A 72,089-nucleotide genomic window follows, 5' to 3' on the forward strand; every position below is an offset into this window, starting at 1 on the left:
GACCTGTTAGGATCTGTTATAACCTGTTAGGATCTGTTATGACCTGTTAGGATCTGTTATGACCTTGTTAGGATCTGTTATGACCTGTTAGGATCTGTTATGACCTGTTATGATCTGTTATGACCTGTTAGGGCCTGTTATGACCTGTTAGGGCCTGTTATGACCTGTTAGGATCTGTTATGACCTGTTAGGATCTGTTATGACTTGTTAGGATCTGTTATGACCTGTTAGGATCTGTTATGACCTGTTAGGATCTGTTATGACCTGTTAGGATCTGTTATGACCTATTAGGATCTGTTATGACCTGTGAGGATCTGTTATGACTTGTTAGGATCTGTTATGACCTGTTAGGATCTGTTATGACCTGTTAGGATCTGTTATGACCTTGTTGGGATCTGTTATGACCTGTTAGGATCTGTTATGACCTGTTAGGATCTGTTATGACCTGTTAGGGCCTGTTATGACCTGTTAGGATCTGTTATGACCTGTTAGGATCTGTTATGACCTGTTAGGATCTGTTATGACCTGTTAGGATCTGTTATGACCTATTAGGATCTGTTATGACCTGTTATGAGGTCTATTTTCTTGGTGATTTAAATATTCACTGGCTTTCATTATTAAGCTGCCCACTCAAGAAGAAGAAAAAGCTTCAAACTGTAAGTAACTGCAACCTAGTTCAGGTTATCAGTCAACCTACCAGGGTAGTTACAAACAGCACAGGAATGAAATCATCAACATGAATTGATCACATCTTCACTAATGCTGCAGAAATGTGCTTTAAAGCAGTGTCCAGACCCATCGGATGTAGTGATCACAATATAGTAGCCATATCTAGGAAACCAAGTTCCAAAGGCTGGGCCTAATATAGTGCATGAGAGGACAGGCTGGGCCTAATATAGTGCATGAGAGGACAGGCTGGGCCTAATATAGTGCATGAGAGGTCAGGCTGGGCCTAATATAGTGCATGAGAGGACAGGCTGGGCCTAATATAGTGCATGAGAGGACAGGCTGGGACTAATATAGTGCATGAGAGGACAGGCTGGACCTAATATAGTGCATGAGAGGTCAGGCTGGGCCTAATATAGTGCATGAGAGGTCAGGCTGGGCCTAATATAGTGCATGAGAGGTCACACAATAAGTTTTGTAGTGATTCCTATGTTGTTTTTGTAAAGAATATTTGTTGGGCTGTGGTGTTTAACGAGACGCTGCACTTCACACATCTATGAAATTATTCCAGTTACTAATAATTATGCACCCATTAAGAAAATGACTGTAAAAACTGATGAGCAATTGAACAATTTTATGGTCGAGAGGGATGAGGCAAAAGGAATGGCAAATGAGTCTGGCTGCACAACCGATTGGAAAATGTACGGCAAATTGAGAAATCATGTGGTTAAACTAAATAAAAAGTAGAAGAAACTATACTATGAAACAAAGATAAATTATATAAAGAATGATAGTAAATCACTTTGGATCACCTGAAATTACATTTTAGTAAAAAAAAGGCAAACTCAGTTCAATCATTCATTGAATCAGATGGCTCATTCATTACAAAACCCACTGCTATTGACAATTGCTTTAATTATGTTTTCATTGGCAAGATTAGCAAATTTAGGGATGACATGCCAGCAACAAACACTGACACTACACATCCAAGTATATCAGACCAAATTTTGAAAGACAAGAATTGTACTTTTGAATTCCGTAAGGTGAGTGTGGAAGAGTTGAAAAAATGATTGTTGTATTTCAACAATGACAAGCCACCGGGGTCTGACAACTTGGATGGATAATATTACTGAGGATAATAGCGGACGATATTGCCACTCCTATTTGCCATATCTTCAATCTAAGCCTACTAGAGAGTGTGTGCCCTCAGGCCTGGAGAGAAGCTAAAGTCATTACGCTACCCAAGAATAGTAAAGCCTACTTTAATGGCTCAAATAGCCGACCAATCAGCCTGTTACCCACCATTAGTAAACTTTTGGGAAAAATTGTGTTTGACCAGATACAAATCAAATCAAATTCTTTTGTCACATACAGTGAAATGCTTACATACAAGCCCTTAATTAACCAACATAGCAGTTTTAAGAAAATACCTAAAAATAGTAAGAAATAAAAGTAACAAATAATTAAAGAGCAGCAGTAAAATAACAATAGCGAGACTATGTACAGAGGTTACAGGTACAGAGTCAATGTGCGGGGACACCGGTTAGTCGAGGTAATTGAGGTATTATGTGCATAGCAGTAACATAGAAGAGGGAGGGGGTGGGGCTAATGCAAATAGTCTAGGTAGCCATTGCATTAGATGTTCAGGAGTCTTATGGCTTGGGGTAGAAGCTGCTGCAGGTTGAGAGCTTCAAGTTGTGAGCCATGACTAGATGTGAGCCATGGCCAGCCTTTCAAAGCACTTCATGGCTACAGACATTAGTGCTACGGGTTGGTAGTCATTTAGGCAGGTTACCTTAGTGTTCTTGGGCACAAGAACGATGGTGGCCTGCTTGAAACATGTTGGTATTACAGACTCAGACAGGAAGAGGTTGAAAATGTCAGTGAAGACACTTGCTATTTGGCCACTTGGTAATGCGTCTGGCCCTGCAGCCTTGTGAATCTTGACCTGTTTTAAGGTCTTACTCACATCGGCTGCAGAGAGCGTGATCACAGAGTCGTCCAGAACAGCTGATGCTCTCATGAATGTTTCAGTGTTACTTGCCTCGAAGCAAGCATAGAAGTTATTTAGCTCATCTGGTAGGCTCGTGTCACTGGGCAGCTCTCGGCTGTGCTTCCCTTTGTAGTCTGTAATGGTTTGCAAGCCCTGCAACATCTGACGAGTGTCGGAGCCGGTGTAGTACGATTAGATCTTAGTCCTGCATTGACGCTTTGCCTGTTTGATGGTTCGTCGGAAGTTATAGTGGGATTTCTTATAAGCTTCCAGGTTAGAGTCCCACTCCTTGAAAGCGGAAGCTCTACCCTTTAGCTCAGTGCAGATGTTGCCTGTAATCCATGGCTTCTGGTTGGGGTATGTACAGTCACATTGGGGACGACGTCCTTGATGCACTTATTGATGAAGCCAGTGACTGATGTGTTGTACTCCTCATTGCCATCGGCTGAATCCCGGAACATATTACATTCTGTGCTAGCAAAACAGCAAAACAGCCCTGTAGTTAAGCATCTGCTTCATCTGACCACTCTTATTGACCGAGTCACTTGTGCTTCCTGCTTTTATTTTTGCTTGTATCAGGATAGAATTATGGTCAGATTTGCCAAATGGAGGGAGATCGAGAGCTTTGAACATGTCTCTGTGTAAAGGTGTTCTAGAGTTTTTTCCCCCTCTGGTTGCATGCTGATAGAAATGAGGAAAAATCAATTTAAGTTTTCCTGCATTAATGTCCCCGACCACTAGGAGCACCGCCTCTTTCCTGTTTGCTTATGGCCTTATACAGCTCATTGAGTGCGGTCTTAGTGCCAGCCTTGGTCTGTGTTGGTATGTAGACAGCTAAGAAAAATACAGATAAACTCTCTATGTAGATAGTGTGGTCTACAGTTTATCACAAGATAGTCTAACTCAGGTGAGCCAAATCTTGAGACTTCCAAAGATATCGTGCACCAGCTGTTGTTTACAAATATAGATAGACCGTCACCAGAGGCTGCTGTTCTATCCTGCCGATAGAGTGTATAATCTGCCAGCTGTATGTTATTCATGTCGTCGTTCAGTCACGACTCTGTGAAAAATAAGATATTACAGTTTTTAATGTTCTGCTTAGTTCGTCCCATTTATTTTCCAGCGATTGTACGTTGGCTAATAGTATGGATGGCAAAGGCAGATTAGCCACTCGTTGCCTGATCCTCACAAGGCACCCCGATCTCCTTCCGCTAAATCTCCATCTCTTTCTCCTAAGAATGACGGGGATGAGGGCCTGTTTGGGTGTCTGGTGTAACTCCTTATAGTCTGACTCACTAAAGAAAAATTTATTGTCCAATTCAAGGTGAGTAATCACTGTTCTGATGTCCAGAAGCTCTTTTCGGTCATAAGAGACGGTAGCAGCAACATTATGTACAAAATAAGTTACAAACAATGCGAAAAAACAAACAAAATACGTTTGGTTAAGAGTAAATAAAACGGTACAACGTTATTTTATTGTAAACAAATTGACAACAGACTTTCAGCACACGTATAGGAAAGGGCATTCAACAAGCACAGCACTTACCAAAATGACTGATGATTAACTGAGAGAAATTGATTTAAAAAAAAGATTGTCGGAGCTGTATTGTTAGGCTTCAGCGAAACTTTTGACATTATCGATCATAGTCTGCTGATGGAAAAACATATGTGTTATGGCTTTACACCCCCTGCTATATTGTGGATAAATAGTTACCTGTCTAACAGAACACAGAGGGTGTTCTTTAATGGAAAACTCTCCAATATAATCCAGGTAAATTCAGGAATTCCACAGGGCAGCTGTCTAGGGCCCTTTTTCTCAATCTTTACTAATGGCATGCCACTGGCTTTGAGTAAAGCCAGTGTGTCTATGCATGCGGATGACTCAACACTATACTATCTGGATCTCTACATATCAGCTGGGCTAGACAATCTGGACCCTCTCTTTCTAAAATTATCCAGCAAAATTGTTGCAACCCCTATTGCTAGCCTTTTCTACCTCTCTTTCCTATCGTCTGAGATCCCCAAAGACAGGAAAGCTGCCGTGGTCATCCCCCTCTTCAAAGGGGCAGACACACTAGACCCAAACTGTTATAGACCTACATCCATCCTGACCTGCCTTTCTAAAATCTTCGAAAGCCAAGTTAATAAACAGATCACCGACCATTTCGAATCCCACCGTACCTTCTCCACTAGGCAATCTGGTTTGCGAGCTGGTCATGGGTGCACATCATCTAGAGGCGAGGTGATGTCTAGCGGAGTGGGACACTTAAAGAAAAAGGATACGTACACTCTAGGAGCTCAGATGCAAAAATATTTATGTCCAACGTTTCGACAGACAAGCTGTCTTCATCAGGGTATAATGACAAACTCTGCTGGATGACTCTTTTATATAGTATCAAAAGACACAGGTTTCTGTAATCATGGCCGGGTGTGGCCTGATATCATTGGTTAATCCTCATATTAAAATAGCATACAAAAAAAATAAATGGATAGAGTACGGTGATAGATACAACTTTGATCTGAAGCCATTCTTGTGATTATTGTGATTTTGCTATTGTAAATGTTTTGTAGGCTTACGTAGCCAAATTGTATCTATGATCGTTCTCAACTGGCCTACCTGGTTAAATAAAGGTGAAATAAAATAAATAAATACTAATTAATTTTAAAAAACACGTCGTCAGCTACTATTTTGACTGAAATGACTGCAACACTTAAAGAGCTGCAGCTAGTTTCAGAATGGGGGGCAATGAATAAGTTAGTCCTAAATATTTGAATAACTAAAAGCATTGTATTTGGAACAAATCATTCACTAAACCCTAAACCTCAACTAAATCTGGTAATAAATCATTTGGAAATTAAGCAAGTTGAGGTGACTAAACTGCTTGGAGTAACCCTGGGTTGTAAACTGTCATTGATCAAAACATGTTGATATAACAGTAACTAAGATGTGGAGAAATCTGTCCATAATAAAGCACTGCTCTGCCTTCGTAACAACACTATCAATAAGGCAGGTCCTACAGGTCCTAGTTTCTACCTTCTTAACAGCACTATCAACAAGGCAGGTCTTACAGACCCTAGGACTACTGTTCAGTCATGTGGTCAGGTGCCACAAAGAGGGACCTCGAAAAATTACAATTGGCTCAGAACAGGGCAGCCCAGCTGGCCCTTAAATGCACTCGGAAATCTAACATTAATGATATGCATGTAGATCTCTCATGGCTCAAAGTGAAGGTGAGATTGACTTCATCACTACTTGGTTTTGAAAGAGGTGCTGACATGCTGAATGCACATAGGTGTTTAAAAAATATATATTTGCCCTTTATGTATCCACGTAGGCCAGTTGAGAACAAGTTCTCATTTACAACTGTGACCTGGACAAGATAAAGCCAAGCAGTGCGACAGAAACAACAACACAGAATTACACATGGGATAAGCAAACGTACAGTCAATAACACAACAGGTGTCTGTTTAAACTACTAGCACACAACAGACACCCATGCATACCCCACAAGACATGCCCCCAGAGTTCTCTTCACAATCCCCAAGTCCAGAACAGACTATGGGAGGCGCACAGTACTACATAGAGCCATGACTACATGGAACTCTACTCAGGTAAGTGATGAAAGCAGTAGAATCTGATTTAAAAACAGATAAACTAAAACACACCTTCTGGAACAGTGGGGACTGTGAAACAGGTAAAGACACACATACACATGATAAGACACACACTACACACACGTACACATGATAAGACACACACTACACACACATACACATGATAAGACACACACTACACACACATACACATGATAAGACACACTACACACACATACACATGATAAGACACACTACACACACATACACATGATAAGACACACTACACACACATACACATGATAAGACACTCTACACACACATACACATGATAAGACACACTACACACACATACACATGATAAGACACTCTACACACACGTACACATGATAAGACACACTACACACACGTACACATGATAAGACACACACACACACACACATGATAAGACACACACATGATAACACATGATAAGACACACTACACACACGTACACATGATAAGACACACTACACACACGTACACATGATAAGACACACTACACACACATACACATGATAAGACACTCTACACACACATACACATGATAAGACACACTACACACACATACACATGATAAGACACTACACACACACATGATAAGACACATACACATGATAAGACACTCTACACACACGTACACATGATAAGACACTCTACACACACGTACACATGATAAGACACACTACACACACATAGACATGATAAGACACTCTACACACACGTACACATGATAAGACACTCTACACACACGTACACATGATAAGACACACTACACACACATGATAAGACACACTCTACAAACACATGATAAGACACACGTACACAGGATAATACACTCTACACACACGTACACATGGATTTTGTATTGTAGATATGTGGTAGTATAGTAGTGGTTTGAGGGAAGTGTTATGAAGTCATGTAATAGTTTAAAACGGTATATACTGTAACTGCCTTAATGTTGCTGGACCCCAGGAAGAGTAGCTACTGCCTTGGGAGGAACTAATCGGGATCCTTAATAAATGCAAATACAAATTAGGACCTATTAGGACCTGTTATATTATATTTTAGGACCTGGTACATTAGCTATATTTTTTTATTCAAATGGCACATGCAGCATCAGACACAATCTACCACACACTGTATTTACCCCAGATCACATTATTTGTAATATTTCGCTGGACTCATCAGGGCTCTAAAAAATGTATTAAAATCTCAATGTGATATCCCTGGTTAAATAATAAAAACCATCTGAGAATGTCCCTCTTAGCTACTTCTGACCATGATAATGTTCTCTTAGCTACTTCTGACCATGATAATGTCCCTCTTAGCTTCTTCTGACCATGATAACGTCCCTCTTAGCTTCTTCTGACCATGATAATGTCCTCTTAGTGTCTTCTGACCATGATAATGTCCCTCTTAGCTTCTTCTGACCATGATAATGTCCTCTTAGTGTCTTCTGACCATGATAATGTAGTCTTAGCTACTTCTGACCATGATCATGTCCTCTTAGCTACTTCTGACCATAATAATGTAGTCTTAGCTACTTCTGACCATGATAATGTCCCTCTTGGCTACCTCTGACCATGATAATGTCCTCTTAGCGTCTTCTGACCATGATAATGTCCCTCTTAGCTTCTTCTGACCATGATAATGTCCTCTTAGTGTCTTCTGACCATGATAATGTAGTCTTAGCTACGTCTGACCATGATAATGTCCCTCTCAGCTACTTCTGACCATGGGAATGTCCCTCTTAGCTCCTTCTGACCATGATAATGTCATCTTAGCTACTTCTGACCATAATAATGTAGTCTTAGCTACTTCTGACCATGATAATGTCCCTCTTGGCTACTTCTGACCATGATAATGTAGTCTTAGCTACTTCTGGCCATGATAATGTCCCTCTTGGCTACTTCTGACCATGATAATGTAGTCTTAGCTACCTCTGACCATGACAATGTCCTCTTAGCTCCTTCTGACCATGATAATATCCCTCTTAGCTACTTCTGACCATGGGAATGTCCCTCTTAGCTCCTTCTGACCATGACAATGTCCCTCATAGCTATTTCTGATCATGATAATGTTCCTCTTAGTTCCTTCTGATGATGATAATGTTCCTCTTAGCAACTTCTGACCATGATAAAGACCTCTTAGCTACTTCTGACCATGATAATGTCCTCTTAGCTACTTCTGACCATAATGATGTAGTCTTAGCTACTTCTGACCATAATGATGTAGTCTTAGCTACTTCTGACCATAATAATGTAGTCTTAGCTACTTCTGACCATGATAATGTCCCTCTTGGCTACTTCTGTCCATGTGTCTCAATGGTTCTCCATAGAGTTGTATGGTAGAGTTATGGATGGGAGTCTTGTATTGGACCAGCTTACAGACTTCAACAGCTGTTCTGTTTGATGATGTTTGAGATGTTATTTTTGTTTAATTGAGGCGCCTTTTGGCCCACTGTTGGTCTGACTATGTACAACACACTGTTCTTAAGTGGTGGCAGTGGTTTACATCCATTCCGTCACATGGAAAAATCAAGGATTTATTCTGGAAGTTTTTTTCGCTCTTCCTTTAAATAACGCTTGAATGGCTCCCAGTGTTGACAAATAGAAGAAGAAGTCTGCATACCAGTTAGAATACATAAGGATGACATTTTGAATAGCTCGGGGAGTGTAAACAATGCTCTACAAAGGCTGAATCTGCTAGGTTTCCATGTATTAAATGTTGTTGAGTTAAACACACATAGCTCCTCGCTGCTAGACGTCTCTTCTATCCTCCCTGGCTGTCGTTGATTCATTCCAGCCAGGCAGATCTAATGAAGGGCTGTTTGCTAAGTTGTCATCTTTGCTATCCCTTGTCAGGATCTCTCAGCAATCATAAAACAACCCAGCCCTTACAAAGCAATATGTTATACCCGCCTTAGATTAGAAAATATATATATATATTTTTTTTTACCCCTGGCTTTTGTAGTCAATCATGACTATAACAGAATAGGAATCCAAACAGATGGAATGTGAATGCATCAAGCTCACCATCAAAAGATACAGACGTGCTGCTGTAGCAGTTGTCATGATATTCATTTCTGTTTTTGTTTTTTTTTAACAATTTGTCTCCTTTCAATTGTACAACTGATGAGTGAATAAAGCACTTATTCAGTTAGATGAATGTTGTAATTAATTAACCTTTTTGAGTATCTGTCTTTATAATTCGGGAATGTTAAAAATGATATTGACACAAACTCCATGTGGATAGTGTCGGGTGACAGGGGTTTGGTCCTGAATGTCAAATATTTCAGCATAGCTGAATGCTGTGACAGGTATTACAGCTGTTAAACTAACATCCATTTTAAGAGATGGGCTACGGAGTCCCAATCAGGACACCTTTGGATCTTCTAATACGGCATTGAAAATTCTAAAAGTTCCCCCTGACACACAGCTTATTTAAACAGAATGAATCAACCAACCAATGTAATGATGCTTTAAAATGAGCAATGATTTCCCTGATTAAAAAAATGTAAAAAAGTTCTCAAGTCAACTATAAAGACTGCTAAGGACTAGTAACATGCTGCTGAATTCACTTAAAGAATATGTTCGATATATATGTTGATATGCATCATAAATATTGTAATTATAGGGTTATGTCCCAAATGGCAATCTATTCCCTATATAGTGCACTACTTTAGACTAGAGCCCTATGGAACTCTATTCCTTATGCAGTGCACTACTTTAGACTAGAGCCCTATGGAACCCTATTCCTTATGCAGTGCACTACTTTAGACTAGAGCCCTATGGAACCCTATTCCTTATGCAGTGCACTACTTTAGACTAGAGCCCTATGTAACCCTATTCACTATATAGTGCACTACTTTAGACTAGAGCCCTATGGAAACCTATTCCTTATGCAGTGCACTACTTTAGGCTAGAGCCCTATGGAACCCTATTCCTTATGCAGTGCACTACTTTAGACTAGAGCCCTATGGAAACCTATTCCTTACGTAGTGCACTACTTTAGACTAGAGCCCTATGTAACTCTATTTCTTACGTAGTGCACTACTTTAGACTAGAGCCCTATGGAACCCTATTCCTTATGCAGTGCACTACTATAGACTAGAGCCCTATGGACCCCGTCTGTATATAGAGGCCTATGGAACCCGTTCTGTATATAGAGCCCTATAGAACCCTTCTGTATATAGAGGCCTATGGAACCCTTCTGTATATAGAGCCCTACGGAACCCGTTCTGTATATAGAGCCTTGTGGAACCCTTCTGTATATAGAGCCCTATAGAACCCTTCTGTATATAGAGTCCTGTGGAACCCGTTCTGTATATAGAGCCCTATGGAACCCTTCTGTATATAGAGCCTTGTGGAACCCGTTCTGTATATAGAGGCCTATGGAACCCTTATGTATATAGAGCCTTGCGGAACCCGTTCTGTATATAGAGCCCTATGGAACCCTTCTGTATATAGAGCCCTATGGAACCCGTTCTGTATATAGAGCCCTATGGAACCCTTCTGTATATAGAGCCCTATAGAACCCTTCTGTATATAGAGTCCTGTGGAACCCGTTCTGTATATAGAGCCCTATGGAACCCTTCTGTACATAGAGCCTTGTGGAACCCGTTCTGTATATAGAGGCCTATGGAACCCTTATGTATATAGAGCCTTGCGGAACCCGTTCTGTATATAGAGCCCTATGGAACCCTTCTGTATATAGAGCCCTATGGAAACCTTCTGTATATAGAGCCTTGTGGAACCCGTTCTGTATATAGAGCCCTATGGAACCCTTCTGTATATAGAGCCCTATAGAACCCATCTGTATATAGAGCCCTATGGAACCCTTCTGTATATAGAGTCCTGTGGAACCCGTTCTGTATATAGAGCCTTGTGGAACCCGTTCTGTATATAGAGGCCTATGGAACCCTTCTGTATATAGAGCCTTGTGGAACCTGTTCTGTATATAGAGCCCTATGGAACCCTTCTGTATATAGAGCCCTATGGAAACCTTCTGTATATAGAGCCTTGTGGAACCCGTTCTGTATATAGAGCCCTATGGAACCCTTCTGTATATAGAGCCTTGTGGAACCCATTCTGTATATAGAGCCCTATGGAACTCGTTCTGTATATAGAGCCCTATGGAACCCTTCTGTATATAGAGCCTTGTGGAACCCATTCTGTATATAGAGCCCTATGGAACCCTTCTGTATATAGAGTCCTGTGGAACCCGTTCTGTATATAGAGCCCTATGGAAACCTTCTGTATATAGAGCCCTATAGAACCCTTCTGTATATAGAGCCCTTTGGAACCCTTCTGTATATAGAGTCCTGTGGAACCCTTCTGTATATAGAGCCCTATGGAACCCTTCTGTATATAGAGCCCTATGGAAACCTTCTGTATATAGAGCCCTATGGAAACCTTCTGTATATAGAGCCCTATGGAACCCTTCTGTATATAGAGCCAAAGGGGAATAGGGGGCCATTTGGGACGCAGATGGATCTAATTCTCTTCCTCCATTATTAATTGTCCAAGGAGTAAAATGATTAATCGTGGTCCTGGAAAATAATTATACATTTTCTGCTTGATTCTACCTGTGGGCGTTCCCTTGTCAACAACTCTTCTCCAAGCGCTGTCTGGATAGAAGGATGCTTTCGTCTCATAAAAAAGTACTATGAGTACAGTATGTCCCAAATGGCACCCTATTCTCATCATAGTGTACTGCATTTGACCATTGCTTTGGTTAAAAGTTGTGCACTATGTAGGGAATAGGGTGGTGCCGTTTGGGACACACATTCTTTGTCTGCTAAACGGGAAGAAAAGTACTATATGCTTCACATGAAAACACGTCCCTGAGGAGAGAACTCATTTTTACTTTAATCAAGCTTACTAAAAACTGTTGATGAACGGTACCACAGATGTTCTTTAGGGACATTTGAAAGCTGAGCAGTATTTGCTTTGTTATTTAATGTGATCACTTTCCATTCTCTAAAGTATGCGGAAGAAAATCAGCAGTATTTAACAAGAAACACCGTTTTTACCACCCCCACCTCCCCCTATTTTGAAGTAAACTTCCCCAAAGCTGTGTGTTTTCATATGGTTCATGTCCTATCCAGGTGGAATAGTCTTGTATTTCTATAGGGCCTTCTGCTGTTTTAAAACAAGTCAGGGTCTGAACTCAATCAAGCCAGTGGAATGCACAACACCTGCTTAACTCAAGGGCCTTCGGACACATTGAAAAACATGCAGGCTTATAGCTGGTTACCCTCGTGTGCCCTGCAACACTGTGCTGGAGCAGCCTGTGCATCATACGCCCCTCATCCCTTATAAAAACCCTATACCCTGTATAGTGCATTACTTTAGATCAGGGCCCTGTGGGGCCCCATTTGGAACAGACCCACACACAGCATTCTGGGGATGTTGACATCCTCTGGTATGTTTGACCAGGCAAACCCTCTCACTGGCCAAACACACACAGCCTCCACATGTCCTTGTCGTTTCTACAGGGCCATAGCTAATGGTTGTGGAACAACGACACGGTGCCAACATACATTTCTATGTGTAAATTAAGTATATATCAATTAATCAATAATGCATTGTGCCGTGTGCATATTGTGCAATCTAAACATGTCTTAGAACATCCAAGGCCCAGACCTGAATATTTAGATAGCTAGTGAAAGAGGCACTGTCTACTCACCCAATTCCTCGAGTGATTTGTTTTTGTTATCTAGAAATCAAGGATATTTCTACTCAAACACACATTTTATTTATATATATATATAGTCTTGTCAATGAAACCATGCATCTTACAGTAATCAATATAGCATAACAAAAACAAGAAATATGAACATGAGAAAGTAAGAAGCTACCGTTTTAAACAGGGTCCGTTCCTGTACCATATTAACAATGCGCACGGAGACTGGAGTGATAGAGCTAGATATGTTTTGGGGTAAGGTGACAGGATATATGATAAACAAAGTAGCTGCAGCGTAATTTATGATTGAGAGTGTGTGTGAAGTCTGTATAAATGTGTGTGCATGTTGGAGTGTCAGTGTAGGTGACTGTAAAGTCCTGTGAGTGTGCATAGAGACAGTGAAAAAAAAATATAAAAAAATACAAGGGTCATCTATGTCAGTCTATGTCGGTCTAGCCATTCTGTTAGCTGTTTAGCAGTCGTATGGCTTGTGGAGAGAGCTGTTCAGGAGCCTGTTGGTGTGAGACTTGATGCACTGATACCACTTGCCGTGTGGCGGCAGAGAGAACAGTCTATGACTTGGGCTGGCTGGAGTCTAATGAATTTCCAGGCCTTCCTTTCACACCGCCTGATGTAGAGGTCCTGAATGGCAGGGAGCTTGGTCCCAGTGATATACTGGGCTGTCCGCACCACCCTCTGTAGCGCCATGCGATCGAGGGCGGCGCTGTTGCCATACCAAGCAGTGATGCAGATAATCAAGATGCTCTCAATGGTGCAGCTGTAGAACTGAGAATTTGAGGGCCCACGCCAAACCTTTTCAACATCCTGAGGGGAAGATGCTGCCACACCTTTTCCATGACTGTGCCTGTGTGAGTGGACCATTTTAAGTCCTTGGTGATTTAGACACCGAGGAACTTGAAGCTCAAGACCCACTCCAGCCTTGCGGATGCTCCACCCCCCCCCATTTCTTGTAATGCACGATCAGCGCCTTGGTCTTAGTGACGTTGAGGTTGTTGTCCCTGCACCGCACTGCCAGGTCACTGACCTCCCTGTAGGCTGTCGTGTCTTCAGCAAACTTGGTGTTGGAGTCATGCAGGCCAACCAATCGTGGGTGAACAGGAGGGGACTAAGCACACACACCTGGGTTGAGGATCAGCAAGGTGGAGGTGATGTTGCCTTCCCACACCAAGTCCAGGATCCAGTTGCAGAGGGAGGTTCAGATCAACAGTCCTAAGCTTTGAGGGGACTGCTGTTGAACGCTGAGTTGCAGTAAATGAATGAGATGTTTGTCACTAAACTCAACATGATAATACTCACTCAACTTCAAAAGCTGTTCCTTCGTAAACTGCATAAGCAACTGTTCAGAAGGAGCACGAACAAAAACCTAAATAAATGCCAAAATGCTATGAACAAATTAATGTCCCAAACTTTGAACTGCCCTAATGACCACATTGACTACAGTACAAGTACATAGCTGACTTAACAGTGCACTAACAGGAGTGTGTTACTTGAGTTTCCCCAAATCCTACTGTTAAACTTAACCCTAGCCTTCGGTGGCTTTGTGGCAGGTATTGATGCACTAGAGCCCACTGGCACAAAGGAGGAACCAGCTCTCTGGTAACCAACCCCGAACATGCTCCCGAGACAACTTCTCTGACCGCTATCACCACACAAAAACAACAACGCGCCCCAAGTGGGAACACGCTGCTATACCTAACACTGGGAAAGACCATATCTCTGGGCAATGAGTTATGTCTGCCTCAAACCTTCTCACTGTCAAACAATGCAAAGACAACTCACCTCCTTAAGCCAATGACCCAACAGGAAACAGAAGTGTCTCTAGACAGCACAATAAAAGAGACTGATCTTCTCTCCACCGATGCACCAAACCAAAACTTGCAATAAATAAACAAGTCATCGAACTAATAACTTAAAAGGCAATTTCTCTAAACCAATTGAAGTATGATTACACACACAACTACAAAAAGTCAACATGTAACTCCTAATATACAATAGCACATACAAATGGCCATAAGGGTTTCTGGGACAATAACAGAACTAAGCAAACCACAAGACCCACCAAAGAGTCAACAATTAGCGCTAACCAATTACCATATATACTAGGGATAACATCAAAATAGCCAAGGCACGATCCCAAATGAGCCCCCCCCATTTGTCACAACTTAGCTTTTAGATGGTGACAAACAAGGAAGTCCACACATTGGCAGTTATGGAGCAACAACAACAACAAAATTAATAACTTATAAAACTACACATAGCGTACAGTATGTGTAGTGATTGATTTATATCAATCTATATTCTATGTTGAAAAAAAGAATAGTTTTGGTCCTGTTATTGGTATATTAATGGTCATTGGTCAGAATCTCTAAAGTGATTTCTCTGGATGATTCTTGATTGACCATATTAGATAGACTACCACTGCTTGTCCATCTCCAAGACAAAGGTTCCCATTCCTTTCTTAGGCTTTTCATTATCTCAATTGAATAACTTATCCGATTATGGCTGGGGTTTCACTCTATATCAGAGCACTATTTGTCATTCATTTAAAAGCAAGGGACCAGATGAGGTTTTATAATGGGGGCATTATGATTAGGATGATTATGTCTGTTGGTTAGGTCCACAGCCTAAAAGCTTTATCCCAAACTTGACATTTGGTGAGTCTGTGATGCTGATGAGCAGATTGGATTGGAATTGTGCAGTTGACCTTTACTGTTGGAGTCTAGGCCCTGTGCAAGGAAGAACAGGGGACAAGAGAGCTCTGGTTGGCCCTGTGCTGTGTAGGGGACAGGGAGCTCTGGTTGGCCCTGTGCAGGGGAGAGAGAGAGAGCTCTGGTTGGCCCTGTGCTGTGTAGGGGACAGGGAGCTCTGGTTGGCCCTGTGCTGTGCAGGGAGAGAGAGAGAGCTCTGGTTGGCCCTGTGCTGTGTAGGGGACAGGGAGCTCTGGTTGGCCCTGTGCTGTGCAGGGGAGAGAGAGAACTCTGGTTGGCCCTGTGCTGTGCAGGGGGAGAGAGAGAGCTCTGGTTGGCCCTGTGCTGTGTAGGGGACAGGGAGCTCTGGTTGGCCCTGTGCTGTGCATGGGAGAGAGAGAGCTCTGGTTGGCACTGTGCAGAGGAGAGAGAGAGCTCTGGTTGGTCCTGTGCTGTGCAGGGGAGAGAGAGAGCTCTGGTTGGCCCTGTGCTGTGCAGGGGACAGGGAGCTCTGGTTGGTGCTGTGCTGTGCAGGGGACAGGGAGCTCTGGTTGGCCCTGTGCTGTGCAGGGGAGAGAGAGAGAGCTCTGGTTACACCATGCAGAGGAGGCTGATGGGAGGAGCAATAGGAAAGATGGGCTCATTGTAATGTCTGGAATGGAGTCAAACACGTTGTTTGCATGTGTTTGATATGTTTGGTTATAATGAGCCCATCCTCCTATAGCTCCTGCCACCATTCTACTCTGACAACAAGCTTATTCTGGAGAGACCCTGTCCTCCTCTCTTCCCCTGGTCCCGCTCGAAGTCTAGAGAGAGAGAGAGAGAGAGAGAGAGAGAGAGAAGAGAGAGAGAGAGAGAGAGAGAGAGAGAGAGAAAGAGAAAGAGAGAGAAAGAAAGAAAGAGAGAGAGAGAGAGAGAGAGAGAGAGAGAGAGAGAGATTCAGATTAATAACGAGACCTCAGCAGCCAATGAAGACAGGTGGCAAAAGTCGTCATAAGAGACAGATCTGAAGGCTCTCATACAAAACCAATTTCAGACGCACTCCGTTTTTCAAAAGCTCATCAGGGTTGAGGATCGGCAGTGGTAGAGCCGGACGGCCACAGAATTTGTTTTTCACTGATTGCCTTGTCAGGATATCTTATCCCATAGCGGATGACCACAACTGATACACGCACACACGCACAGAGGTATGCTCTCTCACACAACTCCACTTCAGATTTATTGGGCTTAGCTAACATGACAACCCACCATATCAATGCCACCATTCATTGGCGGTTGGCCCCAAAATGTTAAAACGTTCATACTATGTGCATATGTGTTCCTGTGTCATATGTGTATATATATAGTACCAGTCAAAAGTTTGGACACACCTACTCATTCAAGTTTTGTTTGTGTTTTTTTGCCATTTTCTACACTGTAGAACAATAGTGAAGATATCAAAACTATGAAATAACCCCAAAAAGTGTTAAAGAAATTCTTCAAAGTAGCCACTCTTTGTCTTGATGACAGCTTTGCACACTCTTGGCATTCTCTCAACCAGTTTCACCTGGAATGTTTTTCAGGTGAAGGAGTTTCAGTCTTGAATGTGTCTTAAAGGAGTTCCCACATATGCTGAGCACTTGTTGGCTGCTTTTCCTTCACTCTGTGGTCCAACTCATCTCAAACCACCTCAATTGGGTTGAGGTCGGGTGATTGTTAAGGCCAGGTCATCTGATGCAGTACTCCATCACTCTCCTTCTTGGTCAAATAGCCCTTACACAGCCTGGAGGTGTGTTGAGTCATTGTCCTGTTGAAAAACAAATGATAGTCCCAATAAGCGCAAACCAGATGGGACGGTCTATTGCTGCAGAATGCTGTGGTAGCCATGCTGGTTAAGTGTGCCTTGAATTCTAAATAAATCACAGACATTGTCCCCAGCAAAGCACCCCCACAAAATCACACCTCCTCCTCTATGCTTCATGGTTGAACCACATGTGGAGATCATCCGTTCACCTACTCTGCGTCTCACAAAGACACAGCAGTTGGAACCAAACATTTCAAATTTGGACTCATCAGACCAAAGGACAGATTTTCTACCGGTCTAATTTCCATTGCTAGTGTTTCTTGGCCAAAGCAAGTCTCTTCTTATTATTGGTGTCCTATAGTAGTGGTTTCTTTGCAGAAATTAGACCACAAAGGTCTGGTTCACACAGTCTCCTATGAACAGTTGATGTTTAGATGTGTCTGTTACTTGAACTCTGTGAAGCATTTATTTGGAATGCAATCTGAGGTGCAGTTAACTCTAATGAACGTATGCTCTGCAGCAGAGGTAACTCTGGGTCTTCCTTTCCTGTGGCGGTCCTCATGAGAGCCAGTTTCATCACAGCGCTTGATGATTTTTGCGACTGCACAATTTTCCGGATTGTCTGACATTCATGTCTTAAAGTAATGATGGACTGCCATTTCTCTTTGCTTATTTGAGTTGTTCTTGCCATAATATGGACTTGGTGTTTTACCAAATAGGACTATCTTCTTTTTACCACCACTACCTTGTCACAACACAACTAATTGGCTTGAACGCATTCAGACAGGAAAGAAATTCCACAAATTAACTTTTAACATGGCACACCTGATAAATGACATGCATTCCAGGTGACTAGCTGGGGCGGCAGGGTAGCCTAGTGGTTAGAGTGGTGGACTTGTAACCGGAAAGTTGCAAGATCTAACTCCCGAGCTGACAAGGTACAAATCTGTCGTTCTGCCCCTGAACAGGCAGTTAACCTAGGCCGTCATTGAAAATAAGAATTTGTTCTTAACTGACTTGCCTAGGTAAATAATAGTTCATGAAGCTGGTTGAGAGAATGACAAGATTTTGCAAAGCTGTCATCAAAGCAAAGGGTGGCTACGTTGAAGAATATATTTAGATTTATTTAATATTTAACACGTTTTGGTTACTACATGATTTCATATGTGTTATTTCATAGTTTTGATGTCTTCATTATTATTCTACAATGTAGAAAATAATACAAAGAAATAAAAACCCATGAATGAGTAGATATATATATTTATATATCTCGCCATGCTCTCTAGAGTATCTTTCTATATACCAGGCCCTGGTTGAGTCAGTCTCTATACCAGGCCCTGAGTGAGCCTGTCTCTATACCAGGCCCTGCGTGAGCCTGTTTCTATACCAGGCCCCGAGTGAGTCTGTCTCTATACCAGGCCCTGGTTGAGTCTGTCTCTATACCAGGCCCTGGTTGAGTCTGTCTCTATACCAGGCCCTGGTTGAGTCTGTCTCTATACCAGGCCCTGAATGAGTCTGTCTCTATACCAGGCCCTGAGTGAGTCTGTCTCTATACCAGGCCCTGAGTGAGTCTGTCTCTATACCAGGCCCTGAGTGAGTCTGTCTCTATACCAGGCCCTGAGTGAGTCTGTCTCTATACCAGGCCCTGAGTGAGTCTGTCTCTATACCAGGCCCTGAGTGAGTCTCTGTCTCTATATCAGGCCCTGAGTGAGTCTCTGTGGTTTACGATAGGACTCAGTTTCAAAATATGTTCCCCTTGGGACCATTAATCCACACAGTCTCCCGAGTCACTCAGAGAGAGAGGGGCTCACTGAGTATGAAGATTAAAGAGAGGGGGGGGCATAGAGAGAGAGGGGGGGGCATAGAGAGACAGAGAGAAAGAGAGAGAGAGAGTTCTCCATACCTCCATCACACACAGGGGTTGTTTTCTCTCCTCTACCCAATGAATATATAATTGTGTATGAAAATTAATTTAACCAGAGATTCATGTAGGCTACAAGGTAGATATGTTAGCACTTATCTCCTTTGAAATTCTCTCTGTATCCCCCCCCCTTCTCCCTCTTCTCCCTCTCTCTCTTTCCTCTATGGGTGGGGTTGAAGCCGGCAGGATGTCGTGTTAGGTTGTGTACCAAGTGGCACCCCTTTCCCTATATAGTACACTACTTTTGACCCGGGCCTTTAGGGCTCGTAGGACTCTGGTCAAAAGTAGTGCACTATTTAGGGAATAGGGTGCCATTTGGGTCAAAAGTAGTGCACTATTTAGGGAATAGGGTGCCATTTGGGTCAAAAGTAGTGCACTATTTAGGGAATAGGGTGCCATTTGAGACGTAGCCGGAGGGCTTTAATGAAAAAGGAGATTCCAGTCAGCCTGATGCTTCTCATCAATCACCTCTCTGCTTTGGAAGTCTAACACCGAGTAGATGGGTGGAGGAGTGGAGGGGAGTGGAGGGGGTGAATGTGAGTGGAGGCATCAGGCTTTTAATCTCTATGACTTAATGGACTCCACTAGTTTGGCCTCAGTGCAGAGTGGAGTGAGTGCTGCATAGCTGCTGGGAATTAACCCCAGCGGGTTGGCAAACAAGTTGAATGAACGTCGGAGCCACCTTGTTTCAGCAGTAGGCAGTATCAGTGTCTGCCTCTCTGACATACAACTCACACAAAGAGTTCGGGCAGACTAGAAATGACAATGATTGGAATTATGATACTTATTGTACACTATTGTCAAGGCACCCCCATGTTATTTAGCCCGACGTGAATTAATTTATCTAAATTGTTTGGCTTTTCCCCGCTTCATTCCATAAGCTACACCCGTCTGACCGTTACAACAATCACCTCATATCTTACAGAGAACTAGCTTTTATCAAATCAATACAAATCAAATCAAATGTTTTTGGTCAAATGCTTTGTAAACAATAGATGTAGACTAACAGTGACATTCTTATTTAAGGGTCCTTTTTCAACAATAAATAGTGACACGAGTAATAAATACGCAGTGAATATCGAATATCAATGACGATGTAAAAGTAACAAGGCTATTTACAGGAAGTACCATGTAATAACATGGCTATATACAGGAAGTAACATGTAATAACATGGTTATAAACAGGAAGTACCAGGTAATAACTTGGCTATAAACAGGAAGTACCAGGTAATAACATGGGAGTACCAGGTAATAACATGGTTATATACAGGAAGTACGAGGTAATAACATGGCTATATACAGGAAGTACCAGGTAATAACATGGCTATATACAGGAAGTACCAGGTAATAACATGGGAGTACCAGGTAATGACATGGCTATATACAGGAAGTACAAGGTAATAACAAGGCAATATACAAGTTGTACCAGTTATAAACATGGCTATATACAGGGAGTACCAGGTAATAACATGGCTATATACAGGGAGTACCAGTTAATGACATGGCTATATAGAGGAAGTACCAGGTAATAACATAGGTATATACAGGGAGCACCAGGTAATATCATGGCTATATACAGAGAGTACCAGGTAATAACATGGCTATATACAGGAAGTACTAGATAATAAACTGGCTACATACAGGGAGTACCAGGTAATAACATGGGTACATACACTAAGAACCAGGTAATAACATGGCTGTATACAGGAAGTACCAGGTAATACCATTGCTTTATACAGGAAGTACCTGGTAATAACATGGGTACATACAGGAAGTACCAGGTAATAACATGGCTATATACAGGAAGTACCAGGTAATAGCATGGTTACATACAGGAAGTACCAGGTAATAACATGGCTACATACAGGGAGTAACAGGTAATAACATGGCTATAGTTTTTGAGTCGTGCGGCAGGTAGCGCCTAAACAAGGCAGTTAACCCACTGTTCCTAGTCCATCACTGTAAATAAGAATTTGTTCTTCACTGACTTGCCTAGTTAAATAAAGGTTAATTAAAAAATAAATATAAATAAATAAAACATATACAGAATTTACAGGGAGTACAAGGTAATAACATTATGCAGGGGTATGAGTTAATTGAGGTAGATATGTACATATACGTAGACTGTTAGTCTAAAGTGACTAGGCAACAGGATAGCTAATACACAGTAGCAGCAGCAGGTAGCTATTTGTTTAGCCATTTAGCAGTCTTGTTTAGCAGTCTTATGGCTTGGGGGTAGAAGCTGTTCAGGGTCCTGTTGATTCCAGATTTGCACTGGTACCACTTGCCATGCGATAGCAAAGGTACAAGTCTATGGCTTGGGTGGCTGGAGTCTTTGACAATTTTTTAGACCATCCTTTTACACACCGCCTGGTATAGAGGCAGTAGGAAGTTCGGCCCCAGTGATGTACTGGGCCGTACTCACCATCCTCTGTGGTGCCTTGCAGTCGGGTGCCTTGCATTTGCCATACTAAGCGGTGATGCATCCAGTCAACATGCTCTCAATGGTGCAGCTGTAGAACTTTTTGAGGATCTGAGGGCCCACGCCAAATCTTTTCAGCCTCCTGAGGGGAAAAGGCACTGTAATACCCTCTTCACAACTGTGTGAGTGTCTGTGGACCATGTTAATTCCTTCGTGGTGTGGACACCAAGGAACTTGACGTTCTTAACCTGCTCCACAACAGCCCCGTCGATGAGAATGGAGATGTGCTCGCCCTTCCGTTTCCTGTAGTCCGCGATCAACTCCTTTGTCTTTCTGACGTTGAGGGAGAGGTTGTTGTCCTGGCACCACACTGCCAGGTCTCTGACCTCCTCCCTATAAACTGCCTCATCGTCATCAGTGATCAGTCCTACCACGGTCGTGCCATCAGCAAACTTGATGGTGGTCCAATTAATAATTGGATGTAATAAATGTATCACTAGTCACTTTAAACAATGCCACTTTTACATAATGATTACATACCCTACATTACTCATCTCATATGTGTATACTGTATTCTATACCATCTACTGCATCTTGCCTATGCTGCGCGGCCATCGCTCATCCATATATTTATATGTACATATTCTTATTCATTCCTTTACACTTGTGTGTATTAGATCGTTGTTGTGAAATTTTACTTGTTAGATATTTTACTTGTTAGATATTTTACTTGTTAGATATTTTACTTGTTAGATATTTTACTTGTTAGATATTTTACTTGTTAGATATTTTACTTGTTAGATATTTTACTTGTTAGATATTTTACTTGTTAGATATTTTACTTGTTAGATATTTTACTTGTTAGATATTTTACTTGTTAGATATTTTACTTGTTAGATATTTTACTTGTTAGATATTTTACTTGTTAGATATTTTACTTGTTAGATATTTTACTTGTTAGATATTTTACTTGTTAGATATTATTGCACTGTCGGAACTAGATGCACAAGCATTTATCTGCACTCACATTAACATCTGCTAACCATGTCTATGTGACCAATAAAATTAGATTTGATTTGGTGTTTGAGTTGAGGGAGGCCACGCATGAAATGCCTTTTAAAGCATTTCATGGCTATAGATGTGATGTGGCAATAGTCATTTAGGCAGGTTACCTTGGCGTTCTTGGGCACTGGGACTGTGGTCGTTTGCGTGAAACAAGTTGGCATTAAATAACGGGTCATGCTATTCATCGACTACAGCTCAGCGTTCAACACCGTAGTTCGCTCAAAGCTCATCAATAAGCTAAGGATCCTGGGACTAAACACCTCACTCTGCAACTGGATCCTGGACTTCCTGATGGGCCGCCCTCAGGTGGTAAGGGTAGGTAACAACACATCCGCCACGCTGATCCTCAACAAAGGGGCCCATCAGGTGTGCGTGCTCAGTCCCCTCCTGTATTCCCTGTTCACTCACGACTGCACAGCATGTCTGTAGGCCCTAGCTACCTGTCTGTAGGCCCTAGCTACCTGTCTGTAGGCCCTGCTAGCTGTCAGTAGGCCCTAGCTAGCTGTCTGTAGGCCCTAGCTAGCTGTTTGTAGGCCCTAGCTAGCTGTTTGTAGGCCTTAGCTACCTGTCTGTAGGCCCTAGCTAGCTGTCTGTAGTCCGTAGCGAACTGTTTTTAGCTGTTTTGCCTCACCTAGCCAATCTCATGTCTCCCCATGCCAGTCTCCTCCCTACCCATGCCAGTCTCTTGTCTCCCCATGCCACTCTCTCCCCTCCCCATGCCAGTGTCTCGCCTCCCCATGCCAGAACAAGACAGTCTATTCCCTCCCAATGCCAGTGTCTCGCCTCCCCATGCCAGAACAAGACAGTCTATTCCCTCCCCATGCCAGTGTCTCGCCTCCCCATGCCAGAACAAGACAGTCTATTCCCTCCCCATGCCAGTGTCTCGCCTCCCCATGCTAGAACAATTCCCTCCCCATGCCAGTGTCTCGCCTCCCCATGCCAGACAACAATACAGTCTATTCCAGTCTATTCCCTCCTCATGCCATGGGCCAGAAGGAAAAAGCCCAAAATATATGAATAATCTAAAATGTCTGCTAGTTCTCACCGATTGGCCTCAGAGCCAAAGTCTACAACCCTCCATGTGTGCAAAGGAAATGTTGCGTGTCTTTCTCTTTTAGGGGCTAATGTCAAAGGCCTAGTGGTGTGTCAAGTGATCATCGGTCATTCCTTTCAAATCCCCCAGAATTGATCCTGAATGTGTTTCGTATTGTCTTTGGCACACGCTGCCAAGAACTCTTTTTACATCCATTTTCCCATGAGACAGTTATCTACTGTGAATTTCTAACCTAGTCTAAAAACAATAACTGAGTTTCTGAATTGCCTTATACCTTTTCCTTTAGATCAATTAACAAACATTCCTAATGTTGTGCAAATCAGTCGAATGCTGCTAGATGATTCCACGACAGTAGAGTGGAAATACCACCACTGTGGTTACTGTGGAGAATAATCCAATGTGTGGGGAATAAATGTATTTGGGTTAACTGTGCTTCTCTCATTAATAATGATTGTGTTTGTTTGGATAAATAGTGCCCTACTTTCAGCATCTGTGGTTTTAAATAATCCCAATAGGCCTCTCGCCTGCTTATTGATTGATTGGAATGGTTCTTAAAGGTCATATTCATAAAACATAAAGACGTGATAAACACATTGCTGTGTGGAATGTTTGTTAACGAGTGGGCTAATATATCAGTGTGCTCTAGCCATGTTGTCTTTTAGTAAGGCAGAGTGTCCAGACACACTCTATTCATACAATTATTTCACTTTCAAAACGTATAGATATTATTTTATGTACTGTACTCCTGCAAGTCATCTTTCACAAACAATGTACATACAATTGTGTTTCACATACAATAATACACACAACGTGATACAGCGGGGATACAACGTGATACAATGGTGATACAATGGAGATACAACGTGATACAATGGTGATACAATGGTGATACAATGGTGATACAACGTGATACAATGGTGATACAATGGTGATACAATGGTGATACAATGGTGATACAATGGTGATACAATGGTGATACAATGGTGATACAATGGAGATACAACGTGATACAATGGTGATACAATGGTGATACATTGGAGATACAACGTGATACAATGGTGATACAATGGTGATACATTGTGATGCAACGGCGATACGTGATACACCGTGTAACTAGTGTAACTATGGTGACTAGTGTAACTAGTGTAGCTGGTGTAACTAGCGTAACTACTGTAACTACCGTAACTAGTGTAACTGGTGTAACAATAATACACACAACGTGATACAATGGTGATACAATGGTGATACAATGGGATACAACATGGTAAAACACGATTCGGCATGATATAACGTGATACAATGGTGATACAATTGTGAAACAATGGTGATACAATGAGATACAATGTGCTACAATGGTTATACAACTTGATACAACGGTGATACAACGGTGATACAACTTGATACAATGGTGATACAACAGTGATACAATGGTGATACAATGTGATATAGTGGTTATACAACGTGATACAGTGGTTATACAATTTGATAAAACGGTGATACAATGGTGATACAACTTGATACAGTGGCGATGCAACGTGATACAAAGGTGATACAACGGTGATACAATGGTGATACAATGTGATATAGTGGCTATACAACGTGATACAGTGGTTATACAACTTGATACAATGGTGATACAAAAGTGATACAATGGTGATACAATGTGATATAGTGGTTATACAACGTGATACAGTGGTTATACAACTTGATACAACGGTGATACAACAGTGATACAATGGTGATACAATGTGATATAGTGGTTATACAACGTGATACAGTGGTTATACAACTTGATACAACGGTGATACAACGGTGATACAACTTGATACAGTGGCGATGCAATGTGATACAAAGGTGATACAACGGTGATACAATGGTGATACAATGTGATATAGTGGTTACACAACGTGATACAGTGGTTATACAACTTGATACAACGGTGATACAACGGTGATACAACTTGATACAATGGTGATACAACAGTGATACAATGGTGATACAATGTGATATAGTGGTTATACAACTTGATACAACGGTGATACAACGTGATACAACAGTGATACAGTGGCGATGCAACATGATACAATGGTCGTACAATGGTAATACAATGTGCAATGTGCAACAATGGTGATACAACGCGATACATACAATGGTACCTTTACCTGTTTTAACTCTCATTTGTACACATCCAAATGTACAGAGTTAATTAATACACGATACATTTTATCCAGTGAGAATCCATGTGTCACTTCCAACAGACGCTATGAATACTTTGGACAATGACTATATTTTTATGTTTACATTTTCTAACTTGAGTGATTTAGCAGTTACACCAGTTACACTAGTTACACTAGTCACCATAGTTACACTAGTCACCATAGTTACACTAGTTACACCAGTTACACTAGTTACGCTAGTTACACTAGTTACACTAATTACACTAGTCACCATAGTTACACTAGTTACAATAGTTAGGCTAGTTACACTAATTACACTAGTCACCGTAGTTACACTAGTTACAATAGTTAGGCTAGTTACACTAATTACACCAGTCACCATAGTTACACTAGTTACAATAGTTACACTAATTATGCTAGTTACGCTAGTTAAACTAGTTACATTAGTTACCATAGTTACACTAATTACACTAGTCACTCTAGTTACACTAGTTACAATAGTAACACTAGTTACACGAATTACACTAGTCACCATAGTTACACTAGTTACAATAGTTACACTAGTTACAAGTGTTACAATAGTTACACTAGTTACAATAGTTACAATAGTTACACTTGTTACAATAGTTACACTAGTTACAATAGTTACACTAGTTACAATAGTTACACTAGTTACAATAGTTACACTAGTTACAATAGTTACAATAGTTACAATAGTTACACTAGTTACAAAGCTACACTAGTTACAATAGTTACAATAGTTACACTAGTTACATGTCACACCCTGACCTTAGTATTCTTTGTTTTCCTTGTTATTTTCGTTCGGTCAGGGTGTGACATGGGTGATGTATGTTTTTGCCTTGTCTAGGGGTTTTGTATGTTTATGGGGCTGTCTCCTTTCTAGGTATATTGTATGTCTATGGTTGCCTAGATTGGTTCTCAATTAGAGGCAGCTGTCTATCGTTGTCTCTGATTGGGAACCATATTTAGGCAGCCATATTCTGTGGGTGATTGTTTCCTGTCTTTGTGTTCTCTGCACCAGATAGGACTGTTTTGGGTTTTGCCACGTTTGTTTTTTTATAATTGTGTTCATGTTGAGTTTCTCATATTAAAAACCATGAACTCTAACCACGCTGCATTTTGGTCCTCCTCTCCTTCGACGGAAGAAAACCGTGACATTACAATAGTTACACTCGTTACAATAGTTACACTAGTTACAATAGTTACAAAGCTACACTAGTTACAATAGCTACAATAGTTACATTTGTTACAATAGTTACAAAGCTACACTAGTTACAATAGCTACAATAGTTACATTTGTTACAATAGTTACAAAGCTACACTAGTTACAATAGTTACAATAGCTACAATAGTTACATTTGTTACAATAGTTACAAAGCTACACTAGTTACATTTGTTACAAAGCTACACTAGTTACAATAGTTGCAATAGCTACAATAGTTACGCTAGTTACAATAGCTACACTAGTTACAATAGTTACACTCGTTACAATAGTTACACTAGTTACAATAGCTTCACTAATGTCAAAGGTTAACTTTTAGGCATTACATTGTGTATGAAATTGAATGAAAAGTATACAATTGAAATATTGTATACAGTGCAATTGAATACAATAATTCCAACTGTGAAACTCCTACAGTATTTATAACAAGGTTTCACAACGATTGATTCTGGCTTTTGAGAATTATTATTATTATTTTTAATTGTCTGCATTCATACTGGACGTTTAAAGTATCGGTCTCAATTATCCTTTATATGAAATCTGAAAAGGTCATATAATATATTTTGAGTAGTAGAATCATCTCACTTCACGAGACAAGATCTACGTCTCAAATGGCACTCAATGCATCCCAAATGGCACTCTATTCCCTACACAATGCATTTCTTTTTGAGCAGAACCCCTGTAGGCCCTGCTCAAAAAGTAGTGCATTAGAGAGGAAGACAGGGTGCCATTTGGGACAAAGTCAAGGCCTGTTGCCGTAACCGTGTTCATACTGTGGCCAGTATTGAGAGAGCCTAAGGCCATTGACAGGCTAAGATCTTAATAGTATTTCTCATGAAGGCCTCCTTAACAGATAGACCATTCTGTGACTCTCTTTGGAACCACTCTAGTTCTTGTCAATTGTACTGACATGAATACTAGACAACTTACATTCATACGAGCTTTCAGAAAATCTATCAAACATATATCCCCGGACACGACAGTTTGCCTCAATAAATGTTGCTCTCCTCCTCTCCTCTTTAACAGATAATTAAATGTTCCTACTTGATACAGTGAGGCTTTTGTGCTGCTTTTAACCGGCTTCTAACCATGCAGGCTTGGCCTTGATAGAACTGAAGGCTGAGCACTGAGGGAACATTGAAGGGGGAAGAAAACCACATCTACAGTGAAATTAAATGCACCTTTTCACCATTGTGCCATTAAAACTTTTAACAGCCTTGAGCCATCTACTTTCTATTATTAGTTACCTAAAGACTAACCACAGGCATCTTCCTTACCAATCCCCCCCCGCCCCCTATCAAAATAAAATAACATCCATTGTGTGACGACACGTTACCTCTTAACAAGCTTTTACCTTGGGAGCTGTGTCCATTTGTGTCCGTTTTCCTGGGAGAAGAAACACGTTTCTGTCAACAAAAGACATCTCTCTTATCCTGTTGGCCGTTCAGGGTGAAAACAATCAAGGAAATAATCTCAGACACAACTCAAAATGTAATGTACTGTAAATAATAAATAACAAAGAATAGATTAATATAAACGTTAAATGTCTCTCTAGCTGTAGAATGTTTTGTTGAATGTATTGATAACATGATTTCCTTGTGTATTTTCATCAGCGTCGTCAGGACAACGGTTCTCAGTAGCTTCATGATAACGGTTCACCGTTACCATGTATGGTAAAGTAAACAAAAAATGTTTTACATTTCTGCATCTCCTTTTTCAAAGGTTTGTTAAAAGTTTGCCATCTAAGGCATTGATAAACAACACTGCTTGATCTTACAACGGCAGGTACAGCCGGGGCGGCAGCGTAGCCTAGTGGTTAGAGCGTTGGGTTAGTAACTGAAAGGTTGCAAGATCAAATCCCTGAGCTGACATTATCATTTATACTTGGACATCACAGATTATAGTCTTACTCTTATACAGACATTGTACACACTCTCACTAAATCACATCAACCTACGCTGATTTACTACACACATAATATCTTGAATCAATTTTCTAACATCTGTGGCATTGGTTCACAGGCAAGGGAATAAAACAAATATAGCTTGAACCTGTTTCTTGAATTCTAAATATCAGACATTTGAAAGCTCTAATTTTGACATTCATAATACCTCTTTATGGCAGTAACTTTACAAGCACTAATTATGGTCAATTTAGACTGAGAATAGTATCTAGTTATGGTAAGGGGTGAAATAAGTATAGCCAGTTATAATTGTAACAGTTTAGCAGATTATAAAAAAAGAAGATCAGTCTTTACGTGGCTAAAAGAAAAGGAATATAACATATACTGTTTACAGGAAACTCACTCTACATCCTGAGATGAAGTTGTGTGGAAAAAGGAATGGGGTGGTGAAATAATGTTCTGTCATGGACAAAGGAACTCAAAAGGTGTAATGATATTTATTAACAAAAATGTCAACCTGCATGTGCAAATAGTCAAGAATAATTTGCAGGGAAGGTGGATCTTTTTTAATGGGAAAGTGGATGAAAAATATATTTGAATCATTAATCTACAGTATATGGCTAAAGAGACAAGACTAACAAGGAAAATAGATTAACTAATAGTAAATCTAATTTAAAATCAAATCAAATGTATTTATATAGACCTTCTTACATCAGCTGATATGTCAAAGTGCTGTACAGAAACCCAGCCTAAAACCCCAAACAGCAAGCAATGCAGGTGTAGAAGCACGGTGGCTATGAAAAACTCCCTAGAAAGGCCAAAACCTACAAAGAAACCTAGAGAGGAACCAGGCTATGAGGGGTGGCCAGTCCTCTTCTGGCTGTGCCAGGTGGAGATTATAAGAGAACATGGCCAAGATGTTCAAATGTTCATAAATGACCAGCAGGGTCAAATAATAATAATCACAGTAGTTGTCGAGGGTGCAACAAGTCAGCACCTCAGGAGTAAATGTCAGTTGGCTTTTCATAGCCGATTATTAAGAGTATCTCTACCGCTCCTGCTGTCTCTAGAGAGTTGAAAACAGCAGGTCTGGGACAGGTAACATGTCCGGTGAACAGGTCAGGGTTCCATATGCGCAGGCAGAACAGTTGAAACTGGAGCAGCAGCACGGCCAGGTGGACTGGGGACAGCAAGGAGTCATCAGGCCAGATAGTCCTGAGGCATGGTCCTATCAAATCAAATCAAATCAAATTTTATTTGTCACATACACATGGTTAGCAGATGTTAATGCGAGTGTAGCGAAATGCTTGTGCTTCTAGTTCCGACAATGCAGTAATAACGAGCAAGTAATCTAACTAACAATTCCAAAAAAACTACTGTCTTATACACAGTGTAAGGGGATAAAGAATATGTACATAAGGATATATGAATGAGTGATGGTACAGAGCAGCATAGGCAAGATACAGTAGATGATATCGAGTACAGTATATACATATGAGATAAGTATGTAAACCAAGTGGCATAGTTAAAGTGGCTAGTGATACATGTATTACATAAGGATGCAGTCGATGATATAGAGTACAGTATCAACGTATGCATATGAGATGAACAATGTAGGGTAAGTAACATTATATAAGGTAGCATTGTTTAAAGTGGCTAGTGATATATTTACATAATTTCCCATCAATTCCCATGATTAAAGTGGCTGGAGTAGAGTCAGTGTCATTGACAGTGTGTTGGCAGTAGCCACTCAATGTTAGTGGTGGCTGTTTAACAGTCTGATGGCCTTGAGATAGAAGCTGTTTTTCAGTCTCTCGGTCCCAGCTTTGATGCACCTGTACTGACCTCGCCTTCTGGATGACAGCGGGGTGAACAGGCAGTGGCTCGGGTGGTTGATGTCCTTGATGATCTTTATGGCCTTCCTGTAGCATCGGGTGGTGTAGGTGTCCTGGAGGGCAGGTAGTTTGCCCCCGGTGATGCGTTGTGCAGACCTCACTACCCTCTGGAGAGCCTTACGGTTGAGGGCGGTGCAGTTGCCATACCAGGCGGTGATACAGCCCGCCAGGATGCTCTCGATTGTGCATCTGTAGAAGTTTGTGAGTGCTTTTGGTGACAAGCCGAATTTCTTCAGCCTCCTGAGGTTGAAGAGGCGCTGCTGCGCCTTCCTCACGATGCTGTCTGTGTGAGTGGACCAATTCAGTTTGTCTGTGATGTGTATGCCGAGGAACTTAAAACTTGCTACCCTCTCCACTACTGTTCCATCGATGTGGATGGGGGGGTCCTAGGGCTCAGATCCTCCGAGAGAGAGAGAGAGGAGAGAAAGAAAGAAACAGAGAAAGAGAGAATTAGAGAGAGCATACTTAAATTCACACAGGACACCGGATAAGACAGGAGAAATACTCTAGATATAACAGACTGACCCTAGCCCCCCGACACAAACTACTGCAACAAAAATACTGGAGGCTGAGACAGGAGGGGTCAGGAGATACTGTGGCCCCATCCGATGATACCCCCGGACAGGGCCAAACAGGCAGGATATAACCCCACCCACTTTGCCAAAGCACAGCCCCCACATCACTAGAGGGATATCTTCAACCATCAACTTACCATCCTGAGACAAGGCCGAGTATAGCCCACAAATATCTCCGCCACGGCACAACCCAAGGGGGGTCGCCAACCCAGACAGGAAGACCACGTCAGCGACTCAACCCACTCAAGTGAAGCACCCCTCCTAGGGACGGCATGGAACAGCACCAGTAAGCCAGTGACTCAGCCCCTGTAATAGGGTTAGAGGCAAAGAATCCCAGTGGAGAGAGGGAAACCGGCCAGGCAGAGGCAGCAAGGGCGGTTCGTTGCTCCAGAGCCTTTCCGTTCACCTTCACACTCCTGGGCCAGACTATACTCAATCACATGACCTACTGAAGAGTTGAGTCTTCAGTAAAGACTTAAAGGTTGAGACCGATTCTGTGTCTCTCACATGGGTAGGCAGACCATTCCATAAAAATGGAGCTCTATAGGAGAAAGCCCTGCCTCCAGCTGTTTTCTTAGAAATTCTAGGGACAATTAGGAGGCCTGCGTCTTGTGACAGTAGCGTACGTGTATGCATGTACAGCAGGGCCAAATCGGAAAGATAGGTAGAAACAAGCCCATGTAATGCTTTGTAGGTTAGCAGTAAAACCTTGAAACCAGCCTTTGCCTTAACAGGAAGACAATGTAGGGAGGCTAGCATTGGAGTAATATGATCACATTTTTTTGGTTCTAGTCAGGATTCTAGCAGCCATATTTAGCACTAACTGAAGTTTATTTAGTGCTTTATCCGGGTAGCCAGAAAGTAGAGCATTGCAATAGTCTAACCTAGAAGTTACAAAAGCATGGATAAAGTTTTCTGCATCATTTTTGTACAGAACATTTCTGATTTTTGCAATGTTACGTAGATGGAAAAAAGCTGTCCTTGAAACAGTCTTGATATGTTCGTCAAAAAAGAGATCAGGGTCCAGAGTAACGCCGAGGTCCTTCACAGTTTTATTTGAGACGACTGTACAACCATCAAGATGAATTTTCAGATTCAACAGAAGATCTCTTTGTTTCTTGGGACATAGAACAAGCATCTCTGTTTTGTCCAAGTTTAATATTAGGAAGTTTGCAGCGATCCACTTCCTTATGTCTGAAACACAGGCTTCTAGGGAGGGCAATTTTGGGGCTTCACCATGTTTCATTGAAATGTACAGCTGTGTGTCATCCGCATAGCAGTGAAAGTTAACATTATGTTTTCGAATGACATCTCCAAGAGGTAAAATATATCGTGAAAACAATAGTGGTCCTAAAGTGGAACCTTGAGGAACACCGAAATTTACAGTTGATTTGTCAGAGGACTAACCATTCACAGAGATAAATTGATATCTTTCCGACAGATAAGATATTAACCAGGCCAAAACTTGTCCGTGTAGACCAATTTTGGGTTTCCAATCTCTCCAAAAGAATGTGGTGTTCGATGGTATCAAAAGCAGCACAGGTCTAGGAGCACAAGGACAGATGCAGAGCCTCTATCTGACGCCATTAAAAGGTAATTTACCACCTTCACAAGTGCAGTCTCAGTGCTATGATGGGGTCTAAAATCAGATTGAAGCATTTTGTATACATTGTTTGTCTTCATGAAGGCATTGAGGTGCTGCCTAACAGATTTTTCTAACATTTTAGAGAGGAATGGAAGATTCGATATAGGCCGATAGTTTTATATTTTTGGGGTCAATGTTTGGCTTTTTCAAGAGAGGCTTTATTACTGCCACTTTTAGTGAGTTTGGTACACATCCGGTGGATAGAAAGCAATTTATTATGTTCAACATAGGAGGGCCAAGCACAGGAAGCAGCTCTTTCAGTAGTTTAGTTGGAATAGGGTCCAGTATGCAGCTTGAAGGTTTAGAGGCCATGATTATTTTCATCATGGTGTCAAGAGATATAATACTAAAACACTTGAGTTTCTCCCTTGATCCTAGGTCCTGGCAGAGTTGTGCAGACTCAGGACAACTGAGCTTTGGAGGAATATGCAGATTTAAAGAGGAGTCCGTAATTTGCTTTCTAATGATCATGATCTTTTCCTCAAAGAAGTTCATGAATTTATTACTGCTGAAGTGAAAGCCATCCTCTCTTGGGGACTGCTGCTTTTTTGTTAGCTTTGCGACAGTATCAAAAATAAATTTAGGATTGTTCTTATTTTCCTCAATTAAGTTGAAAAAATAGGATGATCGAGCAGCAGTGAGGGCTCTTCGATACTGCACGGTACTGTCTTTTCAAGCTAGTCGGTAGACTTCCAGTTTGGTGTGTCGCCATTTCCGTTCCAATTTTCTGGAAGCTTGCTTCAGAGCTCGGGTATTTTCTGTATAGCAGGGAGCTAGTTTCTTACGACAACTGCATCTAGGGTATTGCGCAAGGTTAAATTGAGTTCCTCAGTTACGTGATTAACTGATTTTTGTCCTCTGACGTCCTTGGGTAGACAGAGGGAGGCTGGAAGGGCATCAAGGACTCTTTGGGTTATCTGAGAATTTATAGCACGACTTTTGATGCTCCTTGGTTGGGGTCTGAGCAGATTATTTGTTGCTATTGCAAACATAATAAAATGGTGGTCCGATAGTCCAGGGTTATGAGGAAAAACATTAAGATCCACAACATTTATTCCATGAGACAAAACTAGGTCCAGAGTATGACTGTGGCAGTGAGTAGGTCCAGAGACGTGTTGGACAAAACCCACTGAGTCGATGATGGCTCCGAAAGCCTTTTGGAATTGGGTTTTCCATGTTGAATATTAAAGTCACAAAAATGTTGACTATTGTCTGCTATGACTACAAGGTCCAATAGGAATTCAGGGAACTCAGTGAAGAGCGCTGTATATGGCCCAGGAGGCCTGTAAACAGTAGCTATAAAACGTGATTGGGTAGGCTGCATAGATTTCATGACTAGAAGCTCGAAAGACGAAAACGTTTTGTTTTTTCTGTAAATTGAAAATTGCGATCGTAAATGTTAGCAACACCTCCGCCTTTGCGGTATGCACAGGGATATGGTCACTAGTGTAACCAGGAGGTGAGGACTCATTTAACACAGTAAATTCATCAGGCCAGTCAGGCCAATCACATGAAGATTATTATCAGTGATTAGTTCATTGACTATAACTGCCTTTGAAGTGAGGGATCTAACATTAAGTAGACCTATTTTGAGATGTGAGGTATTTTTATTTTTTTTATTTTTTTTATTTCACCTTTATTTAACCAGGTAGGCTAGTTGAGAACAAGTTCTCATTTGCAACTGCGACCTGGCCAAGATAAAGCATAGCAGTGTGAACAGACAACACAGAGTTACACATGGAGTAAACAATTAACAAGTCAATAACACAGTAGAGAAAAAAAAGGGAAGTCTATATACATTGTGTGCAAAAGGCATGAGGAGGTAGGCGAATAATTACAATTTTGCAGATTAATAACACTGGAGTGATAAATGATCAGATGGTCATGTACAGGTAGAGATATTGGTGTGCAAAAGAGCAGAAAAGTAAATAAATAAAAACAGTATGGGGATGAGGTAGGTAAAAATGGATGGGCTATTTACCGATAGACTATGACCAGCTGCAGCGATCGGTTAACTGCTCAGATAGCAGATGTTTGAAGTTGGTGAGGGAGATAAAAGTCTCCAACTTCAGCGATTTTTGCAATTCGTTCCAGTCACAGGCAGCAGAGAACTGGAACGAAAGGCGGCCAAATGAGGTGTTGGCTTTAGGGATGATCAGTGAGATACACCTGCTGGAGCGCGTGCTACGGATGGGTGTTGCCATCGTGACCAGTGAACTGAGATAAGGTGGAGTTTTACCTAGCATGGACTTGTAGATGACCTGGAGCCAGTGGGTCTGGCCACTAATATGTAGCGAGGGCCAGCCGACTAGAGCATACAAGTCGCAGTGGTGGGTGGTATAAGGTGCTTCAGTGACAAAACGGATGGCACTGTAATAAACTGCATCCAGTTTGCTGAGTAGAGTGTTGGAAGCAATTTTGTAGATGACATCGCCGAAGTCGAGGATCGGTAGGATAGTCAGTTTTACTAGGGTAAGTTTGGCGGCGTGAGTGAAGGAGGCTTTGTTGCGGAATAGAAAGCCGATTCTTGATTTGATTTTCGATTGGAGATGTTTGATATGAGTCTGGAAGGAGAGTTTACAGTCTAGCCAGACACCTAGGTACTTATAGATGTCCACATATTCAAGGTCGGAACCATCCAGGGTGGTGATGCTGGTCAGGCGTGCGGGTGCAGGCAGCAAACGGTTGAAAAGCATGCATTTGGTTTTACTAGCGTTTAAGAGCAGTTGGAGGCCACAGAAGTGTGGCCACGGGAGTGTTGTATGGCATTGAAGCTCGTTTGGAGGTTAGATAGCACAGTGTCCAAGGACGGGCCGGAAGTATATAGAATGGTGTCGTCTGCGTAGAGGTGGATCAGGGAATCGCCCGCAGCAAGAGCAACATCACTGATATATAAAGAGAAAAGAGTCGGCCCGAGGATTGAACCCTGTGGCACCCCCATAGAGACTGCCAGAGGACCGGACAGCATGCCCTCCGATTTGACACACTGAACTCTGTCTGCAAAGTAATTGGTGAACCAGGCAAGGCAGTCATCCGAAAAACCGAGGCTACTGAGTCTGCCGATAAGAATATGGTGATTGACAGAGTCGAAAGCCTTGGCAAGGTCGAAGAAGACGGCTGCACAGTACTGTCTTTTATCGATGGCGGTTATGATATCGTTTAGTACCTTGAGCGTGGCTGAGGTGCACCCGTGACCGGCTCAGAAACCAGATTGCACAGCGGAGAAGGTACGGTGGCATTCGAGATGGTCAGTGACCTGTTTGTTGACTTGGCTTTCGAAGACCTTAGATAGACAGGGCAGGATGGATATAGGTCTGTAACAGTTTGGGTCCAGGGTGTCTCCCCCTTTGAAGAGGGGGATGACTGCGGCAGCTTTCCAATCCTTGGGGATCTCAGACGATATGAAAGAACATATCAGGCTGGTAATAGGGTTTGCGACAATGGCGGCGGATAGTTTCAGAAATAGAGGGTCCAGATTGTGAAGCCCAGCTGATTTGTACGGGTCCAGGTTTTGCAGCTCTTTCAGAACATCTGCTATCTGGATTTGGGTAAAGGAGAACCTGGAGAGGCTTGGGCGAGTAGCTGCGGGGGGGGGGCGGAGCTGTTGGCTGAGGTTGGAGTAGCCAGGCGGAAGGCATGGCCAGCTGTTGAGAAATGCTTGTTGAAGTTTTCGATAATCATGGATTTATCGGTGGTGACCGTGTTACCTAGCCTCAGTGCAGTGGGCAGCTGGGAGGAGGTGCTCTTGTTCTCCATGGACTTCACAGTGTCCCAGAACTTTTTGGAGTTGGAGCTACAGGATGCAAACTTCTGCCTGAAGAAGCTGGCCTTAGCTTTCCTGACTGACTGCGTGTATTGGTTCCTGACTTCCCTGAACAGTTGCATATCGCGGGGACTATTCGACGCTATTGCAGTCCGCCACAGGATATTTTTGTGCTGGTCGAGGGCAGTCAGGTCTGGAGTGAACCAAGGGCTGTATCTGTTCTTAGTTCTGCATTTTTTGAACGGAGCATGCTTATCTAAAATGGTGAGGAAGTTACTTTTGAAGAATGACCAGGCATCCTCAACTGACGGGATGAGGTCAATGTCCTTCCAGGATACCCGGGCCAGGTCGATTAGAAAGGCCTGCTCACAGAAGTGTTTAAGGGAGCGTTTGACAGTGATATGGGGTGGTCGTTTGACTGCGGCTCCGTAGCGGATACAGGCAATGAGGCAGTGATCGCTGAGATCCTGGTTGAAGACAGCAGAGGTGTATTTGGAGGGCCAGTTGGTCAGGATGACGTCTATGAGGGTGCCCTTGTTTACAGATTTAAGGTTCTACCTGGTGGGTTCCTTGATGATTTGTGTGAGATTGAGGGCATCTAGCTTAGATTGTAGGACTGCCGAGGTGTTAAGCATATCCCACTTTAGGTCACCTAACAGAACAAACTCTGAAGAAATACTCTGACAAAATAATGTGAACAGAAGCAAAACATACAGTACAAACAAAAAAAAGATTGTACTCCTTCTGTGGTATGAATCTCTGTCCCGGATCACAAGTAGTCAAATCAATTAATCAATCAACCATGGGGGGTGATCAATTCACAAATGGTGTCCAGGGCACATCTGGGAGCTGAGGGGGGTCGGTAGCAGGCGGCAACAGTGAGAGACTTATTTCTGGAGAGAGTAATTTTCAAAATTAGTAGTTCGAACTGTTTGGGTATGGACCTGGAAAGTATGACATTACTTTGCAGGCTCTCTCTGCAGTAAACTGCAACTCCTCCCCCTTTGGCAGTTCTATCTTGACGGAAAATGTTATAGTTGGGTATGGAAATCTCCAAATTTTTGGTGGCCTTCCTGAGCCAGGATTCAGACACGGCAAGGACATCAGGGTTAGCAGAGTGTGCTAAAGCAGTGAGTAAAACAAACTTAGGGAGGAGGCTTCTGATGTTGACATGCATGAAACCAAGGCTTTTTCGATCACAGAAGTCAACAAATGAGGGTGCCTGGGGACATGCAGGGCCTGGGTATCACGATCTCTTTCAATAATGGCAGGAATGGAGGAGGTCTTAATTCTAGTGAGATTGCTAAGGCGAACACCGCCATGTTTAGTTTTGCCCAACCTAGGTTGAGGCACAGACGCGGTCTCACTGACACTGACTGTGCTACACTGACTCCACTAAGCTGGCAGCCTGGCTAACCGCCTGCTGCCTGTCCTGCACCCTATTTCATTGTGGAGCTAGGGGAGTTAGAGCGCTGTCTATGTTCGTAGATAAGATGAGGTAGATAGCAATAAAAACGATATTACAGAGATACAAAAAAAACGTTTTTTTGTCCTATTTCTTGTTTGTTTCACAATAAAAAATATTTTGCATTCTCAAAGGGGTAGGCATGTTGTGTAAATCAAATTATACAAACGGCCCAAAACGCCATTTTAATTCCAGGTTGTAAGGCAACAATGGCAAGGGGTGTGAATACTTTTGCAAGCTACTGTACTTGGTATTCATATCACAAAATATATAAATGAGCTGTCCAAAATGAATTTCAATAGAAAACTTGTAAAAATACACAAGATCCTGCAACCTTGGAGAGGTAAATACCTGTCTATATATGGAAAAATGGCCTGAATTAACTCCTTAGTCATATCTCAGTTTACTCACTTATTTATAGCAATGCCTACTGATGATTTGTTTTTCAAATCATATGAGCAAAAATGATGTCGCTTTATCTGGGATGCTAAACCAGACCAAATAAAGCATGACTATCTATATAGTGAATATGAAATGGGTGGGTTGAGAACCTCTTTGGGCTATGTGGGACGCTAGCTCCCCACCTCGACAACATCCGGTGATGTTGAAAATACAAGTGTCTTACATCGGTTAAAAGCTTAACTTCTTGTTAATCCACCCGCTTTGTCAGATTTCAAAAAGGCTTTATGGCGAAAGCATACCATGCGAATATCTGAGTACAGCGCCCCGTATACATCAACATTAAAAACATTGTCCCAACCAGCAGAGGCGTCACAAAAATCAGAAATAGCGATAAAATAAATCTCTTACCTTTGAAGATCTTCCTCTGGTTGCAATCCCAAGGGTTGCAGCTACACAACAAATTGTCGTTTTGTTCGATAAAGTCCTTCTTTATATCCCAAAAAAGTCAGTTTAGCGCGTTTCATTCAGTAATCCACCCATTCCACTCGTTCAACATGCAGACAAAGCAATCCCAAAAGTTACCAATAAACTTCGCATTTGAATGGGTGGTGACTAAAAAAAAAAAAAAAAAAAATCCAGATGGATTCTCCTTGGGTTTTCTCCTGCTATATCAGTTCTGTTATACTCACAGACTGTTTTAGAAATGTCAGTGTGTTTTCTATCCAATGCTACCAATTACATGCATATCCTAGCTTCTAGGCCTGAGTAACAGGCAGTTTACTTTGCTTTACTTTCTTTTCATGTGCCAAAAAACTTTCCACCGACACTCTTTCTTTTGGATTATGTGGCTTCAAAACTTAGTTGGCAGATACTTCCAGTTGATTTGGGCAATGTATGGGAAATTGCAACTCAATAGATGGTAGTCAGCCTGCAAAGTAAACACTTCTATGGTAGCTAAGATAAATATGACAAAACTAGAAAGGGCACATTTCCTGAAGAAAACGTGTGTGCATGCTTCAGCTGAATAAAAATATTTGTAACCTACCATCGCCATTTGATCTTTGATATGTTGAATGAGCTAATTATTTCAAAAGGCCTAAAAACATATTTGGTTGTAATGTTGCAATGTTATACATCAAAGATTTTTATTTGTATTTTAGCCTTATTTTACCAGGTAAATAGACTGAAAAAAACATTCTCATTTACAGCAACGACCTGGGGAATGGTTACAGGAGAGGAGGGGGGATGAATGAGCTAGTTGGATGCTGGGGATGATGGTCAGGGCCAGGACACCGGGGTTAACACCCCTACTCTTACGATCTTTAATGACCACAGAGAGTCAGGACACCCGTTTAACGTCCCATCCGAAAGACGGCACGTACAAATGTGGCCAACTATCCCCCAGGCGAGTCAATGGGTGTGCAGCCATCCTCCAGGCGAGTCAATGGGTGTGCAGCCATCCTCAAGGAGAGCCAATGGGTGTGCAGGCTTTAATTCAAGTCCCCCCCTCTAACAAACCACATTTAGAAATGAGCTGCTCAACCGGACCTTGTTAAACTGTCTCTGATGTGTTGGAGCAGGGCTTGATCAAAAGCCTGCACACCCAGTAGCCCTCCAGGCTGAGGGTTGACCACATGTGTTTTATACAGTTGCCTAACAGGTATTCTACTTTGAAGGGGTTAAGTGCCTTGCACAACGAAAGGAGATGGCACATGGGATCTGAGACCAGCCTCCCAGTGTTGATAACACATTACACTTACCGTTTTATACGTAGTGTACATAGAGACGCCACCAATTGTCGGTCATGGAACTTAGGTTAAAAGTCATGGAGAAGTCATGAAATTCCATCTATCAAAATGTCTTTGAACCCTGAGTATTAGAGCTCAAGACATTGTAACATGAGATTGAGAGAACATTTCTGTTTTAGAGCTCAAGACATTGTAACATGAGATTGAGAGAACATTTCTGTTTTAGAGCTCAAGACATTGTAACATGAGATTGAGAGAACATTTCTGTTTTAGAGCTCAAGACATTGTAACATGAGATTGAGAGAACATTTCTGTTTTAGAGCTCAAGACATTGTAACATGAGATTGAGAGAACATTTCTGTTTTAGAGCTCAAGACATTGTAACATGAGATTGAGAGAACATTTCTGTTTTAGAGCTCAAGACATTGTAACATGAGATTGAGAGATCATTTCTGTTTTAGAGCTCAAGACATTGTAACATGAGATTGAGAGAACATTTCTGTTTTAGAGCTCAAGACATTGTAACATGAGATTGAGAGAACATTTCTGTTTTAGAGCTCATGACATTGTAACATGAGATTGAGAGAACATTTCTGTTTTAGAGCTCAAGACATTGTAACATGAGATTGAGAGAACATTTCTGTTTTAGAGCTCAAGACATTGTAACATGAGTTTGAGAGAACATTTCTGTTTTAGAGCTCAAGACCGTTGTAACATGAGATTGAGAGAACATTTCTGTTATTCTGGTATTTTTGAAAGATGGGAAAATCAAAACTTTTTTCCACAAATATTTGTCCTAAATATGATTTTTAATTTCTTTATATATATTTTGTTTCAGCTATCACATCCTGTAGATGAACAACTTCCTTTTAAATGCAACTACCTGGATTTATGTCAATTCAGCATTTCATTTTTACAATTATTGCCCAACAAGTGTTTAAAGGCCTCACATTAGATTATTCAAATATGTAAAAATTTCCAAATGTGTTTTTAGTTTTGTTTTATGAAATGGATTTTGGCATATTTTCTAGATTCAGAACATAACATATTTCTAAAGTAAAGATTATCCATTTGTCTAGCACAGAAAAATACTTAAATTGTTTGAGCATATTTTGCAGAAGAATGATTACAATATATTTTTTAGGGGGTTAGCCATCAGTGACAGAGTTGACCACAGACACTGTCACGTTTGTTGAAATGAGCTGTCAGGCCCTGGTCTTAGTATTTTGTGTTTTCTTTATTAATTTGGTCAGGCCAGGGTGTGACATGGGTTTTTTATGTGGTGTGTTTTGTCTTGGGGTTTTGTTAGGTATTGGGATTGTGGCTTAGTGGGGTTATCTGTATAGTCTATGGCTGTCTGGAGTGGTTCTCAATCAGAGGCAGGTGTTTATCGTTGTGTCTGATTGGGAACCATATTTAGGCAGCCATATTCTTTGAGAGTTTTGTGGGTGATTGTTCCTGTCTCTGTTTTGCACCAGATAGTCTGTTAGGTTTTCGTGTTACGTTTCTTGTTTTGTATTGTTCGTGTTTATTCGTTTATTAAACATGTATGAAAATTACCACGCTGCATTTTGGTCCGCCTCTCCTTCATCGGAAGAAAACCCTAACATGAGCGGACCAAGGCGCAGTGTACATAGAGTTCCACATGTTTATTAAGTGAAACTCTACAACAAAAACAATAAACAGCAAACGAGACGTAACAACTGGAGTGCTCACATGCACTACACAAAAACAAGATCCCACAAACTAGGGTGGGAAAAAAGGCTGCCTAAGTATGATCCCCAATCAGAGACAACGATAGACAGCTGCCTCTGATTGGGAACCATACCAGGCCAACAAAGAAATAGAAAAACTAGAATGCCCACCCAAATCACACCCTGACCTAATCAAATAGAGAAATAAAAAGGCTCTAAGGTCAGGGCGAGACAGATACTCAAAACAGACATATTTGCCCCTAAAAAATAAATGTAAATATGTAAATATATGTATATATGTAAATATGGAAAATTATTAATTAGAAAATTCCCAATAAAAACAACCATTCTATCAGATCTTTCAACACTCTTCAAATCAAATCCCTCTTGTTGACGTTCAACAACAATCTGACTGAGTTGATGTTTTACCGGAGTTGACAAAAAGAATCTTCTTCATTGAAGTGGTATACACACTAGCAATTTCATTTTTCTCGGTTCAATGTAACAGTTGGGAGATGGAGTCGACAGTTGTTACGGTTGTGACTATGGTGATTCCAAAATAGTTTGTAGAGACTTTTACAGACCATGAGTGTTATTTGACAACATGTAAAGAGGACATGAAAAAGGGATCCTTATGGAATACCTGGCCTTGTGTCACGGTCGTCGTAAGAAGCGGACCAAAGCAGCAGCGTGGTGTGAATCAATTATTTTATTGAATGACGAAAAACACAAAGACCACTTAAACAAAAGCAACGTGACACTATGAAACCGAGTGCTGACACAGGCAACTACACATAGACAATAACCCATGAAATACTCAAAGAAGATGGCTGCCTAAATATGGTTCCAAATCAGAGACAACGATAAACACCTGCCTCTAATTGAGAACCAATCTAGGCAACCATAGACCAACATAAACACCTAGATGAAAACCACCCAATAAATCTACAAAAACCCCTAGACAGTACAAACACCCTAGAATAAGACAAAAACACACATATCACCCATGTCACTAACCAAAATAATAAAGAAAACAAAGAATACCAAGGTCAGGGCGTGACACCTTGCTTATTCCTGATTCATTCAGGATTTTAGACAAATCCGTAAGGAGATCACCAAATCTACAGACACATCTTTTAGGAATCAACGTTTTGAGAGAAATATTCTTTAAATTCACAGAAGACTATTGCAAGAAACTACACAGTACATGATCATGTTTCTGTTAATATCCTTTATTGACAGTTTTAATCACTTTTTTTTTGAGAGTTTGAAATTGGGATTCTTTGCTCCGGACAAGAGAATTTCCAAGCATGAATAATAATATAAATAAATAAATATATATAAATAATATAATAAAATATAAATATGAATAATATTGAAAGCATTTATAAAATTCCCACAATAAGTATATTCCTTTATTTTATTTTTTTTACCTTTATTTAACCAGGCAAGTCAGTTAAGAACAAATTCTTATTTTCAATGACGGCCTAGGAACAGTGGGTTAACTGCCTGTTCAGGGGCAGAACGACAGACTTGCCAGCTTGGGAGTTTTGAACTTGCAACCTTCCGGTTGCTAGTCCAACACTCTAACCACTAGGCTACACTGCCTTCCCCTTCATGTAAATAGAAGCTCAAATAATGCTCAAAGCTTGAATGGACACCAGTAACATGAGTGCTTACGTTAGAGCTGTGTGACTATCCCTGTATTCTTCATAAAATCTTTCTGTGGCTTGGTAGAGTGTTAAAATCTGTCTCCAGCTGCAGTAGACTACCATGTCTAAGACTAGAGCTGGGACAGAGCTGCAGTAGACTACCATGTCTAAGACTAGAGCTGGGACAGAGCTGCAGTAGACTACCATGCCTAAGACTAGAGCTGGGACAGAGCTGCAGTAGACTACCATGCCTAAGACTAGAGCTGGGACAGAGCTGCAGTAGACTACCATGTCTAAGACTAGAGCTGGGACAGAGCTGCAGTAGACTACCATGCCTAAGACTAGAGCTGGGACAGAGCTACAGTAGACTACCATGCCTAAGACTGGAGTTGGGGAGGAGCTGGGCTGGAGCTGGGATCGGAGCTGGAGCTGGGGAAGGGGATGGAGCTGGTGTAGGACTGGAGCTGGGGATGGAGCTGGTGTAGGACTGGAGCTGGGGATGGAGCTGGTGTAGGACTGGAGCTGGGGCTGGAGCTGGGGTGGGGCTGGACATGGGTATAGAGCGGATGGGGATGGGGGAGGAGTAAGAACAGAAAGGGGAAGGGAGACTTGACAGGTGTGAGGCTGCATCACTCTGCAATTGTTTACTCCAACAATAGAGGCATTGTTTGTTTCCCATTAGGCTGCCTTTGGGGCTTCTTCCCAAAAGACACCCTGTTCCCTTTCCAGTGTCCTGTTTTTGAAGTACTGCACTATATAGCGGATAGGGTTGCATTTGGGATGCATCCCCAGTGTAGGCTACAGGTTCATTACAACACAAGCAATGGTGGCGAAAGCCAGGGATTGTCCCACTGTTGTGTTATCTACTGGGTCTTTACCCAAGTTATCTGATCACCTGCTGGGTCTCAATTACTGAGCCAGGTAGTTAAGTCCTACTAGCAATGTATTGTATGAGCCAGGTGATAGCTAACGTTACCAGAACGTTCCTCGTATGGTTATTATGGATAACCTTTCCCTATGGTCTATTGGACAGTTTTCTGAGTGTTCTGCAGGAATTGGTAGACTATATAAATATTTTCTTTCCTCTGAATAGACAGAAGACATTTAATATGTAAAGATTAAACATTCTTACTTGCTGTATCTATCCATGTGTGTCTTTACAGTACCAGCTCCAGAGACAGTCCCCATGGAGGTGGCTGTGTTGCCAGTGGCAGTCCTGGGTTCTGCTGGTCTGTGCCTTGGCTCTGCTGGGCCTGCTGGTCTGTACCCTGGCTCTGCTGGGCCTGCTGGTCTGTTCCCTGGCTCTGCTGGGCCTGCTGGTCTGTGCCCTAGCTCTGCTGGGCCAGCTGATCTGTACCCTGGCTCTGCTGGGCCTGCTGGTCTGTACCCTGGCTCTGCTGGGCCTGCTGGTCTGTACCTTGGCTCTGCTGGGCCCTTACCTGGTGTTCTTTATGATGACCCTCCAAAACCCGCCTACTCCCGTCATGTTTAAAGCTGCTGCAGTCTACTCAGGGTTCCTCGCAAAAGCCTTTCTGTTCAAGTGAGTACCTATATATTGTAACGTCACATCAAATGCTGCGTGGGGGAGGGGGGTCTGTGCTTAAAATGGTGAATGCTATTATCATGCTTTTCATCATTCTTTGATAGAAATGGGGGTAGACATAGTGAGAGTAGACATATATTTTTAGGCTCCCTAGTTGGTTTTTGTAACACAACAAGGCTACGAGCGTTTCAGCTGTTAGGCTATCATGAATGTTCTCTATCTACAGCAGCTACATATTTATCTATGGGCCCGATTCAGACTAACAAAAATGTTATGTGGGTTTGATTGAAGCACTTCTCAGTAGTTGGTATACTTACCGTATGCATGTGTGTAATGCGCTTTGCAGGTGTGGCTTCCCTTGTGCGCACTGAATACATATAATTTAAACCTTCCCACTTGCTGGCCAACAGATTTTCTTGTGAAGTTTTCAGTTCAATTGGGTTTTCAGTTCATTTATCTAAAGATATCCCTTTAAATACTGTGCACATTTAAGTAGAATTTTCTCGACAGACTCACTAGAATACATGGAGAGAACAGGTTGCTTCCAAGATGGCGTAGCAGTGAGTCGTCCTGTCGCGTCGTGTCCCTTGTATATATCGTTTCTTTTTTGTTTTTTACATATTTTTCTTCGCATATCTCTTTAAAAACATTTTGCTAAACCTAAGCTTCCAAATACTCTCCTGCAACCCGCCTCACCCAATGTAGCTATTTTTCCTAAAGTATTTATATTTACTTCGGAACCGGAACCCCTCAACTGAAGCTAGCCAGCTAACCACCAGCTATGCTAGCGGTCTTCAGCTAACCGGTCATCAGCTAAGCTAACCTTTAGCTCGGAAAGCTCTCGCCAGTTCGAACAACGCGACTCTAACCAGAGCATAACGGACCTATTTATTTTTCATCCCCGGATTCCCACCGCAAACGGAACATTTTTCTGCTGGATCTTCACAACTAGCTATCTAGCTAAACCGCAACCCCGGATGATTACTCCTGGCTAGCGTTTCCACCCACTTAGCGTGAAGCTAGCCCGGCCAGCGCACCTGTACTACCACCGTAGCATACTCCTGGGCTACAATACCCGGGCCCACGACCGGTCTATCGATGTCACTGCATGAAGAGGAATAAACAGACTCACCCCATCGCGACGTCCCCCAAAAGCCAACTCTCTAGCCCTCGCTATCTCCCTGCTTGCTAAACTCGGCCTGCTAACTGCTAGCTTGTCTAGCCCCGGTCCGCTAACTGCTACCTTGTTTAGCCCGGGCCTACGAACTGTTAGCTTGTTAGCACAGGCCTGCTACCCGTCTGAATCGCCGCGTCCCAAACACTCACCGGACCCATATTTACTTTCTATCTCTTCTTGATTTTTAATCTGTTTATACCTTTCCGGAAACCTGCCTCACACAATGTGATACGGAATCGCTATTATTTTTAATTTTTAGAACACACTCAAGAACCTCCAGAAGCTAACCAGCTAACTAGCTACAAGCTATTTAGTCATTGTTAACTTTTTTTCAACCTGGATAACACTCGCCAGTCCAGTTTCCCTGCCCCATCCACCGCTGCCCCCTGGACACTGATCTCTTGGCTACATAGCTGATGCACTCTGGACTGTCCATTAATCACGGTACTCCATTCTGCTTGTTTATGTTTTATCTGTCGGCCCCGTTGCCTAGTCAACGCCATTTTACCTGCTGTTGTTGTGCTAGCTGATTAGCTGTTGTCTCACCTACTGTTTTAGCTAGCTTTCCCAATTCAACACCTGTGATTACTGTATGCCTCGCTGTATGTCTCTCTCAAATGTCAATATGCCTTGTATACTGTTGCTCAGGTTAGTTATCATTGTTCTAGTTCACAATGGAGCCCCTAGTTCTACTCTTCATACCCCTGATAACTCCTTTGTCCCACCTCCCACACATGCGGTGACCTCACCCATTACAACCAGCATGTCCAGAGATACAACCTCTCTCATCATCACCCAATGCCTGGGCTTACCTCCGCTGTACCCGCACCCCACCATACCCCTGTCTGCGCATTATGCCCTGAATATATTCTACCATGCCCAGAAACCTGCTCCTCTTATTCTCTGTCCCCAACGCTCTAGGCGACCAGTTTTGATAGCCTTTAGCCGCACCCTCATACTAGTCCTTCTCTGTTCCGCGGGTGATGTGGAGGTAAACCCAGGCCCTGCATGTCCCCAGGCACCCTCATTTGTTGACTTCTGTGATCGAAAAAGCCTTGGTTTCATGCATGTCAACATCAGAAGCCTCCTCCCTAAGTTTGTTTTACTCACTGCTCTAGCACACTCTGCTAACCCTGATGTCCTTGCTGTGTCTGAATCCTGGCTCAGGAAGGCCACCAAAAATTCAGAGATTTCCATACCCAACTATAACATCTTCCGCCAAGATAGAACTGCCAAAGGGGGAGGAGTTGCAGTCTACTGCAGAGATAGCCTGCAAAGTAATGTCATACTTTCCAGGTCCATACCCAAACAGTTCGAACTACTAATTTTGAAAATTACTCTCTCCAGAAATACTGTTGCAGAAATCACTGTTGCCGCCTGCTACCGACCCCCCTCAGCTCCCAGCTGTGCCCTGGACACCATTTGTGAATTGATCGCCCCCCATCTAGCCTCAGAGTTTGTTCTGTTAGGTGACCTAAACTGGGATATGCTTAACACCCCGCCAGTCCTACAATCTAAGCTAGATGCCCTCAATCTCACACAAATCATCAAGGAACCCACCAGGTACAACCCTAACTCTGTAAACAAGGGCACTCTCATAGACGTCATCCTGACCAACTGGCCCTCCAAATATACCTCCGCTGTCTTCAACCAGGATCTCAGCGATCACTGCCTCATTGCCTGTATCCGCTACGGAGCCGCAGTCAAACGACCACCCCTCATCACTGTCAAACGCTCCCTAAAACACTTCTGTGAGCAGGCCTTTCTAATCGACCTGGCCCGTCAGTTGAGGATGCCTGGTCATTCTTTAAAAGTAACTTCCTCACCATTTTAGATAAGCATGCTCCGTTCAAAAAATGCAGAACTAAGAACAGATACAGTCCTTGGTTCACCCCAGACCTGACTGCCCTCGACCAGCACAAAAACATCCTGTGGCGGACTGCAATAGCATCGAATAGTCCCCGTGATATGCAACTGTTCAGGGAAGTCCGGAACCAATACACGCAGTCAGTCAGGAAAGCTAAGGCCAGCTTCTTCAGGCAGAAGTTTGCATCCTGTAGCTCCAACTCCAAAAAGTTCTGGGACACTGTGAAGTCCATGGAGAACAAGAGCACCTCCTCCCAGCTGCCCACTGCACTGAGGCTAGGTAACACGGTCACCACCAATAAATCCATGATTATCGAAAACTTCAATAAGCATTTCTCAACGGCTGGCCATGCCTTCCGCCTGGCTACTCCAACCTCGGCCAACAGCTCCGCCCCCCCGGCAGCTCCTCGCCCAAGCCTCTCCAGGTTCTCCTTTACCCAAATCCAGATAGCAGATGTTCTGAAAGAGCTGCAAAACCTGGACCCGTACAAATCAGCTGGGCTTGACAATCTGGACCCCCTATTTCTGAAACTATCCGCCGCCATTGTCGCAACCCCTATTACCAGCCTGTTCAACCTCTCTTTCATATCGTCTGAGATCCCCAAGGATTGGAAAGCTGCCGCAGTCATCCCCCTCTTCAAAGGGGGAGACACCCTGGACCCAAACTGTTACAGACCTATATCCATCCTGCCCTGCCTATCTAAGGTCTTCGAAAGCCAAGTCAACAAACAGGTCACTGACCATCTCGAATCCCACCGTACCTTCTCCGCTGTGCAATCTGGTTTCCGAGCCGGTCACGGGTGCACCTCAGCCACACTCAAGGTACTAAACGATATCATAACCACCATCGATAAAAGACAGTACTCTGCAGCCGTCTTCATTGACCTTGCCAAGGCTTTCGACTCTGTCAATCACCATATTCTTATCGGCAGACTCAGTAGCCTCGGTTTTTCGGATGACTGCCTTGCCTGGTTCACCAATTACTTTGCAGACAGAGTTCAGTGTGTCAAATCGGAGGGCATGCTGTCCAGTCCTCTGGCAGTCTCTATGGGGGTGCCACAGGGTTCAATTCTCGGGCCGACTCTTTTCTCTGTATATATCAATGATGTTGCTCTTGCTGCGGGCGATTCCCTGATCCACCTCTACGCAGACGACACCATTCTATATACTTTTGGCCCGTCATTGGACACTGTGCTATCTAACCTCCAAACAAGCTTCAATGCCATACAACACTCCTTCCGTGGCCTCCAACTGCTCTTAAACGCTAGTAAAACCAAATGCATGCTTTTCAACCGATCGCTGCCTGCACCCGCATGCCCGACTAGCATCACCACCCTGGATGGTTCCGACCTTGAATATGTGGACATCTATAAGTACCTAGGTGTCTGGCTAGACTGCAAACTCTCCTTCCAGACTCATATCAAACATCTCCAATCGAAAATCAAATCAAGAGTCGGCTTTCTATTCCGCAACAAAGCCTCCTTCACTCACGCCGCCAAGCTTACCCTAGTAAAACTGACTATCCTACCGATCCTCGACTTCGGTGATGTCATCTACAAAATGGCTTCCAACACTCTACTCAGCAAACTGGATGCAGTCTATCACAGTGCCATCCGTTTTGTCACTAAAGCACCTTATACCACCCACCACTGTGACTTGTATGCTCTAGTCGGCTGGCCCTCGTTACATATTCATCGCCAGATCCACTGGCTCCAGGTCATCTACAAGTCCATGCTAGGTAAAGCTCCGCCTTATCTCAGTTCACTGGTCACGATGGCAACACCCATCCGTAGCACGCGCTCCAGCAGGTGTATCTCACTGATCATCCCTAAAGCCAACACCTCATTTGGCCGCCTTTCGTTCCAGTACTCTGCTGCCTGTGACTGGAACGAATTGCAAAAATCGCTGAAGTTGGAGACTTTTATCTCCCTCAACAACTTCAAACATCAGCTATCTGAGCAGCTAACCGATCGCTGCAGCTGTACATAGTCTATCGGTAAATAGCCCACCCATTTTCACCTACCTCATCCCCATACTGTTTTTATTTATTTACTTTTCTGCTCTTTTGCACACCAATATCTCTACCTGTACATGACCATCTGATCATTTATCACTCCAGTGTTAATCTGCAAAATTGTAATTATTCGCCTACCTCCTCATGCCTTTTGCACACATTGTATATAGACTCCCCCCTTTGTTTTCTACTGTGTTTTTGACTTGTTAATTGTTTATTCCATGTGTAACTCTGTGTTGTCTGCTCACACTGCTATGCTTTATCTTGGCCAGGTCGCAGTTGCAAATGAGAACTTGTTCTCAACTAGCCTACCTGGTTAAATAAAGGTGAAATAAAAATAAATATAAAATAAAAAGGTTCAGACTATTAGAGTTCAAAGTAAATAAATACATATTCATCTGCTTTTCAGCACCAATTCGTAAATAAAAAAAATACCCTGATGTTGTTAATTATTTAGTGTTAGGAAATAATTTATGAATAAAAAACAGTTTTTTAAGAAATACAGTGGTTTAGTTTATTCTTAGAGTTGCCATATTCAAATCTGTAGGTTTGGCGCTATACTGTAATTTGCACATGGCTACAGAAGCCTATAGCTTCAAGTTATAATGTCAGCATTTCATAAACTTTACTGTTGATATGTTGATGTGCTTCAGCTTGCTGCCATATGACTGGTTTCACATTTGTCTCCAGCGATCACAAGGTAAAATAGATCCAAAACAATTGTCATTTATAGTTACAATCCCTTTATCAAATTGGCTTACTCGTTTACCCAGCTCTTGTCAATAGATCATATCAATAGATCTTATCTATTTGTAAAGTACAGTGCAAGGATAATGGTGTTGTTTCTGTCAGGAAAAAGAGAGTAGTTCATCCGGTAGGTTGCTCAACCTTATTCATTGTTTCATCATGTGTGCAGGTGGTGGAATTATGAGGGTATTAAGTCAGAGGCCAGAATACGGCGTATCTATTGACACACCTGCACCACAGCTTCATTTCTTTGATCTTCACCGAAAAATTAATGGCGGATAAAAGCATGCTATTCTGATGGTTAAATTCAAGGTCGGAATATGCATAGAGAGAAAGGTGCGTGAAAATGGAATTATGTTACATTTATACACACTTAACCAGTGTCGGATTTCCACCCTCTAAATATAGTATCTATCATCACATGCTATAATGCCACTTACCTCTTTAGTGGTGAGGTGCCCAGGGGAGGTTCCCTCCTTCAACTTTGACCTGTTGGAGAAGAGGAGGAGATAGGAAGGAGAGAGGATGAGAGAGGAGGAGAGGGGAGGAGAAGGGAAGAGAGGGGAGGAGAGAGTAGGAGAGAGGAGGAGAAGGGAGGAGAGGGGATGAGAGATGAGGAGAGAGGAGGAGAAGGGAGGAGAGGGGATGAGAGGGGAGGAAAGAGGAAGAGAGAGGAGAGAAGAGAGGAGGACAGGGGAGGAGAGAAGAGAGGATGAGAGGAGAGAGGGGAGGAGGGATATTCATTTTGGAACTGTCTGTGACCGGGGGCCTGCCAGGAGCCACACACATATGTGATTGTCTAATTGCAGAGAAGACAATAAAACCCTTCACCATTGTTTTGTGAGCATTAGAGAAACCTAGGTATTATTTTTGTTGCATTGTAGCACTCGTAGTACTGTGTATGTACCATATTGACATTATCAATCTGCAGTTAAGCTATATCAAACTAAATGTAAGTACATAATAGTTGAGGACTGTCAAACAAAATGCTTTTTGAAAATCTCTTGATGTCTTTCTTACAAGCTCTCTCCCTCTCTCTCTCTCTCTCTCTCTCTCTCTCTCTCTCTCTGTTTTCCCTTTTCTCTCACAAGTTTATTTTTGGTTGTTAGGTTTTGATATTCCTAATTGGAATAACGCCTGGGGTTGTGTAAACCATTAGTAAATGAACAGTCTGCTTTAATTAGCATCTGACTAAATAATGCATTAAATGCCTGGGGTAAACATAATAAACTCCGTGCTGTAGTAATGCATTAAATGGCTGGTGTAAACATAATCAACTCCGTGCTGTAATAATGCATTAAATGGCTGGTTTAAACATAATCAACTCCATGCTGTATTCATAATGGGAAACATGATCAACTCCATGCTGTATTCATAATGGGAAACATGCTCAACTCCATGCTGTATTCATAATGGGAAACATGATCAACTCCATGCTGTATTCATAATGGGAAACATGATCAACTCTGTGCTGTATTCATAATGGGAAACATTCTCAACTCCATGCTGTATTCATAATGGGAAACATGATCAACTCCATGCTGTATTCATAATGGGAAACATGCTCAACTCCATGCTGTATTCATAATGGGAAACATGATCAACTCCATGCTGTATTCATAATGGAAAACATGATCAACTCCATGCTGTATTCATAATGGGAAACATGATCAACTCCATGCTGTTTTCATAATGGGAAACATGATCAACTCCATGCTGTATTCATAATGGGAAACATGATCAACTCAGTGCTGTAATAACGCATTAAATGGCTGGTGTAAACATGATCAACTCCATGCTGTAATAATGCATTAAATATCTGGCGTAAACATGATCAACTCAGTGCTGTAATAATGCATTAAATATCTGGCGTAAACATGATCAACTCCGTGCTATATTCATAATGGGAAACATGATCAACTCCATGCTGTATTCATAATGGGAAACATGATCAACTCCATGCTGTATTCATAATGGGAAACATGATCAACTCCATGCTGTATTCAAAATGGGAAACATCATCAACTCCATGCTGTATTCATAATGGGAAACATACTCAACTCCATGCTGTATTCATAATGGGAAACATGATCAACTCCATGCTCTATTCATAATGGGAAACATGATAAACTCCATGCTGTATTCATAATGGGAAGCATGATCAACTCCATGCTCAATTCATAATGGGAAACATGATAAACTCCATGCTGTATTCATATTGGGAAACATGGTCAAATCCGTGCTGTATTCATAATAGGAAACATGATCAACTCCATGCTGTATTCATAATGGGAAACATGATCAACTCCTTGCTGTATTCATAATGGGAAACATGATCAACTCCATGCTGTATTAATAATGGGAAACATGATCAACTCTGAGCTGTATTCATAATGGGAAACATTCTCAACTCCATGCTTTATTCATAATGGGAAACATGGTCAACTCCGTGCTGTATTCATAATGGGAAACATGATCAACTCCGGGCTGTATTCATAATGGGGAACATGATCAACTACGTGCTATGGGAAACATGATCAACTCCATGCTGTATTCATAATGGGAAACATGATCAACTCCATGCTGTATTCATAATGGGAAACATGATCAACTCCATGCTGTATTCATAATGGGAAACATGCTCAACTCCATGCTGTATTCATAATGGGAAACATGATCAACTCCATGCTCTATTCATAATGGGAAACATGATCAACTCCATGCTGTATTAATAATGGGAAACATGGTCAACTCCGTGCTGTATTCATAATGGGAAACATGATCAACTCCGTGCTGTACTCATAATGGGAAACATGATCAACTCCATGCTGTATTCATAATGGGAAACATGATCAACTCCATACTGTTTTCATAATGGTAAACATGATCAACTCCATGCTGTATTCATAATGGGAAACATGGTCAACTCCGTGCTGTATTCATAATGGGAAACATGATCAACTCCATGCTGTATTCAAAATGGGAAACATGATCAACTCTGTGCTGTATTCATATTGGGAAACATGGTCAACTCCGTGCTGTATTCATAATGGGAAACATGCTCAACTCCATGCTGTATTCATAACGGGAAACATGCTCAACTCCATGTTGTATTCATAATGGGAAACATGATCAACTCCATACTGTATTCATAATGGGAAACATGATCAACTCCATGCTGTATTCATAATGGGAAACATGATCAACTCTGAGCTGTATTCATAATGGGAAACATTCTCAACTCCATGCTGTATTCATAATGGGAAACATGATCACCTCCGTGCTGTATTCATAATGGGAAACATGATGAACTACGTGCTATGGGAAACATGATCAACTCCATGCTGTTTTCATAATGGGAAACATGATAAACTCCATGCTGTATTCATAATGGGAAACATGATCAACTCTGTGCTGTATTCATAATGGGAAACATGATCAACTCTGTGCTGTAATCATAATGGGAAACATGATAAACTCCATGCTGTATTCATAATGGGAAACATGATCAACTCTGTGCTGTATTCATAATGGGAAACATGATCAACTCTGTGCTGTAATCATAATGGGAGACATGATAAACTCCATGCTGTATTCATAATGGGAAACATGATCATCTCCATGCTGTATTCATAATGGGAAACATGCTCAACTCCATGCTGTATTCATAATGGGAAACATGCTCAACTCCATGTTTTATTCATAATGGGAAACATGATCAACTCAGTGCTGTAATAATGCATTTAATGGCTGGTGTAAACATGATCAATCCACTGCTGTAATAATGCATTAAATATCTTGGTAAACATGATCAATCCAACTGTAATAATGCATTAAATGGCTGGTGTAAACATAATCAACTCAGTGCTGTAATAATGCATTAAATGGCTGGTGTAAACATAATCAACTCAGTGCTGTAATAATGCATAAATGCCTGGAGTAAACATGATCAACTCCGTGCTGTATTCATAATGGGAAACATGCTCAACTCTGTGCTGTATTCATAATGGGAAACATGATCAACTCAGTGCTGTAATAATGCATTAAATGGCTGGTGTAAACATAATCAACTCAGTGCTGTATTCATTAATGGCGTAAACATGATCAACTCCGTGCTGTATTCATAATGGGAAGCATGATCAACTCCGTGCTGTATTCATAATGGGAAACATGATCAACTCTGTGCTGTATTCATAATGGGAAACATGATCAACTCTGTGCTGTATTCATAATGGGAAACATGATCAACTCCATGCTGTATTCATAATGGGAAACATGATCAACTCCGTGCTGTATTCATAATGGGAAACATGATCAACTCCATGCTGTATTCATAATGGGAAACATGATCCACTCCATGCTGTATTCAGAGTGGGAAACATGATCAACTCCATTCTGTATTTATAATGGGAAACATGACCAACTCCATGCTGTATTGTATTCATTAATGCCTGGGAAACATGATCAACTCCATGCTGTATTCATAATGGGAAACATGATCAACTCCATGCTGTATTCATAATGGGAAACATGATCAACTCCATGCTGTATTTATAATGGGAAACATGACCAACTCCGTGCTGTATTCATAATGGGAAACATGCTACATTAAATGCCTGCATAAACATGATCAACTCCATGCTGTATTCATAATGGGAAACATGATCAACTCCATGCTGTTTTCATAATGGGAAACATGATCAACTCCATGCTCTATTCATAATGAGAAACATGATAAACTCCATGCTGCATTCATAATGGGAAACATGCTCAACTCCATGCTGTATTCATAATGGGAAACATGATCAACTCCATGCTGTATTCATAATGGGAAACATGATAAACTCCATGCTGTATTCATAATGGGAAACATGATCAACTCCTGTATTCATAATGGGAACATGATCAACTCCATGCTGTATTCATAATGGGAAACATGATCAACTCCATGCTGTATTCATAATGGGAAACATGATCAACTCCATGCTGTATTCATAATGGGAAACATGATCAACTCCGTGCTGTATTCATAATGGGAAACATGATCAACTCCATGCTGTATTCATAATGGGAAACATGATCAACTCCATGCTGTATTCATAATGGGAAACATGATCAACTCCATGCTGTATTATAATGGGAAACATGATCAACTCCGCTGCTGAAACATTCATAATGGGTAAACATGATCAACTCCATGCTGTATTCATAATGGGAAACATGCTCAACTCTGTGCTGTATTCATAATGGGAAACATGATCAACTCCATGCTGTATTCATGACGGGAAACATGCTCAACTCCATGTTGTATTCATAATGGGAAACATGATCAACTCCATACTGTATTCATAATGGGAAACATGATCAACTCCATGCTGTATTCATAATGGGAAACATGATCAACTCTGAGCTGTATTCATAATGGGAAACATGATCAACTCTGTGCTGTATTCATAATGGGAAACATGATCAACTCCGTGCTGTATTCATAATGGGAAACATGATCAACTCCATGCTGTATTCATAATGGGAAACATGATCAACTCCATGCTGTATTCATAATGGGAAACATGATCAACTCCATGCTGTATTCATAATGGGAAACATGATCAACTCCATGCTGTATTCATAATGGGAAACATGATCAACTCCATGCTGTATTCATAATGGGAAACATGATCAACTCCATGCTGTATTCATAATGGGAAACATGATCAACTCCATGCTGTATTCATAATGGGGAAACATGATCAACTCCATGCTGTATTCATAATGGGAAACATGATCAACTCCGTGCTGTATTCATAATGGGAAACATGATCAACTCCATGCTGTATTCATAATGGGAAACATGATCAACTCCATGCTGTATTCATAATGGGAAACATGATCAACTCTGTGCTGTATTCATAATGGGAAACATGATCAACTCTGTGCTGTATTCATAATGGGAAACATGATCAACTCCATGCTGTATTCATAATGGGAAACATGATCATCTCCATGCTGTATTCATAATGGGAAACATGCTCAACTCCATGCTGTATTCATAACGGGAAACATGCTCAACTCCATGTTTTATTCATAATGGGAAACATGATCAACTCAGTGCTGTAATAATGCATTTAATGGCTGGTGTAAACATGATCAATCCACTGCTGTAATAATGCATTAAATATCTTGTAAACATGATCAATCCAATGCTGTAATAATGCATTAAATGGCTGGTGTAAACATAATCAACTCAGTGCTGTAATAATGCATTAAATGGCTGGTGTAAACATAATCAACTCAGTGCTGTAATAATGCATTAAATGCCTGGAGTAAACATGATCAACTCCGTGCTGTATTCATAATGGGAAACATGCTCAACTCTGTGCTGTATTCATAATGGGAAACATGATCAACTCAGTGCTGTAATAATGCATTAAATGGCTGGTGTAAACATAATCAACTCAGTGCTGTAATAATTCATTAAATACCTGGCGTAAACATGATCAAACCAATGCTGTAATAATGCATTAAATGCCTGGCGTAAACATGATCAACTCCGTGCTGTATTCATAATGGGAAGCATGATCAACTCCGTGCTGTATTCATAATGGGAAACATGATCAACTCTGTGCTGTATTCATAATGGGAAACATGATCAACTCTGTGCTGTATTCATAATGGGAAACATGATCAACTCCATGCTGTATTCATAATGGGAAACATGATCAACTCCGTGCTGTATTCATAATGGGAAACATGATCAACTCCATGCTGTATTCATAATGGGAAACATGATCCACTCAATTCCAGTGAAACATGATCAACTCCATTCTGTATTTATAATGGGAAACATGACCAACTCCGCGCTGTATTGTAATGGGAAACATGCTACATTAAATGCCTGGGGTAAACATGATCAACTCCATGCTGTATTCATAATGGGAAACATGATCAACTCCATGCTGTATTTATAATGGGAAACATGATCAACTCCGTGCTGTATTCATAATGGGAAACATGCTACATTAAATGCCTGGCATAAACATGATCAACTCCATGCTGTATTCATAATGGGAAACATGATCAACTCCATGCTGTTTTCATAATGGGAAACATGATCAACTCCATGCTCTATTCATAATGAGAAACATGATAAACTCCATGCTGCATTCATAATGGGAAACATGCTCAACTCCATGCTGTATTCATAATGGGAAACATGCTCAACTCCGTGCTGTATTCATAATGGGAAACATGATCAACTCTGTGCTGTTTTCATAATGGGAAACATGATCAACTCTGTGCTGTATTCATAATGGGAAACATGATCAACTCCATGCTGTATTCATAATGGGAAACATGATCAACTCTGTGCTGTATTCATAATGGGAACATGATCAACTCCGTGCTGTATTCATAATGGGAAACATGATCAACTCTGTGCTGTTTTCATAATGGGAAACATGATCAACTCTGTGCTGTATTCATAATGGGAAACATGATCAACTCCATGCTGTATTCATAATGGGAAACATGATCAACTCCGTGCTGTATTCATAATGGGAAACATGATCAACTCCATGCTGTATTCATAATGGGAAACATGATCCACTCCATGCTGTATTCATATGGGAAACATGGTCAACTCCGTGCTGTATTCATAATGGGAAACATGATCAACTCCATGCTGTATTCATAATGGGAAACATGATCAACTCCATGCTGTATTCATAATGGGAAACATGATCAACTCCATGCTGTATTCATAATGGGAAACATGATCAACTCCATGCTGTATTCATAATGGGAAACATTCTCAACTCCATGCTGTATTCATAATGGGAAACATGATCAACTCCGTGCTGTATTCATAATGGGAAACATGATCAACTCCATGCTGTATTCATAATGGGAAACATGATCAACTCTGTATTCATAATGGGAAACATGATCAACTCCATGCTGTATTCATAATGGGAAACATGATCAACTCCATGCTGTATTCATAATGGGAAACATGATCAACTCCATGCTGTATTCATAATGGGAAACATGATCAACTCCATGCTGTATTCATAATGGGAAACATGATCAACTCCATGCTCTATTCATAATGGGAAACATGATCAACTCCATGCTGTATTAATAATGGGAAACATCAACTCCGTGCTGTATTCATAATGGGAAACATGATCAACTCCATGCTGTATTCATAATGGGAAACATGATCAACTCCATGCTGTATTCATAATGGGAAACATGATCAACTCCATGCTGTATTCATAATGGAAACATGATCAACTCCATGCTGTATTCATAATGGGAAACATGATCAACTCCGTGCTGTATTCATAATGGGAAACATGATCAACTCCATGCTGTATTCATAATGGGAAACATGATCAACTCTGTGCTGTATTCATAATGGGAAACATGATCATCTCCATGCTGTATTCATAATGGGAAACATGCTCAACTCCATGCTGTATTCATGGGAAACATGCTCAACTCCATGTTGTATTCATAATGGGAAACATGATCAACTCAGTGCTGTAATAATGCATTTAATGGCTGGTGTAAACATGATCAATCCACTGCTGTAATAATGCATTAAATATCTTGCGTAAACATGATCAATCCAATGCTGTAATAATGCATTAAATGGCTGGTGTAAACATAATCAACTCAGTGCTGTAATAATGCATTACATGGCTGGTGTAAACATAATCAACTCAGTGCTGTAATAATGCATTAAATGCCTGGAGTAAACATGATCAACTCCGTGCTGTATTCATAATGGGAAACATGCTCAACTCTGTGCTGTATTCATAATGGGAAACATGATCAACTCAGTGCTGTAATAATGCATTAAATGGCTGGTGTAAACATAATCAACTCAGTGCTGTAATAATTCATTAAATACCTGGCGTAAACATGATCAAACCAATGCTGTAATAATGCATTAAACGTCATGATCAACTCCGTGCTGTATTCATAATGGGAAGCATGATCAACTCCGTGCTGTATTCATAATGGGAAACATGATCAACTCTGTGCTGTATTCATAATGGGAAACATGATCAACTCCGTGCTATGGGAAACATGATCAACTCCATGCTGTATTCATAATGGGAAACATGATCAACTCCATGCTGTATTCATAATGGGAAACATGATCAACTCCATGCTGTATTCATAATGGGAAACATGATCAACTCCATGCTGTATTCAGAGTGGGAAACATGATCAACTCCATTCTGTATTTATAATGGGAAACATGACCAACTCCGCGCTGTATTCGTAATGGGAAACATGCTACATTAAATGCCTGGGGTAAACATGATCAACTCCATGCTGTATTCATAATGGGAAACATGATCAACTCCATGCTGTATTTATAATGGGAAACATGACCAACTCCGTGCTGTATTCATAATGGGAAACATGCTACATTAAATGCCTGGCATAAACATGATCAACTCCATGCTGTATTCATAATGGGAAACATGATCAACTCCATGCTGTTTTCATAATGGGAAACATGATCAACTCCATGCTCTATTCATAATGAGAAACATGATAAACTCCATGCTGCATTCATAATGGGAAACATGCTCAACTCCATGCTGTATTCATAATGGGAAACATGATCAACTCCATGCTCTATTCATAATGGGAAACATGATAAACTCCATGCTGTATTCATAATGGGAAACATGCTCAACTCCATGCTGTATTCATAATGGGAAACATGATAAACTCCATGCTGTATTCATAATGGGAAACATGATCAACTCTGTGCTGTATTCATAATGGGAAGCATGATCAACTCCGTGCTGTATTCATAATGGGAAACATGATCAATGCATGTCAACTCTGTGCTGTATTCATAATGGGAAACATGATCAACTCCATGCTGTATTCATAATGGGAAACATGATCAACTCCATGCTGTATTCATAATGGGAAACATGATCAACTCCGTGCTGTATTCATAATGGGAAACATGATCAACTCCATGCTGTATTCATAATGGGAAACATGATCAACTCCATGCTGTATTCATAATGGGAAACATGATCAACTCCATGCTGTATTCATAATGGGAAACATGATCAACTCCATGCTGTATTATTGGGAAACATAATGGGAAACATCAACTCCATGCTGTATTCATAATGGGAAACATGATCAACTCCATGCTGTATTCATAATGGGAAACATGATCAACTCCATGCTGTATTCATAATGGGAAACATGATCAACTCCATGCTGTATTCATAATGGGAAACATGATCAACTCCATGCTGTATTCATAATGGGAAACATGATCAACTCCATGCTGTATTCATAATGGGAAACATGATCAACTCCATGCTGTATTCATAATGGGAAACATGATCAACTCCATGCTGTATTCATAATGGGAAACATTCAAATGCTGGGAAACATGATCAACTCCATGCTGTATTCATAATGGGAAACATGATCAACTCCATGCTGTATTCATATGCTGTATTCATATTGGGAAACATGATCAACTCCATGCTGTATTCATAATGGGAAACATGATCAACTCCATGCTGTATTCAAAATGGGAAACATGATCAACTCTGTGCTGTATTCATAATGGAAACATGATCAACTCCATGCTGTATTCATAATGGGAAACATGCTCAACTCCATGCTGTATTCATAATGGGAAACATGCTCAACTCCATGCTGTATTCATAATGGGAAACATGATCAACTCCATGCTGTATTCATAATGGGAAACATGATCAACTCCATGCTGTATTCATAATGGGAAACATGATCAACTCCATGCTGTATTCATAATGGGAAACATGATCAACTCCATGCTGTATTCATAATGGGAAACATGATCACTCCATGCTGTATTCATAATGGGAAACATGATCAACTATGCTGTATTCATAATGGGAAACATGATCAACTCCATGCTGTATTCATAATGGGAAACATGATCAACTCCATGCTGTATTCATAATGGGAAACATGATGAACTACGTGCTATGGGAAACATGATCAACTCCATGCTGTTTTCATAATGGGAAACATGATAAACTCCATGCTGTATTCATAATGGGAAACATGATCAACTCTGTGCTGTATTCATAATGGGAAACATGATCAACTCTGTGCTGTAATCATAATGGGAAACATGATCAACTCCATGCTGTATTCATAATGGGAAACATGATCATCTCCATGCTGTATTCATAATGGGAAACATGCTCAACTCCATGCTGTATTCATAACGGGAAACATGCTCAACTCCATGTTTTATTCATAATGGGAAACATGATCAACTCAGTGCTGTAATAATGCATTTAATGGCTGGTGTAAACATGATCAATCCACTGCTGTAATAATGCATTAAATATCTTGCGTAAACATGATCAATCCAATGCTGTAATAATGCATTAAATGGCTGGTGTAAACATAATCAACTCAGTGCTGTAATAATGCATTACATGGCTGGTGTAAACATAATCAACTCAGTGCTGTAATAATGCATTAAATGCCTGGAGTAAACATGATCAACTCCGTGCTGTATTCATAATGGGAAACATGCTCAACTCTGTGCTGTATTCATAATGGGAAACATGATCAACTCAGTGCTGTAATAATGCATTAAATGGCTGGTGTAAACATAATCAACTCAGTGCTGTAATAATTCATTAAATACCTGGCGTAAACATGATCAAACCAATGCTGTAATAATGCATTAAATGCCTGGCGTAAACATGATCAACTCCGTGCTGTATTCATAATGGGAAACATGATCAACTCTGTGCTGTATTCATAATGGGAAACATGATCAACTCTGTGCTGTATTCATAATGGGAAACATGATCAACTCTGTGCTGTATTCATAATGGGAAACATGATCAACTCCATGCTGTATTCATAATGGGAAACATGATCAACTCCGTGCTGTATTCATAATGGGAAACATGATCAACTCCATGCTGTATTCATAATGGGAAACATGATCCACTCCATGCTGTATTCAGAGTGGGAAACATGATCAACTCCATTCTGTATTTATAATGGGAAACATGACCAACTCCGCGCTGTATTCGTAATGGGAAACATGCTACATTAAATGCCTGGGGTAAACATGATCAACTCCATGCTGTATTCATAATGGGAAACATGATCAACTCCATGCTGTATTCATAATGGGAAACATGATCAACTCCATGCTGTATTCATAATGGAAACATGATAAACTCCATGCTGCATTCATAATGGGAAACATGCTCAACTCCATGCTGTATTCATAATGGGAAACATGATCAACTCCATGCTCTGTTCATAATGGGAAACATGATCAACTCCGTGCTGTATTCATAATGGGAAACATGATCAACTCCATGCTGTATTCATAATGGGAAACATGATCAACTCCATGCTGTATTCATAATGGGAAACATGATCAACTCTGTGCTGTATTCATAATGGGAAACATGATCAACTCCATGCTGTATTCATAATGGGAAACATGATCAACTCCATGCTGTATTCATAATGGGGCATGATCAACTCCATGCTGTATTCATAATGGGAAACATGATCAACTCCGTGCTGTATTCATAATAGGAAACATGATCAACTCCATGCTGTATTCATAATGGGAAACATGATCAACTCATGCTGTATTCATAATGGGAAACATGATCAACTCCATGCTGTATTCATAATGGAAACATGATCAACTCCATGCTGTATTCATAATGGGAAACATGCTCAACTCCATGCTGTATTCATAATGGAAATATGATCAACTCCATGTTCTATTCATAATGGGAAACATGATCAACTCCATGCTTTATTCATAATGGGAAACATGCTCAACTCCATGCTGTATTCATAATGGGAAACATTGTCAACTCCGTGCTGTATTCATAATGGAAAACATGATCAACTCCATGCTGTATTCATAATGGGAAACATGATCAACTCCATGCTGTATTAATAATGGGAAACATGATCAACTCCATGCTTTATTCATAATAGGAAACATGCTCAACTCCGTGCTGTATTCATAATGGGAAACATGATCAACTCCATGCTGTATTCATAATGGGAAACATGATCAACTCCATGTTGTATTCATAATGGGAAACATGATCAACTCCGTGCTGTATTCATAATGGGAAACATGATCAACTCCATGCTGTATTCATAATGGGAAACATGATCAAATCAGTGCTCTGTAATGCATTAAATGGCTGGTGTAAACATAATCAACTCAGTGCTGTAATAATGCATTAAATGCCTGGCGTAAACATGATCAACTCCGTGCTGTATTCATAATGGGAAACATGATCAACTCCGTGCTGTATAACATAATGGGAAACATTCTCAACTTCATGCTGTATTCATAATGGGAAACATGATCAACTCCATGCTGTATTCATAATGGGAAACATGCTCAACTCCATGCTGTATTCATAATGGGAAACATGATCAACTCCATGCTCTATTCATAATGCGAAACATGATCAACTCCATGCTGTATTCATAATGGGAAGAATGCTCAACTCCATGCTGTATTCATAATGGGAAACATGGTCAACTCCATGCTGTATTCATAATGGGAAACATGATCAACTCCGTGCTGTATTCATAATGGGAAACATGATCAACTCCATACTGTATTCATAATGGGAAACATGATCAACTCCATGCTGTATTCATAATGGGAAACATGATCAACTCAGTGCTGTATTCATAATGGGAAACATGATCAACTCTGTGCTGTAATCATAATGGGAGACATGATCATCTCCATGCTGTATTCATAATGGGAAACATGCTCAACTCCATGCTGTATTCATAACGGGAAACATGCTCAACTCCATGTTTTATTCATAATGGGAAACATGATCAACTCAGTGCTGTAATAATGCATTTAATGGCTGGTGTAAACATGATCAATCCACTGCTGTAATAATGCATTAATATCTTGCGTAAACATGATCAATCCAATGCTGTAATAATGCATTAAATGGCTGGTGTAAACATAATCAACTCAGTGCTGTAATAATGCATTAAATGGCTGGTGTAAACATAATCAACTCAGTGCTGTAATAATGCATTAAATGCCTGGAGTAAACATGACCAACTCCGTGCTGTATTCATAATGGGAAACATGCTACATTAAATGCCTGGCGTAAACATGATCAACTCCATGCTGTATTCATAATGGGAAACATGATCAACTCCGTGCTGTATTCATAATGGGAAGAATGATCAACTCCGTGCTGTATTCATAATCGGAATCATGATCAACTCTGTGCTGTATTCATAATGGGAAACATGATCAACTCCGTGCTGTATTCATAATAGGAAACATGATCAACTCCATGCTGTATTCATAATGGGAAACATGATCAACTCCATGCTGTATTCATAATGGGAAACATGATCAACTCCATGCTGTATTCATAATTGGAAATATGATCAACTCCATGTTCTATTCATAATGGGAAACATGATCAACTCCATGCTTTATTCATAATGGGAAACATGCTCAACTCCATGCTGTATTCATAATGGGAAACATTGTCAACTCCGTGCTGTATTCATAATGGGAAACATGATCAACTCCATGCTGTATTCATAATGGGAAACATGATCAACTCTGTATTCATAATGAAACATGCTATTAAATAATGGGAAACATGATCAACTCCATGCTGTATTCATAATGGTAAACATGACCAACTCCGTGCTGTATTCATAATGGGAAACATGATCAACTCCGTGCTGTATTCATAATGGGAAGAATGATCAACACCATGCTGTATTCATAATGGGAAACATGATCAACTCCATGCTGTATTCATAATGGGAAACATGATCAACTCCATGCTGTATTCATAATGGAAAACATGATAAACTCCATGATGTATTCATCATGGGAAACATGATCAACTCCATGCTGTATTCATAATGGGAAACATGATCAACTCCATGCTGTATTCATAATGGGAAACATGCTCAACTCCATGCTGTATTCATAATGGGAAACATGATCAACTCCATGCTCTATTCATAATGGAAACATGATCAACTCCATGCTGTATTCATAATGGGAAACATGCTCAACTCCATGCTGTATTCATAATGGGAAACATGGTCAACTCCATGCTGTATTCATAATGGGAAACATGATCAACTCCGTGCTGTATTCATAATGGGAAACATGATCAACTCCATACTGTATTCATAATGGGAAACATGATCAACTCCATGCTGTATTCATAATTGGAGACATGATCATCTCCATGCTGTATTCATAATGGGAAACATGCTCAACTCCATGCTGTATTCATAATGGGAAACATGATCAACTCCATGCTCTATTCATAATGCGAAACATGATCAACTCCATGCTGTATTCATAATGGGAAACATGCTCAACTCCATGCTGTATTCATAATGGGAAACATGGTCAACTCCATGCTGTATTCATAATGGGAAACATGATCAACTCCGTGCTGTATTCATAATGGGAAACATGATCAACTCCATACTGTATTCATAATGGGAAACATGATCAACTCCATGCTGTATTCATAATGGGAAACATGATCAACTCCATGCTGTATTCATAATTGGAGACATGATCATCTCCATGCTGTATTCATAATGGGAAACATGATCAACTCCATGCTGTATTCATAATGGGAAACATGATCAACTCCGTGCTGTATTCATAATGGGAAGAATGATCAACTCCGTGCTGTATTCATAATCGGAATCATGATCAACTCTGTGCTGTATTCATAATGGGAAACATGATCAACTCCGTGCTGTATTCATAATGGGAAACATGATCAACTCCGTGCTGTATTCATAATGGGAAGCATGATCAACTCCATGCTGTATTCATAATGGGAAACATGATCAACTCCGTGCTGTATTCATAATAGGAAACATGATCAACTCCATGCTGTATTCATAATGGGAAACATGATCAACTCCATGCTGTATTCATAATGGGAAACATGATCAACTCCATGCTGTATTCATAATGGAAAACATGATAAACTTCATGATGTATTCATAATGGGAAACATGCTCAACTCCATGCTGTATTCATAATTGGAAATATGATCAACTCCATGTTCTATTCATAATGGGAAACATGATCAACTCCATGCTTTATTCATAATGGGAAACATGCTCAACTCCATGCTGTATTCATAATGGGAAACATTGTCAACTCCGTGCTGTATTCATAATGGGAAACATGATCAACTCCATGCTGTATTCATAATGGGAAACATGACCAACTCCGCGCTGTATTCATAATGGGAAACATGCTACATTAAATACCTGGCGTAAACATGATCAACTCCATGCTGTATTCATAATGGTAAACATGACCAACTCCGTGCTGTATTCATAATGGGAAACATGATCAACTCCGTGCTGTATTCATAATGGGAAGAATGATCAACACCATGCTGTATTCATAATGGGAAACATGATCAACTCCATGCTGTATTCATAATGGGAAACATGATCAACTCCATGCTGTATTCATAATGGAAAACATGATAAACTCCATGATGTATTCATCATGGGAAACATGATCAACTCCATGCTGTATTCATAATGGGAAACATGATCAACTCCATGCTGTATTCATAATGGGAAACATGCTCAACTCCATGCTGTATTCATAATGGGAAACATGATCAACTCCATGCTCTATTCATAATGCGAAACATGATCAACTCCATGCTGTATTCATAATGGGAAACATGCTCAACTCCATGCTGTATTCATAATGGGAAACATGGTCAACTCCATGCTGTATTCATAATGGGAAACATGATCAACTCCGTGCTGTATTCATAATGGGAAACATGATCAACTCCATACTGTATTCATAATGGGAAACATGATCAACTCCATGCTGTATTCATAATGGGAAACATGATCAACTCCATGCTGTATTCATAATTGGAGACATGATCATCTCCATGCTGTATTCATAATGGGAAACATGCTCAACTCCATGCTGTATTCATAACGGGAAACATGATCAACTCTGTGCTGTATTCATAATGGGAAACATGATCAACTCCATGCTGTATTCATAATGGGAAACATGACCAACTCCGCGCTGTATTCATAATGGGAAACATGCTACATTAAATACCTGGCGTAAACATGATCAACTCCATGCTGTATTCATAATGGTAAACATGACCAACTCCGTGCTGTATTCATAATGGGAAACATGATCAACTCCGTGCTGTATTCATAATGGGAAACATGATCATTAAAACCTGGCGTAAACATGATCAACTCCGTGCTGTATTCATAATGGGAAACATGATCAACTCCGTGCTGTATAACATAATGGGAAACATTCTCAACTTCATGCTGTATTCATAATGGGAAACATGATCAACTCCATGCTGTATTCATAATGGGAAACATTCAACTCCATGCTGTATTCATAATGGGAAACATGATCAACTCCATGCTCTATTCATAATGCGAAACATGATCAACTCCATGCTGTATTCATAATGGGAAACATGCTCAACTCCATGCTGTATTCATAATGGGAAACATGGTCAACTCCATGCTGTATTCATAATGGGAAACATGATCAACTCCGTGCTGTATTCATAATGGGAAACATGATCAACTCCATACTGTATTCATAATGGGAAACATGATCAACTCCATGCTGTATTCATAATGGGAAACATGATCAACTCCATGCTGTATTCATAATGGGAAACATGATCAACTCCATGCTGTATTCATAATGGAAAACATGATAAACTCCATGATGTATTCATAATGGGAAACATGTTCAACTCCATGCTGTATTCATAATTGGAAATATGATCAACTCCATGTTCTATTCATAATGGGAAACATGATCAACTCCATGCTTTATTCATAATGGGAAACATGCTCAACTCCATGCTGTATTCATAATGGGAAACATGATCAACTCCGTGCTGTATTCATAATGGGAAACATGATCAACTCCGTGCTGTATTCATAATGGGAAACATGATCAACTCCGTGCTGTATTCATAATGGAAACATGATCAACTCCATGCTGTATTCATAATGGGAAACATGATCAACTCCATGCTGTATTCATAATGGGAAACATGATCAACTCTGTGCTGTATTCATAATGGGAAACATGATCAACTCCGTGCTGTATTCATAATGGGAAACATGATCAACTCCATGCTGTATTCATAATGGGAAACATGCTCAACTCCATGCTGTATTCATAATGGGAAACATGATCAACTCCATGCTCTATTCATAATGCGAAACATGATCAACTCCATGCTGTATTCATAATGGGAAACATGCTCAACTCCATGCTGTATTCATAATGGGAAACATGGTCAACTCCATGCTGTATTCATAATGGGAAACATGATCAACTCCGTGCTGTATTCATAATGGGAAACATGATCAACTCCATACTGTATTCATAATGGGAAACATGATCAACTCCATGCTGTATTCATAATTGGAGACATGATCATCTCCATGCTGTATTCATAATGGGAAACATGCTCAACTCCATGCTGTATTCATAATGGGAAACATGATCAACTCTGTGCTGTATTCATAATGGGAAACATGATCAACTCCATGCTGTATTCATAATGGTAAACATGACCAACTCCGCTCTGTATTCATAATGGGAAACATTAAATATGATCAACTCCATGCTGTATTCATAATGGTAAACATGACCAACTCCATGCTGTATTCATAATGGGAAACATGATCAACTCCGTGCTGTATTCATAATGGGAAGAATGATCAACACCATGCTGTATTCATAATGGGAAACATGATCAACTCCATGCTGTATTCATAATGGGAAACATGATCAACTCCATGCTGTATTCATAATGGAAAACATGATAAACTCCATGATGTATTCATCATGGGAAACATGATCAACTCCATGCTGTATTCATAATGGGAAACATGATCAACTCCATGTTGTATTCATAATGGGAAACATGATCAACTCCGTGCTGTATTCATAATGGGAAGCATGATCAACTCTGTGCTGTATTCATAATGGGAAACATGATCAAATCAGTGCTCTAGTAATGCATTAAATGGCTGGTGTAAACATAATCAACTCAGTGCTGTAATAATGCATTAAATGCCTGGCGTAAACATGATCAACTCCGTGCTGTATTCATAATGGGAAACATGATCAACTCCGTGCTGTATAACATAATGGGAAACATTCTCAACTTCATGCTGTATTCATAATGGGAAACATGATCAACTCCATGCTATATTGAAAATGGGAAACATGCTCAACTCCATGCTGTATTCATAATGGGAAACATGATTAACTCCATGCTCTATTCATAATGCGAAACATGATCAACTCCATGCTGTATTCATAATGGGAAACATGCTCAACTCCATGCTGTATTCATAATGGGAAACATGGTCAACTCCATGCTGTATTCATAATGGGAAACATGATCAACTCCGTGCTGTATTCATAATGGGAAACATGATCAACTCCATACTGTATTCATAATGGGAAACATGATCAACTCCATGCTGTATTCATAATGGGAAACATGATCAACTCCATGCTGTATTCATAATTGGAGACATGATCATCTCCATGCTGTATTCATAATGGGAAACATGATCAACTCCATGCTGTATTCATAATGGGAAACATGATCAACTCCGTGCTGTATTCATAATGGGAAACATGATCAACTCCATGCTGTATTCATAATGGGAAACATGACCAACTCCGCGCTGTATTCATAATGGGAAACATGCTACATTAAATACCTGGCGTAAACATGATCAACTCCATGCTGTATTCATAATGGTAAACATGACCAACTCCGTGCTGTATTCATAATGGGAAACATGATCAACTCCGTGCTGTATTCATAATGGGAAGAATGATCAACTCCATGCTGTATATCATAATGGGAAACATGCTCAACTCCATGCTTTATTCATAATGGGAAACATGATCAACTCCATGCTGTATTCATAATGGAAAACATGATAAACTCCATGATGTATTCATAATGGGAAACATGCTCAACTCCATGCTGTATTCATAATTGGAAATATGATCAACTCCATGTTCTATTCATAATGGGAAACATGATCAACTCCATGCTTTATTCATAATGGGAAACATGCTCAACTCCATGCTGTATTCATAATGGGAAACATTGTCAACTCCGTGCTGTATTCATAATGGAAAACATGATCAACTCCGTGCTGTATTCATAATGGGAAGCATGATCAACTCTGTGCTGTATTCATAATGGGAAACATGATCAACTCAGTGCTCTAGTAATGCATTAAATGGCTGGTGTAAACATAATCAACTCAGTGCTGTAATAATGCATTAAATGCCTGGCGTAAACATGATCAACTCCGTGCTGTATTCATAATGGGAAACATGATCAACTCCATGCTGTATTCATAATGGGAAACATGCTCAACTCCATGCTGTATTCATAATGGGAAACATGATCAACTCCATGCTCTATTCATAATGCGAAACATGATCAACTCCATGCTGTATTCATAATGGGAAA

Source organism: Oncorhynchus tshawytscha, linkage group LG05 (assembly GCF_018296145.1).
Source record: "Oncorhynchus tshawytscha isolate Ot180627B linkage group LG05, Otsh_v2.0, whole genome shotgun sequence".
In the NCBI taxonomy this organism is placed as follows: Eukaryota; Metazoa; Chordata; class Actinopteri; order Salmoniformes; family Salmonidae; genus Oncorhynchus; species Oncorhynchus tshawytscha.